This window comes from Perna viridis, chromosome 8, assembly GCF_037379345.1.
Source record: "Perna viridis isolate PV_CMFRI_1.1 ecotype Kerala chromosome 8, ASM3737934v1, whole genome shotgun sequence".
Lineage (NCBI taxonomy): Eukaryota > Metazoa > Mollusca > Bivalvia > Mytilida > Mytilidae > Perna > Perna viridis.
The window spans coordinates 9,649,307-9,703,207 of NC_142452.1; the positions used below are offsets into that span (position 1 = coordinate 9,649,307).

At 33.9% G+C, this 53,901-nt stretch overlaps 2 protein-coding genes across 7 annotated transcripts; both read right to left on the minus strand.

Moving 5' to 3' along the window:
• Positions 1–7,371: 7,371 nt before the first annotated feature.
• LOC148609241 (uncharacterized) lies at positions 7,372–22,219 on the minus strand. The gene is made up of 9 exons (XM_088596363.1): positions 22,081–22,219; positions 20,944–21,117; positions 18,821–18,933; positions 18,204–18,354; positions 17,146–17,259; positions 11,379–11,561; positions 10,239–10,400; positions 9,579–9,648; positions 7,372–7,991 (listed from the first exon to the last, which is right to left on the minus strand). Exons 1-9 carry the CDS (start codon positions 22,142–22,144, stop codon positions 7,637–7,639), a joined length of 1,386 nt encoding a protein of 461 aa, XP_088452489.1. The 5' UTR covers positions 22,145–22,219; the 3' UTR covers positions 7,372–7,636.
• On the minus strand, positions 21,682–40,955 carry LOC148609242 (uncharacterized). 6 transcript variants are annotated; one of them, XM_088596365.1, is made up of 10 exons: positions 40,838–40,949; positions 37,564–37,746; positions 35,905–36,020; positions 32,234–32,393; positions 31,654–31,773; positions 31,179–31,322; positions 29,439–29,576; positions 28,921–28,999; positions 26,681–26,831; positions 21,682–23,997 (listed from the first exon to the last, which is right to left on the minus strand). In XM_088596365.1, exons 1-10 carry the CDS (start codon positions 40,905–40,907, stop codon positions 23,965–23,967), a joined length of 1,194 nt encoding a protein of 397 aa, XP_088452491.1. In that variant the 5' UTR covers positions 40,908–40,949; the 3' UTR covers positions 21,682–23,964. The 6 variants fall into 6 exon arrangements, with proteins under 6 accessions (XP_088452491.1, XP_088452490.1, XP_088452493.1 ...); XM_088596364.1 differs by having other exon boundaries at positions 29,439–29,612; XM_088596367.1 differs by lacking the exon at positions 37,564–37,746 and having other exon boundaries at positions 29,439–29,612; positions 40,838–40,955.
• Between the last annotated feature and the right edge of the window lie 12,946 nt (positions 40,956–53,901).

Sequence of the window (53,901 nt, forward strand, 5' to 3'; positions counted from 1 at the left end):
TTTAAGTTCAACACATTGTTCCTAGGGACCTCGGGAGGGTTCTATAGTTTTTTTACAACTTTTGCCTCATCCCCTTTGAAGATAAGAGACCTAAGTGGCCCTGCCCCAAAAACTCAACTTTCTCACTTTTGGTTTGCTTTTGATATTTTTTTTATTAGAGTTCACATGAAAGTTTCAATCAGGTATCAGATATCCCTTACAGTTTTCCAGTAATAAGGATTTTAGTTACAAAACCTGCTTATCTTAATGAACGACTTTCATTACTCTAAATGTTTGTGAATTTGTCTCTTGTTTACAGAACAAAATTTACAAAAAGCTATTAAGAGAAAGCAATCACACTAAGGCTATAATTGTTCTAACTACAAACTGCTACTAGGATTCAGAATCTGACACATCTCAAAGATAATTACATTTTCGTTTGATAATTAATCTCCTTTTTATACGACTACAAACAAATGCAGTCATATACTGGTATGATGTTGTCATTGTCAGCCTCCATCTTCTTCTTTTCCTCCGTTTTATCGTTGACTGTTGACATTAGGTTTTCTTGCAATAATTTAAGTATTAGTTGATCTTAACAAAATTTTGTAACAAGGTTCCAAACTACAAAAGAAAGGCTGGTTTTGCTTTTGGGGGTTATTGGCCCAACTGCTTTAGAATGAGGGGCACAACAAACATTTAACTATATAACTCGAGTAAAAGAATAAGAATGTCTATGATATTGTTCCACAATATTCTATACCACAATGGTCAGATTTGCATTGATTTTTGGCATAAAGACTTGGAACTTTTCTGAAATTAGGGGCAAAAAAAAAATGCATTTTCATGATGTCAAGACAACTTGACTATTAGTAAATGATTCTTTTTGAAATTATATTTCAAGGTGCCATACCACAAAAGGAAGACTAGGATTGTTTTTTGGGGTTGTGACTTGAGCCAAGTAAGAATAAAGGGTGAGAAACAAATTTTTTTCTGATTTCTTGTCGATAGCTTGTTAATTTCTGGTGTGATTTTGAATTTTTTTTTGTTGGACTCCTCATGAAAATCCCTGTCTGCAATCAGATTTCAGATATTTCTTGGGGCCAAAGGGGACCATATCCCAAAAAATTGACTCTTTAGCTCAACTGGCCAAAGGCCATGGAAGCGATTGCCATCACACGGCATCCATCGTTGTCTTATCCATTGTCGTTAACAATTTTTCGAAACTCTATTCTTCTGACACTACTTGACTAATTAAAACCAACTTGGTATGAATGATCCTTGAGGAACTAGTATGGGAATTTTTTATCCGTTGAAAAACATGGTTGCTATTACTAAAAATAGAATATAGAGGTTGGACAGAAGTTTTTCACATATATCTCCAAACCCGTAAGGTTTAACCAAATTATGACATTGGTAATAGTGTTCAGCATGATGAAATCTATCTGTGGTCAAAGTTTGGTGTAAATCTGTTAATAAATATAAGGCGATGTAGGAGTTGTTGCACATTTTGGATGGTTTTTCTTTTTGCATTTTTTAATATTACTTTCAAGAATTTTCTTAGAAACTGCTGGACAGAATTCCAACATGGCTGTTTTAACAACTTAAGATCCTCTAGTTTGCACAACATGTAAATTTGTGAAAGAAATTGGCTAAAAACAGTTTTTATCCTAGTTAATAGCTATGATGGAAATACTGGTGAAAATCTGTTGACCCACGTTGGAGTTACTGCCCTTTGAACAGAATTCAATTAAAGTTGATATGATTTTTCCTTAGAGTATCTAGCACACATTTAATGCTTCGAATTTTGATCCATAAAAAACATGGCCGTCGTTACTAAAAATAGAACATAGAAGTCAGACAAAAGTTTTTCGCTTATATCTTCAAAACTGTAAGGTTTAGCCAAATCCTGACGTGGGGTTGAAGTGTTCAGCATTATGAGATCTGTCTAAAGGCAAATTTTTGTTTTAAGCTGTTAAGCCATGTTAGAGTTTTTGCCCTTTTAAACGTTTTTCCCCCACTATTTTAATGTTTTTTTTTCTGTCAAAAGTCTTCTCTGAAGAAACTACTAAATTAATCAACCAAACTTGGTATGAATGTTTCTTAGGATATTCTGCATTGATCTGATTTGAGGATTTTGATCCGTCGAAAAACATGACCACTCTTACTAAAAAAAGGGGTCATTCAGATGTTTTTTTTTCTCAACCATTAGGTTCAGTCACATCCTTCCAATTGCCAATGTAATCTTTATTATATAAACATTATGTCTGCATTGGATCAAAGTTTTCGGACAACTCCTTGTTAGAGTTCTTGCCCTTGAAAGGTGAACAGTGACGTTTTTTAGTATTCAACCAATATCTCGAAAACTACTTGAATAGAATAAACTTTCAATTGCTGAAATGATCTTTATGATAAAGGCTACAAAAGTTGGTAGGGATTTCGGACGACAGCTTGTTAGAGTTAGTGCCCATGAAATGAAAAAAATGTTTTAAGCAGTTTTCAGCCAATAACTTGAAAACTATGATAGAAAGAAACTTTCAATTAATGAAATGATCCTTATGATAAGTCGTACCAAAGAATTCCTGAGTCCAAATTGTCGGACAACTACTTGTTAGAGTTATTACCTTTTGAAAATAAAAATATAATCATGTGAGCAATTCAGTCTCCTGGGAGCCTCTTGTTTGGTTGTTTGTTTTCTTGAATTGTTACTCATTATTTTGTTGTGTAGTACAAATATGTCTCAACATTTTAAACGAACGACAAAGTGGTTTTTAAATTAGATAGCTACGTGAAAATGAATAATTAATGTTGGCAAATACATGTATCGTCAACTCCACCGACAATAGGTTGCAGGAAAACTAATAAGCACTATTATTCATTTCAATAACGTTTGGTACAATGAGTGGAAGTTCTTTCTGTTATGTTCCCGCATCGAAGTTTTTACTTCTGTCTTAAAATTGTTCTTAGTTCTAACCCCCGTCTTGTCCGAGCATCTCCCCAAAATGGCTGAATGGATTAAAATAACTTGGCACAAAAATAGATCACCATATATAGATGTGCACAAGGTTCTGACCTTTCAAACATGGCCACCATTTCAAAATGCCCGCCGTCCAAACTTATAAAAAAATTGTCCAAAAATAAAAAAATAATCATAGAGGGTCCAAACTTGGCTTAAAAATTCTAATTCTAAAAAAGAAAAATGACTAGCGGAAGAAACTTTTCATGTGCTTTAGCGTGATTTGAGTTTTATTATGGTTTAAAATCTCTCTTACCCTGTATTTTCTAATTAACAATGTATTTTTATTGAATATTTTTAAACTTTCTGCATTTTCCTTTTTTAAACTATTGTAATTTTTATTTGCAATTAGAATCAATTTAGAATTAAGATTGTTCACACTGGGAGATTAAGTCAAGAAGCGACCATATGATTTTGTATAGGAAATCAAAGATCGAACTGTATGTGACAATTTTTTCCAGATATTTCAGTCCATTTTTTGCTCACCTGGCCGTAGGCCATATGAGCTATTGCCTTCACTTGGTGTCCGTCGTCGTCGTCGTCATTAACAATGTATCAAACATCTTCACTTCTGATAATACTGAAAGGATTTGAATGAAACTTAGCATGATTGTTCTATAGGGTATCCTGCATATAGTTTATGATTTGATTTTCGATCCGTCGAAAAACATGGCTGCCGTATTAAAAAAATAGAATATATGGGTCAGATTGCAGTTTTTCGCATTATCTCCAAAACCGAAAGGTGTAACCAGATTCTGACATGGTAGTAATGTTCGGCATGATGAGGTGTATATGTGGTCAAATCTTGGTGAAAATCTGTAGACCCATGTTGGAGTTATTACCGTTTTTGGACGTTATTTGCTGTTTTCAATGTTATTTCTTTCAAAAATCTTCTCAGAAACAACTGTACTGAATTCAATGAAAGTTGGTATGGTTATCCGTTAGGGGATACTGCGCAAAGTTGATGCTTCGATTTTCGATCCATCAAGAACATGACGGGCTTTTCCTGAATATAGAACATATGGGTCAAACAACAGTTTTTTGTAAATATCTCAAAAAACATTTGGTTCCGGCAATGTTGCAGGATTAAAGTGTTTGGCGTGATGAGAGCTGCATGGGTGCCGATTTTCGTGAAAATCCGTCAACTGATGTTTAATTATTTCCTTTTTGTCGACATTTTTGGGTATTTTTTATGTTATTATCTCAAAAATGATCTTCTATAAAACTGCTATTCAGAATTTAATGAAACTTGGTAAGAATGTTTCTAGGGATATTCTGCACAATCCAATTGTTTTAAATTTTTGAAATATGGGAACACATTGCCGCTTTTATTAAAACAGAACATAAGGTGTCAAAATATATATATATTTTTTGGCAAATAACTCGAAGCAAAATTGTAATGGAAGTTATATTGTTCATCATTAGAAGACGTTCCTATGACGACTATTTAAAAAAAGATTCACCAGCCGATGTAGTAGTTATTGCTCCTGAAACAGATTTTTTATTCGTTTTTCACGTGTACAACTTTGAAAACCTTCTCGGAAACCATGCGACACAATATAATGAAAGTTGGCATAATTATTTGTTAGGGTGTTCTGCACAAACCGATTGTTTAAAATTTTTCATTGGTCGAAAAACATGGCCGTCATTACTAAAAGTAGAACATATGGATCAAAATGATTTTTTTTTTTGCTATTTTTTTCCTCACTTATAGAAGAATAATTACGATGAAAGCTATTCATAAGATAAACATAATATTCTGAGTTGACTGGCAGTACTGATTTTTTTATTGACTGCTTATTGCGACCACTTTTACCAGTTCCTCGGATTCCAATGATTTTTTAAAAAAAAATTCAGGAAACATGGTATTCTAAGTTTAATGGTGATGACAAAAGTTTGTTCTGGGTGGCCATTTTCAAAATGGCTGCCATTTTTCACGCTGATTTTTATACTTGCTTTGATTTCAACGATATTTGGTTATTATAGTAAACATGGTCTCTTGAGTTCAATGGTGACAATGTAAATGTTGAGTATTCATGATTTAACTTCATTTTATGTTCTTTTTCAGCAAATGTATTCTGGACTTATACCCCCTCAGACCCGGTGGAATAACAGGACATGGGGAACCCCTGCCCAAATGTTTTCTAAAGGTTCTAAAACACTTTGAAGGAAATTCCACCATTTTACAGTGCCTAAGGTATTCAGTTGAACTTACGGCATTCATAAATATACTAGTATACTCTTTTCAGCAATTTATTGTCAAATATGGTAACAAAGCATAATACCTTCATTTACTTAGTTAATAGGGCGTGGGTTGTCAGGTGAACGATTCAGGTTCTTCGAGAGCCTCATGTTCATTTTTGTGCAATTTTGAAATATTCTTTTATTCGAATTCCATATGAAAATCCCAGAAATACAAGAGCTTTAAGAAGTATCTTTCCAAATTAACCCTATCATTTACTGTTTTGAGATAATGAGGTACAAAGGGAGTCATGAATGCATCCTGAAACAGACCTATACACTCAAATTGAATTTCAAAATATTATACAATATTGTGTCCAAATGAGTTGTGTCCATAATGAACTGTAAGGCCCTATGTTTAGTGTCACAAAAACTATTATTGTGCCCACACTTGTCTTAAGTGAACGGAGTTCAAAAAGCTGCCGTCGTATCATGCTACACCGGCAAAGCTTTAGATTTCATTTCTAGCTCACCTGGCCGAAGACAATGTGAGCTTTTGCCATTACTTGGCGTCCGTCGTCGCCGTCGTCCCTCGTCCTTACCAATTTTGAAAAAAATCTCCTCCTCTGACACTACTTGACACATTGGAAGCAAAGTCGGTATGAGTTTTCCTTGGGGTATCCTACATATAACTAAAGTGGGTATTTTTAATTCGTCAAAATATATGGCCGCCGTTTCTAAAAATAGAACATAAGGGTCAGACAGTAGTTTTTCGCATATATCGTCAAAACCGTTAGGTTAAGCCAAATTCCGACAGAGTTAAAGTACTAGGCATGATGAGATCAGTGGTTTTTCGCATATATCTCCAAAACCGTTGGATTAAAGCTAAATTCTTTCAATGGCTTAAATTATCCTTAAAAAAGTTCCAAAAAATTTTCAGAGGTAAAAGTTGTCAGATGACTCCTTGTAAGAGCTATTGCCCTTGAAAAGGAAAAAAAAATACATTTTTTATACAGTTTTCAGCCACTATCTTGAAAACTATGATAGGTAGAAAGAAACTTTCCATTTCGGAAATGATCCTTATGATAAGTCCTACCAAAGTTTTTTCGAGTCAAAATTGTTGGACAACTTCTTGATAAATTCATTGCCTTTATAGCTGATTTGATCAGAAAGAATATCGTTTGGCAAGATCCTTCAATCTCAGTTTCCGCTATATAGATGACGTATTATCTTTGAACAATCCTAATTTCGGGGATTTGATGCATCTACCCAAAAGAACTTGAGATAAAGGATACTACAGACAATGTGAAGTCATGAAGTCAGCCTCATATCTTGACCTACAATTAGAAATCGATGGTAAAGGAAAACTATTGACCAAACTTTACGACAAACGTGATGACTTTTCATTCAGAATTGTAAACTTTTCTTTCATCTGTGGTAACATCCCTTCGGCTCCTGCGTATGGAGTGTTCATATCACAACTCATACGTTATGCCAGAGCTTGCCGAAACTACGCAGACTTTTTGTATCGCGCTAGAACTTTAACAAATAGGCTTCTGGAACAGGGTTATGTTGCTACAAGATTGAAGTCATCACTACAGAATGTTGTTACAAGATTGAAGTCATCACTACAGAAGTTTTATGGTCGTCATCATGAACTCGTGGATCGTTATGATGTATCCATCAGCACCATGAAAACTGATTTATTCAACGGGTCATAGTTCATCTTTCCTCTTTTGTCTACCCCGGACTTGACTTTTTATGAGCAACTCGGTGGGTGTTTCTAGAAAAGCAGAGGACGCTTACCCTACCGGTGCACCTGGTCCATGCTCCCAGTTTTTAGTGGAGTCCGAGTTGCTCATTTACTTTTGTTACTTTGTATGTATGATTTTAGTTACTTTATGTTCTTACATTCTTTTGATTACCGCTATAACCTTGGTTCCCTTGATTACTCTTTGCAATGTAAAATTCAACCAGGTGAACGATTCAGGTTCTTGGGAGCCTCTTGTTTCATTTTTAGATTATTTTGACACAAAATATGAATATTGATTCCAGTTATTGGTATTTTATTCTAAAGTTAGTACCGAGATATAAGAAAAAAAAAACCAGAAAACTGAAGGACTTGATTCCCTGTGGGTTGAGAATATTTGTTTTTGTTTAAATTTTGCCAGTCAGATAATTTATTTTCGAACACATCGGAGAGAGGTGATTTATTTCCATTTCACTACATAAAGTATCTGGACTGAGGTCAAAAAATTTATTTTCCAAAATATTTATTTCCGGAAACTGCCAGCCACATCGGATCAAATGGTCCATTTTAATGTGTAAATCTCATTGCGCACACATTTATTTACAGGAAACTATTTCATGTTGAGTACTACAGCCACTTGCAATTGTTACGCAATCAATCTGGAAGTGATCAAAGCAAGATGGCCACTTTTGAACCGTAAGATTACATTACTATATTGCATATGTGCCATCACCAATTTCGACATGACTGTATTCTGCATTATCCTCTACGATCATCTTCCGTTCTCCTGACTCGATTGTACGGTCGTAGATATCTTCGTTTTCCTCATTAATTTCTATATTCATCATTGTGTCATAGTTGCTTTCTTCCAGATCACGTGGTCTACATGTACGTTCCATATGATCATATACGTCGTAGGATGTTGTTTGAATGTTTCTGCCAGTTTCATTCGACCCACTAGATTTTCGGTTAAGTTTGTTCACTTGTGCGTATACTACATCAGGTCGTTCAGGTGAAGCTGCTGTCTGATTTTCGACACTCCCCGAATGCCGGTTGATATGTAACCTGTAAAAACATTTCAAACTATATTTAAATAATTATTAATTTTGCATACTTTCAAGCGGACAAACCAAAGAGACATTGCAAGGAAACACTGAGAGAAAAAATATACAGGAAATTGAAAGAGCCAATGCGAAATTAAAATTGACAGAAACATCAAACAAGAAACCTAAGGAACAATAGAGAAAAACAAAAGCAAGAAAAACAAAAAATATGAATAAAACCAAATACAATAATGAAAATCCAAGAAACAAGAAAAAGCTGACAAACAATATGCAGGAATCCCAAGAGACCAAGAAAACATGCAGGAAGCAGCAAAAAACTAGGAAAAAAGTGAGATTGAAACAACAGCCAGAAACCCAGCAGACAATACCAAAAAAATGTAAAAGAATGTAAAAAACCCGAAGAAAAAACGGAAATGGAAACCACAAATGACACTGCTGAGAAAACTGTGATGTAAACACGTTTAGATAACGATACTAAAACAAAACAAAAATAGAAGCACATGCAGGAAAATGTATAAGACAAAGATGAGTAACTCTAAATTGTCGTCATAAATATTCCGCGTGATTTAATTTTCGCGTACCAACTTTGACCGAAAATGTAGAGAAAATTAAATCACCACCTCTGTGAAAGGTTTATTGATTTCATTACTACAAATGTTTTATTGTCTTCATTAATTACAATTTGATTGACCGACATGAGTATTCCATATTACCGATGAAACCAGACATCTTCACTAAGATTCCACGACTTACCGGATTGACAATCCACCAAACTCACTTAAAACAGGCTTAACTAACTTGTTAATGTGACGGATATCGCTGGCGAATCAGAACATGCTTACCCCTCTAGAGAACCCAATGTAACAGATACCAATGACGAACAAGAACGTGCTTACCCCTCCAAAGCACCCAATGTGACGGATGCCGATGGCTGCTTACCCCTCCAGAGCACCAAATGTAACTCCCGGATTTTTTTTGAGTTCACCTCGCAAGTTCTTAGTTTTGTTTTGCTGTTTTGTTTTTATTTGTTTTAACACGTGTACATGTAGTTGTATTTAATCATGTCTTCATTGTATATATTGGTAGACTTAGGTTAGGCCTCTTTGGATATTGACTTACTTGTCCTTTTGTTTTAATACTTCGGCAGTTCTAACCTATAATCATTTACCAATATTCATAATTGCCCTGCAAATAACGTCCTCCAATTTATATTGATTTTGGTGCAGTTTTTAATAGATAAACCATGCACTTCAGAATGCATGTTGATCAATTGAACAGATCATGTTTCTTACTAGTGCGACTCGCAAAACCGGACTTCACAGAGGGAACAGCCCGCGGGTAATTTGACACATTATTCTGCCTCCGAGCCAGTCGTCAAGCTATCTCTTATATGTCGCGTGCTTGATGGAGAAGCAATAATTACCAATTCGAATGTCTGGTATTACTCGGCCAGGGATCTAACTGACAACCTATAGATAGCCATGTAAGCACACTTCCTCGAAACCACCGAACAATTTAAATTGAAAATTAATTATAATCAGTAAAATAGCAATTAATAACAACTTTAAATAAATGTTTCTAAACTTACCGCGTACATAATCCAATGAAAATGAGAATGACAATACTAAGGGTTACTGACAACACTATGACAGTCACACCTAAAAACGAATAAGCAGAGACTATCACATGGATTTTAAAACAGATTGCTATTCATAGATGGACATGTTATCATTCATCCTTCCAAAAGTTGACATATTTTTCACTTGATCATCGTGTTACATAAAACATCAAATCAGTGATCAATTTTTTTACTTAGTAAGGTGGCTTTTTAATTAAACATGATCTCTACAAGGTTTATAATTGATATAGTTCTAAATTGTTGTAAATTATCGATATTCTTTCATTTCAGGTCTGTCCCCTTTTTTGTAAAAGAACTCATATAAACAGTGATACATTTGTTATATAGTTGAAAAAAAAAATAATTGCACCTGCCATTTTTTTTCATATATATCATCGAGGGTCTGTAATTCCCACTAAAATCAACCATTTCAATGTAACTCTTGCTTAATCTATACATAATATTTTCTCTTATGAAAGTGCAGCAACTAAATGACAAACAAAAAACTGGTTGTGTGGTTTGTATCTGTTTCCAAATCAGAAATAAATTCTGTGGGCTCTTGACATACACGAATCACCTCCTGTTTGATTTTTCTCATTTAAAGACTGGAACCTAAGATGTTGTACTCACTCTGTGTACCCAAGTCCTGGTTTTTATTTGTATTCTTCATACCCCCTGGAGTTGCTTTTACTTTGCAAAGAGCAGGTAAATGGTCAGTACAGGACCTGACAGACCTAGTGATTTTTCCGTCCTGTAAGATCGTTGCTGCAACGCAGAACTTTGGATCAGGACCTAAAAGTAGACAAATATCAACATAAGTTTTAGCAAAAGATTATACCGATTGTCTACGTGAACGGTAAACCACATAAACATTCCATTTGTATACTTTTATATCGTTGAATTTTAAACTTGTTATTGACATGAATAACATATATATCTAAGGGACTTGAACTCGTACCGCTGTGACATCTATGGCAACACCGCCTGCACAAAGTTCAGCGCCCTAGACCACTCGGCCAGCTAGGCTAGTCTAGGGCGCTGGACTTTGTGCAGGCGGTGTTGCCATAGATGTCACAGCGGTACAAGTTCGAGTCCCATCGAGGGAACGACCAAAAATTTGCATCGTAAATTTGACAGTTCTAACATCGTTGGGAATTTTTCAGACCTTTCTATACGTTTACATATCTTCCCTGTATCAATTTATCCGATGAAGCAGTGTAGCGAATAGAGTCGTCACATTCTGAGACGTATATATATATATTCAAGATTTTCGATGCACACATAAAAAATATACTTATATATACGTAGATTCGAACAATTCGTACGGATCTTGAATTTCCCCTTTTTTCGAATTTGGGAAAGTTTTAATAGAATACCCCAGTTAGAAATAAACATTTTTTATGTTTGATATTGTTTCTTTTATCATTTGCATCTAAATTTATATCCAACAAACTATGGTTTATATATATTTATATTTAATTCTTTTTCGGCTTATTTCGTTTTGAAAATGTATATATATGGCAGTTTACCCAACCTGCTTTTATGGTATGACAATATTCGATATGTTTTAGCCACTAATATTTTAAAAAGAAGTATTCATTTTATTCATTTGTAGCAAACAATTTGGAAATGGAAATTTGTTGTTTTTTCCCTCCATCAAGACACAATTTATTGATTTATGACAAAACAATCATCCAATAAATGTAAACCCATCAATCTATCTTTCTTGAATTTATAGAGAAGACATTGTTATAAATATCCCCAACACACCTGGTGGATGTTTTTCCTTATATCGTCGTATACTTCCTATCCAATACACTTTATCCAAATTAAACTTAATGTTTTGAATGGTATGGTAGGATGCCATGATAGATGGCTGTTTACAACTTTGGTACCCTTGAATCCAGATGGCGTTTTCGACAGGGGCAGTAGAGAAAATGTCACGGTTGTATGCTGTAATTATAAATAGGATTCTGTTACTAAACCTGGTTAAATTAACATGACAATAATGTACAGTGCGCCAAATAATACGTCAGTAATGACGGTTACAAGATCGATTAAGAAAAATAACTCGGTCGCTAAGATTCTTATTTTGATCGGCATATACTATTATATCATAGTTCATTTGTGGAATGAGATACAATATGCTTGAGTAAACCAGACACTCAGTTCAATTATAACATCTCTGTCAGTATGTTTGTTCCGGGTAGAAGTAAACACAACCATGTAAATAATTGGCCAGAATTATGAAATTTAATTTGTTTTAATAACATCTGGCCGATACTACTCATTTCAATTCAAAAGCAGCCCCAAATCATGACGGAATTTCTAACAACCAATCAAAGTAAAAAATTAATGATTACGTGTACTTTCCAATATAGTTAATTTCAAATATTTTTTTAGTTAAACTCTACTTCATTAATTTATTTAATGCAGTGATATACGAATTTTAAAATACAAAGTATATATACATACATGTATAAAATAACAAGATGGTTGAAATCCGTCACTACTACAACTGGTTTTATTTAGATTGCATTAGCAGCGAAAGCAGATTTGGAGGCAAAAGGAAAGAACATAACTAATGGAAGGCCAGAATACTTTCTTCTTATGAATGTATGAAATATCTGCATATGGACTTGAAACTTTAATTAATAAACCAATGTCAGAAAAGGACTTTGTATTAACTGGAGGAGCAATGGTTTCATGATTTTAATATGTTGTGCAGAAAGGTAAGGTTGTTTATACACTTAGTGGGATTGTGTATAGGAATCGAGTTCTTAAAATTCGATGATGGTCATTATCATATCTTTGAAATAATATGATCTTAATGATACCACAGAGTCTTTTTCTTCGCTTACTCTTTAATTCTATAAGATCCACAAATCATGGAGACACGAAATCTCATGACAAATGCATTGATGCCATTTCATATCATATCGTCGATTTTCCATATACCATATCACCCAACTCTGTGTGTGGAGTCCGAGTTGCTTATTTACTTTTGTTACTTTGTATGTATAATTTTAGTTACTTTATGTTTTTTGTTGTGTATGTCTGTTTTGCATGTCTGGTCTTTGTCCCTTGATTACATTCTTTTGATTACCGCTATAACCTTGGTTCACTTAATTACTCATTTAACTGAAGTCTGATCAAATTACTTGCCAAACTTACACTGACTTTGTGTCCTTTGCCTTGCTTATACATTAAAAAGTTCAACGACTATCATCCTAAATTCCAGGAGCACCTTCTTATGGTATTTACATTTCACAACTGGTCCATTTGGGTCGTACTTGTCATTAAGTGATAGATTTTAATAAACACAATAAATTCTTACAGAAAACTTTTGCACCAGTGGTATTGATATCACAAACTTCTAAAACATTATCTCATTTTTTTTCACCGCTACAAAACTTTGATACAAAAATATAATAGCACTTTTGTTTTGTGCATAATATTGTCTTCCAGTTTATAATCATGAGAGTATACAAGATATTGATATTTTGAAACTTTACTGATGGAAATACGTGGAAAATCCATCTCATATTCAAGTTTTAAAAAGAGAGAGAAAAACAAAAATGGGGAAAAACTTAAGGAAGAGGTAAGATATATAATAGAAAATTTAGATAATGGTTCAATACAGCAATTAGAACAAAAAAAGCAAGAATTAGAGAATATCAGAAAGGAGAGATTGCAGGGTAAAATGGTTAGATCTAGAGTACAGTGGATAGAGGAAGGGGAAAAGCCAACAAGTTATTTCTGCGGTCTAGAATCTAAGAACTTTACGAGTAAAATCATTCCTAAAGTTGAAAAAGATAATGGGGAGATAGTTACAGATCAAAAAGAGATTTTAAACCAGGTTAAGGAATTTTATGAAACACTTTATAAGAAAAAAGACAATGACAATGTTAATGTATATGATGAAATTAATCAAGGTTTAGATGGTGTAAATTTTACAAAGTTAACAAATGATCAAAAAGACAGTTTAGAAGGTATGATTACTGTTAATGAAGCTGGTCTGGCATTAAAACGTATGAAAAATAATAAAACTCCAGGTTCTGATGGGTTATCTATTGACTTCTTTAAGTTTTTTTGGAAGGATTTAAAATATTTTGTTGTTAGATCATTAAATGAGAATTATCTGTCACACAAAAACAGGACATTATTACCTGTCTACCTAAGGGAAATAAACCAAGAATTTTTTTTATAGAATTGGAGACCCATATCTTTATTGAACACAGTATATAAGATTTGTTCTGGTGCTTTAGCTATGAGATTTAAGACTGTTTTGAGTAATCTTATACATACTGATCAGACTGGATTTATCAGTGGAAGATATATTGGGGAGAATATTAGACTTATTTATGACATTATGCAATATAGTGAAGAAAATGATATACCTGGCCTTCTATTGTTAATCGATTTTGAAAAGGCTTTTGATTCCATTCCATGGAGATTTTTTAAAAATGTTTTAAAGTTCTTTAACTTTGGGGATTCTATTATAAAATGGACAGAAGTTTTATACAATAACATAAACTCCGCTGTTATTCAGAGTGGGAATCTTTCAGAGTTTTTCTTAATTGAACCCCTTGTCACCGCACTTATTTATCTTATGTGCTGAAATTTTGGGTATGAAAATTAGAAGGAACAATGACATAAAGGGAATCAAAGTCTTGAACATAAATTGTCCCAATTTGCAGACGATACATATTTACTTTTAGATGGTTCGGAAGATTCCTTGAACCAGGCATTACATGAACTTGATTGGTTTGGCCAGATTTCGGGACTTAACATCAACTTTTCAAAAACTCAAGTTGTTTGGATTGGGAGCAAAAAGTATTCTAAAGAGGTTTTATGTAGAGAGAAAAATCTTTCTTGGGGAGTTACATCTTTCAAATTATTAGGTGTTAATTTTGAGGTCGACCTGGATAAGATGATAAAACAAAATTATGATGAAAATATCAGAAAGATCAAAAGTATAATAAATCAATGGTCAAAACAAAATATCACAGTAATTGGTAGAATAACAGTTGTTAAAATACTTTTGTTACCAATTTTGAATCATTTTATAATGTCACTCCCAAACCCAAGGGATGATATGGTGAAAAATATAAACGACATTTTTTATACATTTGTGTGGAATTCACCTGTTCATAAAATTAAGAAAGATGTATTACAAAAATGCTATGAAGAAGGAGGCCTTAAGATGATCAATGTAAATGCTTTTATTCAAGCCATGAAATGTACATGGATAAGGAGACTTTTTAGAAATGAAGGAAACTGGCAAAATATTTTCTTATCACAGGTAGACAAAGAAAAAAAATTGTTCACCTGTGGATCAGCATATATATCTCATTTCAGAGAAAATATTAAAATTGATTTTTGGCGAGATGTTCTGTTGTCATGGGAAATGGTAATGGAGAGAGAGAAAGATAAAAAATGAAATGGGAATATTTTTTAGCCAGTCCCCTTTGGATGAATAATTTGTTTAAAGTTGGACAACGACCAATTCTTTATAAGAATTGGCTTGATGGAGGTATTCATTATGTTAATGATTTGGTTGGAGAAGATGGTTCTTTTTTGAAACACGACGAATTACAAAATATTTTTGATGTAAATTTGAATATAATGAAATACAATAGTATTATGTCTCTGACATCAAAGATAAGTAAGCAGTTTACAAAGGAAAGCTACAAACTAGCATCTCCTTTCATTCCATCACATGTGAAAACTATGTTAAAGAGTCAGAAGGGCTCAAGAGATACGTATGGTATTTTAAATAGAAATGATTGTACATCTACAGGGAACACCAAGTGGAGCACAATTTTAAATGTAGATACTGAGAATTGGAAAGTTTTTAATAAACTTCCATTTGTCGTTACACAAAACACAAAACTGCATTGGTTCCAGTACAGAATTAATCAGAGGATTTTGACAACCAACAAATTTATCAATATAGTTGACAATGCCTCCTCTCTATTTTGTTCTTTCTGTAATTCAGGAATAGAAACTATTGAACATTTGTTATGGGAATGTGAACACGTACAGGATTTTATTGAAGAAATTGATCAATGGCTCCTTCATAATGGTATAAGCATAGCATTCACTAAAATCATATTTTTGTTTGGTAATATTAAACAATGTTGTAAAGGTGATCCACAAAATAATAAATAATATTATTCTTTGGATGAAATATCATATTTACAGTATGAAGTGTTATAATAAACCATTAAATGTGCAAGGAATGTTAGAAAAAATGAAGTATATGTATAATATTGAACAAATGATAGCTGCGAAAAACAAACGTGTGAAAAATTTTGAAAAAAATTTAGAACTCTTATAGATTTTTGAATGCAACCTAATGACCCCAATGTTGTAAACATTCAGCCAGACTTTTTGTTTTTTTTTAGATCAAATTATTCCTTTTTTCACCTCTTATTTACTGTATTTTTAATAAACCCAATAGGATAAAGCATATACCTCATTATTAAGCTGGTTGTTTGTATGTACGGAATGATGCGGTTTAAGTAAACAACATGTGATGTTCTTCATGTAGTTTAAACTGTCTGTTATGTATATATGTATCTTATTGAATAAAAAAATAAAAAGTAAAAAAAAAATATAATAGCACTTGAAGGTTCATTATTAAAAATGGTATTATTCCCCTATTTATTACGGTTTATTGACTGCCCTTGATAGATTTATTGGTAAAGGATACGATTTTCAAACTATTGTCTACTCTTTGAACCTTGTTTTCACAAATAGAAATATTCGACCCATAATTGCATCCCTGCGTAAAAAGTCATTGTCTAGTATCGCACTACATCGAAACTTGCCTATTTAGTACTTGACGTCACTACTAACAATCCAGCTTTGATAGTATTGTCAGTCTTTAATATGTTCTGAGCTTGCTTTCAGTAACTGTGAGCGGTCTTTAAGTGGATTTCTCAATTGTCTTTTTGGTTTATGATGAAGTATTCAATTGGGTGTATTATTGAATGAATTTCATGGTGTGTTTGTTGTTTCAGTTCATTTTGACCTTACGTTAAAAGGGATGGTAAAGGCCTTACAAAACTAGTTTAAACCACCGCAGATTTCATACGCCTGTTCACAGCCAGTCATTAATGTGTCTTTGTGTCGTTGTAATACTTTATATTTTTATTTTGAAGATTTGCCTTCGTTCAGGTGTCGTGGATTTTATCGTTTTGACGTCGGAACTTTTCAGAGCTTACTGAAAAGTGTGTTTACACTTATTTTGGTGATCTCTGAAAGTATTTAATATTTGTTTTTGTATTTAGGTAGTGCAATTGTTACGTTTCAACATATCCGTTCTTTTTCTATCTAAATGTTGTTGAAACTCAAGATGAGTCACTACATGGGAAAGTCTTCCTATTTCTGTAGAGAATTGTAATTGAACAATCATTGACGTTGGCTTCCGTCGATATCTCTTTTAAGTGTTCTATAAACCTAATAGTGCATGCACTAGGCAGCCATATTGAGCATATAAGTGCAAGACAGGCGTTACTTAAGTACTTACATTCTTGACACACATGAAAATATAAATTGTTACAGTGTGTTGGTTGGTAATATTTTCCATTTCTGAATTTTACAGTCATGCAATTTCCTACGCCTGAATAATTAGCTAAATCAACTGAAAATAACAAAACAACAAAAGTTAGTTTATCCATTCCATGTAAAAAAAAAACAACAATAAATTGGGTCGATTGAAAAAGTAGTATTACGAACTTATATCCTTTAAAAAGAAAGATAAAAAGTAAGAATAACTAATGACTAAACTCATAAATGACAGGGTTATAGATTTATATTGTTGTATTTTGTGTCTAAAAAGCTAACGCACTTTTTGAATTTAAATTCAACGTATCGAAATTACACGACCTACACGTATGTAAATTATTGTTTTTATTTTCAAAATTTTGAAGACAAGCTTTATGAAGAAAAGCTTTGTTTTTGAAGGGTAAAATACTCAAACTTTTAAGACTTTTGTCATGGACTTTATCAATATATCGGAATAGTTCTTTTTTACCATATGCAACTCAACATGGCATGATCATCTGATCTTTGTACGTACAAGCAGTGAAAGCTTGATATATCGGTATGATTGGACGTTTGATCGAAAGATTAAAGATATAAATATTCATAATTATCTTTAATTTGTGATAATATTGATTACAAATTCAATTTATTTTTTGTCGTTGTTGTTATTTCTTGCTGGTAATGTCCGAGTTCGTTGATTTTTATAAAAAAAAACAAACAGTTTTATATATTGTAAATGTTGATATGCTGTACACGTGTTTCAAGGAGTAACCTCTCATCGCCACCATTAAAGTCAAGGAAGATCTTTATAAAAATATTAATTGTATACGAGAAGTACTCAAAGCCAAACTTATCGAAAGAGAAAGTCAAATCCATCACCAAGAGGCTCTCCCATATGCAATGCAAGGGATGAAGCCTCAGTGTTTTATATATATTTTTAAATTTGGAATACTGCAAGATTTCATAAATAGGGTAGATAAATAATGATATAATTCGGGGTCAAGACATGTCTTGTTATGTTGAAAGTATATTTGTTCTTACCTTTTTCGTACATCACGAAATCTTTAATGTTCGATCCACATAGAGCATTTGTATCACCATTGCATCTTTTTATGCTTGTTTGTTGACACAAACGTTCGACAAATTCAGAGCTAATGGTGTCTGCTGACTTCAAGCATGCACAAGTTGAGTCCTTTGAATAATTGCGTAAACGATACTATGAGTAATTGTGTATCAGAGAATTATAACATGATCTCTGTACAGTTATCATGAGAATGAACAAAGAGACAAGTGTAATACTATTATCCGAAACATCGTATATTATCATATAATGAAATGTTACTCGCAACATCGGTTTCCAAGTCAAGAGAAAAATGACAAAAAGCATGCTTATAATTATTGTTAAAAAATGTATATATTAGACCGAAGATATAGATGTTTGCCTTGCTTGAACACTGCACGGTATAAAACTCTATTGATGCAACTGTACATGTAAATCATCTGTCTTTTAACTTGTTTAGGTTTTGTTTATTCTTTATATTAATATCTGAAGTATTGTATATAAAAGTTAGTTAAATTCTGAACAGATTTTCAGTGTTACTGATTTAGCGTTCATCTTGCCCAAGCATTTGATCTTATCACATATATATGTTTTATACCTGCAAGCCAAAGAATTGATATTCTGTACATTTTTCTAAACATAACAGGAAAAGATTTTCTGATCTATATGTTGTCATTTCGAGTACATTGGTATTGCTGAATGTGAAGCAACCTAAAACATATTTAGGATTTAATGGCGCTTTCACTTTCACCAAAGTTGTGCGTGAAAGTCAATTGTACAGGAATTTAATTTGACTTTTAATAGACAACGCATTTTGAAAAATTGACTATACATTTGTGTATAACTAGTTGCTTAACAACAGAATGCGTGCTGGAGCTTTTGTTCAGAATGGTCATAAAAGATAGCTTATTTATGCAAATTTATATGATATTCATGGAATATATTAGCTGATATATTATATGAAATATCTTGTGTGTCGAAAAATAAAAAAAAGGCTTGCCATACTTTACAATGCTAAAACAAAGATCCATTCTCGACTTGTCATCTGTTAAGCCCTTAAAGAAATACATGAATATGATAACCAAAATTTGATAGAAAACAATATTGAATTATTTGTTTTTTTAAACTGCGCCGTCTGCTAAATTAAAACAAAAACAAAAAACAAAAAAAAAACAAAGAAAAAACAAAAAAAAACAACAAAAAAACAACAAAAACCAAACAAACAAACAAACAAAAAATAAATAAAATAAAAAAAATAACTGTGACAGTATAAACTTATAATTAACTAACAATATAATTCTCTGTTGAATCTGGTTTTTGTTTGTTTGTGATGTGTTATTTGAGTAGATATGAACAATAAAGTGTGTCCCCAGCCTCTCAAATTATTAATATAATTGTCTTATTTTTAACAAAATGTCACTTCCTCTTATGATTCTCATTCACTACTAAATGCGATAAAATGAAAATCATTAATGTGATATCCTGTAGTGAATTAGAGCGACAAATATTCATAGTCACTATGCAAACGTTAGAAATTTAATTGTAATCATGATTTTGTTTTAGCATCAAGAAAATCCGACAATGTGCCGCAAGAATTATCCTTTTATTTGAAGTAATACGTGCTACTTTTCCTACAAATGATTTATTTTAGTTCCCGAGACATTTTTAACCAATATTCATTGTTTGTGAAACTTAAAGAAAATTAACAGCACAATTTAATGGTTCTTTTTAAAACGTGCTTTAGTCGAATGTAGAATACGTCGCTAAAACACTTATTTTTTCTGTCATGCCTACCAAATAAATCTGATGCAGTTATATATTCATTAGAAACCATGAAAAATCTATCTAAGACAATAAGTCTAGATCACATTCAGTTTTTTTTTTTAGTAATTATACTACCGGTATTTAGCATTTTACCGATGTCTATAAACTTAGCGATTCTGTATGTTTTTAATATATATTTTTTAGATAATTGCCGTCCGTACGTATTTATAAGGAATGTAATATCATATATACCGGTAACCGTTATCGAATGAACCTCATTCATAAAATGGAGTCCAGGTAAAAATATGTATAGGTTAACTATCTATCCTATATACGAAAAAAATTAAATTATAAAACTGAACTGCTTATTTTTCTCTCCATAAAAAAGCACGTTTTTAACGTAAAAATTACGTTGTCTAATTCCATATTAAGTTAATGTACTGAAACAGAAATAATTTTGGTACAAAATCACAATGCCGGATCCAGTCTGCTAATATAATTGTTATGACATTAATAAGTTTGTACAGTAGCCATAAAATATTTGTCACTAATATTGACCACCGGAAGTCGAATTTATGACTATCACCAGGCGGAGTGATATATATAGTATATAGTGGTACAATGCATGCGTCTGACTTTGTCTAAAAAATTTAATTACTTCGATTTGGAGATATAGTGAGACTCGTTGGTTTGTGGGTTTGTTCATGCAAAATGTATAGAAAATTTTCAATCCACAATTTATGCAATATTGATATGTTTCAGAAAAGCTTTAGTTTTCATTCATATTTTTGAAAGCACTTTTAGTCCTTTTCATATCAAATTTCCATATTGAGTATATGTTCGTCAATTCATCATTTAAAACAAATGACCAAATACATTTAAATATACAAAAAATGTCAACTCAGGGGTTGACGTGTCTAACATAACTTTAAATGTTTAGTTTTATACTTGATATACCTTTATATTCCACCCATGGCGTATAGACCGCCGCTACATCAACCCAAGCTGTTACTGATTCTGACATCATATTGACCTTGTCGTTAAGGCCTATCATGGTACATTTCCTCTTCGACTCTTTCCATGTAAAATTTCCGTTGTAAATATAACTACTTTCCATTTCCTTTGCATTCCCTGTTGTAAAAGTCGGGAATAAGTATACGAAGGAAACCGAATATATAATATGTTGCGAAAAACACGAAAACGCCAGTTCAAATTTGATGATATGTCAATATAAGTAACTAACAACCATGTAGATATTCTGAAACCCTAGAAAAAAGTAATTAAGGGAACCAAGATTCTAGTGGAAATCAAAAGAATGTAATACAGGGACAAAGACCAGACATGGAAAACAGACAAACATAACAGAGACTAAAAAATACATGCAAAGTAACAAAAGTAAATAAGCAACTCGCACTCCACTAAAAACTAGTACTGGGAGCATGGACCAGGTGTACCGGTAGGGTTAGCGTCCTCTGATTTTCTAGAAGCACCCGCCGAGTTGCTCATAAAAAGTAAAGTCGGAGTAGACGAAAGAGGAAAGAAAAACTATGACACGTTGAACAAATCAGTTTTCATGGTGCAGATGGATACAAAAATGTCTATTCAAAACAAGAAGTCGTGAGTTTGATGATTGAACAGTTTCATAGATGATTAAGTAATTGTTCGAAAAATGCACTAAATAAAAAAATATAATAAAACATTTGCATATCTTTTATTGAAATAAAAAAGATTAAACTTACATTAATAAACACTTCCACAAAATTCATTAATCGTATAAAATTATACTTTTTCTTTCACAAGATGACTTGTTTAAATAGATAATTTTAGCGATAACAGAACTATTGTTTCCGAAGACGAATTTTCATTGATTGTATGTACCCGTGATTATATGTTACATGTGCTAAAGCGTGACAAAAGTATTTTGTATCATTTGAACTACCCTATGAAATAAGTGTCTATCGTAAACCCTGATCGAAATCTCTTATTTACATGTACATTAAAAAGTAACAACTAATACATATGAAACTGTTTGTCTCTACATAAAAAAATATTTTTATCATTAATCGCGTCGTTAGAAAAACATACATTACTTACTCATGGGTAAAAATTCCGTACATAACAAAACGTATATAAATATGTAAACACTACTCTCTAACATCTTAGTATGTCTAATATAACTAACGTTAAGCTGAAAATATCAAACATGTACGTATCGGTGAAATCTTAAAACAAGTGTCGCCGGATATTGCTGACATATTATCTCAAGTAGGATAAAATTTCTATGTATCAAAATATCTTTTCTTATATGATGCAATTTTGTATCAAGTTTACATATACGTTGTATAAATGGGCCCTGAGAAAATGTTTGTTAGACATTACGTATGTTCAACAAAAATAATTTACCGTTAACAATTCATTTATATTAGTCCATCAAAATATGCTTCTACAACATTTTTCCTAAATAACATTTTTAGTTCCATAAATATAATGATGGTAACAACAAAAAGTATTGAAAGAATAATCAAGAGAACCAAGATTCTAGCAAAAAATCAGCAGAATTTAATCCAGGAACAAAAACCAGACATAGAAAACAGATAAACACAACAAAGAACATAAAGTAACTAAAATAATACATACAAAATAAAAGTAACAAAAGAGGAAAGGTAAACTATGATACACTGAGCAAACCAGTTTTCATGGTACAGATGGATACACTGTAAAGATCCACGACTTCATGATGACGACCGTAAAACGTCTGTAGTGATGACTTCAGTAGCAACATAACCCTGATCCAGAAGCCTAATAGGAAGTGTAGCGCGATAGAAAAAGGATGCGAATTAATACTCCATTGAGTTGATAAACATTTTGTCAGAAAATGCCAAAGGCAACAAAAGTTCATATAAGATGTTGTATCTAATGTCATTTATTATTATTATTTTTGACAAACTTTATAAAAATTACCAATTAATACTATTGTGAAGCAGGCGGTTAAGAATATTTTTATCGTGAACCATTTACTTGTTTTTTAGGGTCAAACTACAATAGAAATTATCTTCTGGTTTATCTATTTAAAACATATCTTATTGTCAATACAACAGCGGAAATTGGATCAAACACAAGTAATAAGACTTGAACCTCCTTCTTGACTATATATATAACATAAATTGCATTACAACATATAACATCATACATATGTACACTTAACAATTCACTTGATGGGAGAAAATTACGAATAAGGGAAACATATTGTTTTGTTCGTTCTCTAACACATTTTTACATTAAAAATGTGTTTTTTTCTCATTCATTTTCAAAAAATATAAATTTCATTCAAAAGGTTGGTATTGAAAATAGTACATGGCATCACTTTACGTGTAATTTTGTAAATGTCTGGTAAAGGCCACATTATTTACACTAAATTCTGCTTATTCACATGATTTTGGCTTCAATACTATTTTACCTGTCCTTTTTTCAGTCCATGGTAAATAGGCATAGTACTAAAAGAACAGTTTTAATCGCATGTGAATGTCCTGTGATATCAATTTGAGAATTGATACACCTGACAATCAGAAGACTATCTTAACACCAAAGGTCAATGTCTCAACAAAGTTTTATATCTGTTATATTAGTTCTTCATATTTCAAGGGGTAGTTTGCATTTCTTTTATATATTCATCTTCTACAAAGATTTTCATTTTTCTTGAATTATTTGTAGTATTGTACACATTTTCACACGCATCAAATTCTAAGTTTAGACATGCCATTGAATCATAGTTCCTTTCTTCTTGAATATGTGATTTAGATGAGTGGTTAGTGTGATCATAAACATCCTCAGGTGGTAGGGAACTAATGAGTACGTCTTCAATTTTACAATGAGATGGCTTCGAATCCACCATGTCACTCGAATTCCACACTGTACGTGACTGACCATCTTGACTTTTTTTTAACTACAGCATAAACCTCACCTTGTTCTTGAGGTCCATTATCCCCAACTATAGGAGTTTTGTTTCGCTTTCTGTATGAATGGGAAAAATATTTTCTTTCAGTTAATAGATAAGATCTTTTATGTACAGAATTCAGCATTGTACATCAAAGTAACAGAACAGAAGACCTATGGATCAGGAACACCCGAAGCAATTTCAATAAATTCTCTTGTAAAGAAAACAAATTTATTGTATTAAAAAGATAAGAAAACAGAGTAACATATACAAGGGGTTTTCACACAAAAGAGAGAACATTAAGTGAATGCAAAAACGTACCCTCTTCAAAAATATCCTTCTTTTGATTCATATGCTAAATTAGAATCGGTCGTTGCTTCGCATAAATGATGGTGCTTATTTCTGTTACAAATCTGCAGCTTTTTATTGCTTTGATGAAGAAGTCTTTCAGTATCATTTGCATTGTTTTAATGTTTGTCATTTGCTATGTATTTTGTTCTATTAGATTAAATTTATTCAGTTTTACTGCTGTTTGACACTTGTTTGTTGTTTTTGTTTGATGTTTCTATTTGTAAATAGATCACCCGGGATGTGTGCAGCCACAAACAAACCCGCGCGTCCCAGGTGGTGGATCGGGGATCCTTTATATTATTATGCTATGGATTGTCAGATTATAGGTATTGTATGAAACATGCTTATTACGAGTAAACAAATTTAAACAACGAATCTGCGGGATCGGTGTACATTGTTTGAATAAGTTAATGAGTAAGGTGATATATATATATACAACATCTCAGAATGTGACGACTCTATTCGCTACACTGTTCCATCGGATCAAATTGATACAGGGAAGATAACGTAAACTTATAGAAGGGTCTGCAAAATTCCCAACGATGTTAGAACTGTCAAATTTGCGAAGCAAATTTTTGGTCGTTCCCTCCGCGGGACTTGGACTCGTACCGCTGATAACACCTAGATGAACTGTCCCGTACTACCATACATCGTGTACTAAGTTACAGCCCTAGATTAATCCTACGAGGAGGAATCACCCGGCCAGCGAAAGCTATATTTTTATAGAGCCTAGCTGGCCGAGTGGTCTAGGGCGCTGAACATAGTGCAGGCGGCGTTGCCATAGATGTCACAGTTCTAACATCGTTGGGAATTTTTCAGACCCTTATATATATATAGCGTCTCAGAATGTGACGACTCTATTCTCTACACTGCTCCATCGGATCAAATTGATACAGGGAAGATAACGTAAACTTATAGAAGGGTCCCAACGATGTTAAAATGTCAAATTTGCGAAGCACATTTTTGTCGTTCCCTCCGCGGGACTTGGACTCGTACCGCTGTGACATCTATGGCAACACCACCTGCACTAAGTACCGTGGTCTAGGGCACTGGACTTAGTGCAGGTTCAGTGGGTTTTTGGTGTTTTTGGGGGGTGGCCCGGTAGTGGTTAGTGAGACCTAAAAAACATTTTATGAGTTTTTATGTTTTTCTTTTTTTACATTTTATGAAAGCTTGTGGTATTGTGGGTCTAATAAGACCAAAACTATCAAAATCAGACATAGGACTAAAAAGAAATGGTCATTTTTATATCATGTCCCTCAGTGATATTTTCCTTAAATTAGTGAAAAATTACAATTTTAACTAACTTGTCAAACCAAATTGATACCTATGATAATTCAAGAAGTTGTTATAGTAAATATCATTTATAATTATGAAAAAAGAACAGATATCAACAATTTATATCATACCTATTTCATTACTGTGTGATTCTAAGTCTGTGCTGTGTGACTATTTGAGTACTTTGAATACCAGTGACGTTATGTATTTCATGGATGACGTCAAGTTACGAGTCAATGTTACTGATAAAAATCTTGTTGCTATGTTGTATTTTAAAATACCTTGCATAATGCACCTCTTAAAATATATCCAGATTACCAATATCACTATACTGATTTTATGGGAAAATGGAAATAATGACCAGGAAAGGCAATTTTCCTCAAATTATGCATTTCTCTGAAATATGCCATATTTTAATTTATGGTCTCACTAACTACTTCTAACGTTTCCATTACTTTACATGTTAAAAAAAGTAATTTTCAAAGTCTCACTGTGAATTCCCAGGACAAATGACATCTTAAAGTTGCATACCGTTGCGAAGCTTGGAAATTAAGGCTTCCAAAATCATTACGCTAATGGTACGATGATTGTAGAAATTCTTCACAAAATGTACTTGAATAAATAATACTGAAAATCCATATTTTTACCTTTTCTGCTTACTTGACAGCATGGAGGCAAATATGAAATTGAGATATTTCAACCGACATTTTTTACAAGAGTACAGACACGCATCAATATTTAAGTTTCAAATCGTGTCATCCATCCCCTACTGTCTCGCGCGGAAAATATGTACTGTGATAAGCGAGGAAAACACTAGAAATGAACGCTTAAAGGAATTAGAAATATTCTTACTTAAACAGAAATATCCCAAACAATTAATTAAACATGGAATCGTACGCGCAAAAGGAATTCCAAGAAACGAACTTCTAACAGTCAACGCTAGAAATGAACCAGACAACTCCGTAATACCCTTTGTAATAACCCACAACCCATGTAATGCGAATATTTTTTGAAATAGCAAGAGCAAACTTACCAATTATAGCACAAAGCGAATCACAAAAGGTCCATATCAACAAAGAAAAAAATAATACAAAGCGAACGTCAATCGAAAAACCTTAAACGTATACTTACAAGTGCCCGTTTCGGCCCTGCCGAAAAACGCTTCAATATATCGAAATACAAAGACAAACTTGCAACACTTGCGACTACATACACGAAGGACACTCGATCACTACAAGGGATGGAATCACTATTTCCGCAAACGAGGACATGAACTGTAAAACTGCAAATTGAATTTATTGCATAAAATGTAGCAAATGTGAAGAAATATATATTGGTCAAACAGGCGACAGGGTCATTGATCGAACGAGAGTCCATCGACAACAGGTCCGAGATCCAAATTACAGATTTTGTCCCGTCAGTGAGCATTTAGATAAATGCAACGATGGACGATTTAAAAATTTTCCCATTTTACAAACTGAGAGACAATGATAAAGATTTACGTGAGACCAAAGAAATGATATTTATTCGTAAATTTAAATCGGAATTGAATGGACATTAACATTTTTCATGTCCTCTTATTTCTTTCTTTTATTTTAACATTTTTGACGTTAATATTTAACTCCGCTTATACTATTATAACGTCACTATATGTATAACGTTACCATTAACTACGTTGTCGCTATGTAATGTCACCTGAAGATTGGCAGCAGCCATGAAAGCGCTAGTGATGTGAATACATAAAGATATCGTGAAAATCTGATCGTGTTGGATTTTTATTGACAGATGTATACCTCTGTATACAAATTATCATTTTGTCACATATATATATATAAACACGTCTCAGAATGTGACGATTCTATTCGTTACACTGCTCCATCGGATCAAATTGATACAGGGAAGATAGTGTAAACGTTTAGTAAGGCCTGAAAAATTCCCAACGATGTTAGAACTGGCTATAGCCTAGCTGGCCGAGTGGTCTATGGCGCTGGACTTTGTGCAGGCGGTGTTGCCATAGATATCACAGCGGGACGAGTTCGAGTCCCGTGGAGGGAACGACCAAAAATTTGCATCGCCAATTTGACAGTTCTAACATCGTTGGGATTTTTTCAGACCTTTCCATACGTTTATATATCTTCCCTGTATCAATTTGATCCGATGGAGCAGTGTAGCAAATAGAGTCGTCACATTCTGAGACGTTGTATATATATGTGTGTGTGTGTGTGTGTGTGTGTTATTGGTGGTAGGTGTCGCATCCTAGCCCTCTAAAAATCTTATTACTGCACATTCATTATTATATCATTATATCTAAAAATGTATTCACAGAATATGTATTCATGTGTAGAAAACAATATTTACGGCACTAATACGTACCACGACGAAAAACCCTATATTTTCACAGTTAAATAATCATGCATAAAGTAGCCTAATATTGTGTATTTGCAGGTTGTCCATATAAATAAATCAAGGGGAATCCTCCCTTTTACATGTTGTAATAGTAGATTAACGTTTATATGCGTATCTTAAACATGATCTACTTCTATAGAAAATGAACGGTTTATTTTTGTGACATCAAATTATGGTACAACATTAAATCTTTATCTTAGACCATGGTTTTTAAAAGTGCACAATATAAAGTTGGTTATTGGGTTATAATATCAACGGAAAAAATATATTTCTGTTACAATAGTATAAAAAACGCAAAAACCTGACCGCTGTTGTACTTAAAAATATACTGACGCAGAGTAATTTTTCTGTACGAAAAAAATGAACACTAAATGCTTTTATATATACAAAAGCATACCATGTGTTGGATAAAGATTGGTTACTCTAACAAAACAGGTTTCGTGTATGCCGAAAGTACGTTAAAATATAAATAAATATAATGCATGTATACTTGAATCGAAAAACAAATAACTGGTGTTTGGAAGCTTTGATTAAGAAATAACTTAATATTTTGCCTGGCAGATCCAATGCTGTAATCCGCACAAAGTATGAGACATAATTTGCCCAAAAAGATTAAAAATCCTAACTAGCGTACTCGATTTAAACACTACCGATCATAAATGATAGTTATGCAGGATCAGTAATTCTATTCTGGTTCTTCAATTGACTCCATTCCTGTAATTGCAATAATTCTTATTTGCAAAAAAGAGTGTAATAGTGTGATAATTTATTTTTACATATAGACAATTCATTATTCAGTTAAACAGAAGTGTGTTGTACGTTTCTATTGCTGTAATTCAACAATATGCCACCCCATATCATGGAGTTGAAGTCCTTCATAAACGTAATTAAATGTGAACATTACTGAAATAAAACTAAGAAGAAAAAGACCACCTCTAAAGTTTCCAGGTTCTAAAACAACTTACCGGACACAGTGTAAAATAACAAATATACTGACAACAATGATGAAAACCACAGTGACTGATAAGCCAACAGAAACATTAACTGAAAATAGCACAAAAACATTTTATTTCATCTTGAAATCTGTAGAATTATTTACTTTTTTTCAGGAGGGAATAAATAATTGACTAAATAACGGAAATTTGCCATTATATTTAGATCTTTCCAAGTTTTTAGGGTTAATGTTGTAGATGTGAGTATATTCATTGAAACGTGTACAATATTCCGGAATTTACAATATCTATACCAGTTGTATTTTTTGTAATATTCTTCTGGTAAAATGTTACATACGAAGCTATATAAGTGACATAATTTGTATCTGGCTGCAATCTGCGAGCTATTTAATTTGCCGATCATTTATTATGAGATTCTAACAAAAAATATTTTCTGTGTATGTGACCTTTTAAGTTTTTTTCACGCTAGTTTTACCGAAGTAGATGATATATCTTTTATTCTTATATCAAGTCTTTCACGTCACACTCACCTGTCATATCAGATTTACTAGATGACTGATTAGTGGTCACACAAGTATCTTCAATCTGAACCGATTCCTTGTTCGTACAGAGGGATGGAAGTTGGTCTGAACATTTTCTATAATGCATTGTCATATGTCCTCCTTCACCTACATTAACAGCCAAACAGTATTCTGGATATCCCACTAAAAAAGTCTTATACACTTTTAAATTTGCATTTCGAAAGAGTAATCAAGGAAACCAAGGTTATAGCGGTAATCAAAAGAATGTAATCCAGGGACAAAGACCAGACATGGAAAACAGACATACACAACAAAGAACATAAAGTAACTAAAATCATACATACAAAGTAACAAAAGAAAAGGAGCAACTCGGACTCCACTAAAAACTGGGAGCATGGACCAGGTGCACCGGTAGGGTAAGCGTCCTTTGCTTTTCTAGAAACACCCGCCGTGTTGCTCATAAAAAGTCAAGTCCGGGGTAGACAAACGAGGAAAGGAAAACTATGACCGGTTGAATAAATCAGTTTTCATGGTGTTGATGGATACACCATAACGATCCACGAGTTCATGATGACGACCATAAAACTTCTGTAGTGATGACTTCAATCGTGTAGCAACATAACCCTGTTCCAGAAGCCTATTTGTTAGAGTTCTAGCGCGATACAAAAAGTCTGCGTAGTTTTGGCAAGCTCTGGCATAACGTATGAGTTGTGATATGAACACTCCATACGCTGGAGCCGAAGGGATGTTGCCACATATGAAAGGATTCTGAATGAAAAGTCATCACGTTTGTCGTAAAGTTTGGTCAATAGTTTTCCTTTACCATCGATTTCTAAGTGTAGGTCAAGACATGAGGCTGACTTCACAGTGTCTGTAGTATCCTTTATCTCAAGTTCTTTTGGGTAGATGCGATGTATCAAATCCCTAAAATTAGGATTGTTTAAAGATAACACGTCGAAGTCTCATATGCATTAATATTCTGAGATTGTTATTCATAATTAATAAGTAGTCTTCTACGGGTTGCTTAAACACAATTAAAGGCCATGGGACTAAAATTAACCTATTCAAACTAATCTAAACCTAATTACAAAATCTATTTTGGGTCATCTGATTATAGAAGAAATTATCTGACAAAATAAACTTCACAAAATATCAAGCAAAATTTATTTTTATTAAACTTTCAAAGTCCAATACATGTAATTTTGCCGAAAATACCCGAGGCGAGTTCAAATTGATCCTGATTTTCTAGCCTATTCAGATAGGCTCATACATATATTTTGATATCTCAAAGTTTCGGAAGAGTTTAAGGTACATATATTTGACGTCATCAGGACCTATTCTTATAATAAAAAAAACTTACAAGGAAAACTTGTATTATAGTACTATATAGACAAATAAATATCTTTTCGCCGTATAATAAAGATGTTTACTACAACGTTGTGTTGAAGAATATTGAATATTTATTTTGCGTCATTTTCTGTGTCTACATTATCTCATATTTTCATGTCTTTGCTATTCACAGTATTTATACGAGTGTTTGTTTGTGACATTCTTCTTGTAAAATGTTATATACGAAGCTATGTCCGTATCATATGATTTGTATCTGGCTGCAAACTGCGAGCTTGTTTTTTCATCTCGCTCAATCCCCAACTTGATTATGCTTGTTCTGTTGGGGTATTAACTACAAAGTAAACAATTTCTGGAGGATAATAATCACAGATAATACAATTAAATCTTATGAATACCTACCAGTTTTGGTTCCTTCTTCCAGATGTCTAGTATACGATGTAAAGTACTTTCCAGGAGAAGCAATATTCAATCCTATGTTCTCAATTCCAAATGGTTTGTTACATTTTTTAAAGGCATTGGTCCAATTTTTGGGCTCATAGACAGCTTTGATATGAGAGCAAAATAGATAAAATATTTTAGTATTTTAAAACCGCTAGCGACTATGCATTTATAGATGTTGATCCATGTTTGTCGAGACTTCAAAAATAAAAAAAAGTGAACTGGATGAAATCAGTCCGAACTTTACAACGTAACAAATTGCAGAGAATAATTCAAAACTCATATTGTGTCATCATTAAAACAATAAAAAAGAAAGTATTTTGTCAGATTTTACCTTCTGTACTTCACCATGTTTTGTTTATAATTCGAAAAGCACGGTATATTCAAACAAAGAAAAACTATAACTATTCTTGCTGTTTTTTACAGTTAGGGTTACCTTGATTGCAAATGTAAGGCAATGTCTCGTTACATTGAATTACCCTGAAAGCCATGGTATTTTCTATAGTGACCGACAAACAATTTCCTGGTACCTTTATGAAATCTTGTGACAAGAACGCTGCAACAAAATTAGTTACAAATATTTTCAATAACAGTTAACTTTCAGAAATGCAGTTAAACCTACACAAATTAGTAGAAACAGAAAACAGATGTTATATTCTCGCATTCATACTTTGTCTATCTAAATCTTTTTAAGTAAAAAAGAACACATCAAGATAATAACCATATGTTTAAAAGTCACGCTCTACACAAACATTAATCACACATTTAATCAAGTTTGGACTCCATTATGTTTTACAAGTTGAATGCCATCAGTAGATTCGAAAACATTTACTGAATCTCGCTAGCAATATCCTTATTCAAAATCAAAATCAAACAGAAAATATCCGTGAGTAAAATAACAACGTAGTAAAACACTCAACTAGATCGAAACTTCTATCAAAACGCGAGTTTTCAAATTATGTACATTAAAGTTAATGACAGTAAGGCAGTTATAAATATGATATTATGCAAATTACCTTTCTCGTAAAGTGCAAAGGTGTTGTTGTTTTCACTGGAATGTGCGCACAAGGAAGTACCATCTAATATACAGGCTACTGAGTTACAAATACGAACAACTTTATTGGAACTTATAGGCGAATGGCGCATTTCCCATTCAAAACATGCACACTGATTATTCTGAAATGTCATAAAAATAAACTGAACAAATATCAATTTTGAATAATGACTGATGCTTTAGCGTATTTAAGCTTTTAATTTAGTCTTAGTCATTAGTATATATACGATAAGTTTCATTAAAATTGTTCTACAAGAGTTATACAACTATACTATGCTACTTTTTTATTTTATGATATAGTTTCCCAATATGTGTACGCTTTCTACTTTAATGTGAATCAACTAATACCAACGAGAAAATAACTATTAAGATTAAAAAGTTAAAACTGTATAGTCATGAAAAAAGAAAGTGGATTGGGTGTTTATAAAATAAATCTATGCTTTATGTACATCCCTAAATACAGAATTCTTGTAATCTAAAGACAACTTTTATAATATCCAATCATTAAGTATTTCAAGTCAATATAACAAATATGTAAATATATTGATTTATTCGAGAATGACCTAAGACGGATGGGGAGTCTTGACCATCGCAACTATACATAACTTAAAATGCATGATGCCTTTACATATTGTCTTCTTTTATACAAATTCTCTAGGACTTCATTACATTCACACTTAACTCTACTCTTTACATCTCACATTACTACTCTCTTGCCAAAGCAAGTCTTGACATTCCAGTTTCTGGGCGTTCGACATTACTATTCAAACGTGTGGTCATATAGTTGGATATACGACATCACAGACTCTTCAAACCAGTCTGTATTAAAGGTTCAGATTAAGAGAAATGTTTATTTCTTTCATTCCCATTTGTCAACAAAAGTATATATGTCATTAATTTAGCTAGCATCCTCCATCATTAAACCGTAACGAAAAAAAAATAAAAATCCGCCGTATTTCAAAGACAGATCCATACAGATAATTTCATATTCCTATAATTTACCTCTTGCATAAAATATTATCAACTACAAAAGCTCAAAAAGTTTTAACCACCAGACTGCTCATGCAAAAATTCTCCATTCGAATGTTGACCGACCAAGACTCTTTCAAAACCACCAACTTCTATACTTAAAGTTGTCAAAAAGAGTATTCAGTCTTACCATGAGACTCCTGCTACTCCAGGAGGGATATCAATCCAATGTGGATCCTGAAAAATTCGAAAGATCTTCTGAAAAACCACATTGCTAGATTATTATCGGAAAATAATAGCATCAAGACTTTTGATTTGTTCAACCATTTATTCTACTATTTCCAAATACTCGGTTCCCGACCCAAAAGCATTATACATCGTTGCTACTCTAAAAAAGATAGAAAACCTAGACACAATTACATAGTACTTGGTAGAGACCCTTCAGCCTATACCATTCGAATCTTGAATAACCTTGATAACTCATTGTAACAACGATTCCATTGCAAATACCAAAGATGCTAGAGTTTTGTATCGTCAAAATATTTGTCCAGTGTGGTGGACGTGTTTTTCATTAGACGGTCTGCATTCCAATAGAAACAATTGTGCTCCGCTACACGCATGCCTATTCCTTCATTCTTATGAGGCAATGTTACAGCTGGTATTATCCAAAAGATGGAATATCGTTTAGCCTAATAGTTTGATTTCTGTTTTTTTTTCTAGATATATGACGTTTTGTTTTTTATCAATTCTAGATTCAGGATTTTATTCATTGCATCTAATCCAAAGTGCTTGATAGTAAGGACTATACAGTCAGTCTCATATCTTGACCTCTCTAAGAAAACGATGGAAAGGTGGATCTATGACCACACTACACCACAACGCGAAGAGTTCTCAATACCTATTTATGCTCGGACGTTAAACCCCAACAATCATAAATCAATTATCTGTGGCGACTTCAATTTATCACCTGCATACGGAGTTTTCTTATCACAACTCAAACATAATTCATAAACATTTGTACCCTTCTAGGCTTCTTTCAATTAAGCTTCTGAAACAAGGTTTTGTTGCTTCAAGATAAAAGCAATCGCTAAACGCGTTTAATGATCATCATCATGAACTCGTGAATCGTTATGATGTACTTATATCCACGTGCACCAAATTAACCGATTTGTTCACTTGACATATTTTGTATTCCTCTTTTGTCTACATGTACGCGTCTTTTTATGATCAACTCGGTACATGTTACTAGAAAAGCAGAGAACGCCTACCCTACCGCTTTACCTAGTTCATACTCACACTTTTTAGTGGAGTCCAGGTTGCTCATTTCATTTTGTTTCTTTGTACCTGTTTTTTTTTAATTTTTGTTTTTTAACGTTCTTTACTGTGTGTGTCTAAAAAATAGGTGCTAAAAATAGGAATCATTGTTGAAATTGCTATAAATTAGTTGCTATACACAAATGACCCCTACCCCTGTGCAGGTCCGGGTGTCAAAAGAATAGGCCTGCAGCAGCGCTAAACTTGTCGTAAAAGGCGACTAGTGTTCAGAAACCTAGCCGGGTCTAGGCGCTCTGCCCACAGAGCAACTAGGATGTGTGCCCAAGGTGGTGGAATGGGGTACCCCTGGCGTGTTACATGTTGGGGTTGTCAGGCTGTAGTACGGAAAACCTGGCCGCAAACCATAGTGGTGCACCATATTGGGAAAGATGTCACGTCCATCGCACGATAAAGAACCTTGCTGTGGTATTCGATAGAAGTAGAAACCTTTGCGCTCCGCCACAGGAGTCTAAATTGCCCAACTGTACCCATCTCCTTTTTATCTTGTGGCAATCAAAATTTGTAGACCCCATTATCCTTGTGTCCCGTCCCTTTTTTCATTCATCGTTTCATGTTCATTTTATCACCTACTTCATGTTCATCGCCTGAATATAGCTGAAATATTGCTGCTCGGGCGATAAACCCCAACAAACCAACAAAAAAAGTTACCCCTGCAGGTCCGGGTGTCAGAAGAATAGGCCTGTAGCAGCGCTAAGCTTGTCGTAAAAGACGACTAAATAGTGCTCAGAACCTTAGCCAGGGACTTGGGCGCTCTGCCCACAGAGCAACTGGGTTGTGTGCCTCAGGTGGTTGAATGGGGGTACCACTGGTGTGTTACATCCTGGGTTTGTCAGGCTACAATACGGAAAACCTGACCGCAAACCATAGTGGTGCACCGTGTTGGGAAAGATGCCACGTTCCTTGCACGTTAAAAACCCAATTGTGGTATTCTCCCGGGGTAGGAACCATGGGGCTCCGCCACAGGGGGCTAAATTTCCCGACCCTACCAACCTCTCCCTATTTCCAGTTGCAATCAAAATTTGTCGACCCCATTATCCTTGTGCCCCATCCCATTCTTCATTTCATCATCATTGACTGTTCATTTTATCATCCACTTCATGTTCATCGCCTGAATATAGCTGAAATATTGCTGCTCGGGTGTTAAACCCCAACAAACAAACAAACAAAAACTGAACACAAATTTTGTCTTACCTGTAATCAAGATTGTACAAAACTGATATTTTTTGTCCCATGAAAAATGTTTCAAGTCGTTTATTAATATTTTAATTACTTTTTCATATCAAATTTTCCTTTCATGTTGTCAAATATTAACTATATAAATTACTATACCCGTAAGGCGATATATCGTGAAGCAGAACACACTTCTAAACAAAATAGCAGTGGGTTTTTCGATTCCAAACTGTGTGTAGTGTATCGTATTTTCCCTTTTTTGAAAATAAAACAACCTAAAAACGAAAGATGAAATAGATTAATAGAGAAAATGTGAATATACCAACCTGGAAACTTAGTAAGCAAGTCAAATATAAGATACAAATCTACAAGATAATTAAATAATACCAATGAAGTAGTGTTAACAACTATAAAAAATAGTTTAGTTAAATAATAGCATCCTAAAAATTCATTTTTCAAAACTAATAAACTTTTAACAACAAATCCTCTTCTATTGTGCATACTAATTCTTGGGGGTATTTTTATCCCAACAAAAACATCATTTAGGCTGAGTTTAAGAATATCTTAATTTACATCTAATGTTGAAAAAAACACAGGCAATAGTGTAGTTACATTATAAAATGACATGGGGTCAAGTCATTTGAATATCTAAAAATGTCAATACACCAATAAAAAACATGTTTTATATTGAAATAAAAAAAAATGTGTAAACTACAATAGTGTGCTAGTTTTTTATGTGAAAATCCTATGAACGAATCAAGGTTAATACCACAAATGCTGTCTTTAACGATTTGACAACATTATCATAACTTTGTTCCTTACGAATGAGACTATTCAACGGTTTAGTTGACTAATTTGGTGAGTATTGAGCTTTCCGCGCTTTGTGAAGAATATTACTTCAATTATTGGTTATATAAAAATGTCGTCCATATGAATGTGACGTCACCATATAAAAATAGATAGTTTACGTTAAGGAACGAAAAACTGTCCTTTATCCTAAATTTTATTATTAAGTTCACCATGATATGAATACTAAGATCAAGAAACGGACATTTCATTTTGTATTATCAATATATGCTTTATTCAAAGAAAGTTCAGTTCTGCAGGATATTTATCTTTAGTATAAATATTGAAGTCGTCGTTGCGTTGTTCAGAGCCAAAATAGCATCCAAATATCGAAGAGTGGTATTAAATTTTCTATCAAATGTTGGTTGGGAGGGTCAAAATTTGTTCTAGCTATAAATTGTGATTCGTAACAATACAGAAAGAGATCCACAGTACACATCAAAGAAATTTTGTACAAATTACTGATAAAATTCTAATTTAACTAGTGTGCGGTGAAGTTTAAGTGGCATTTATAGCGCTTGTCTCCAAACGAGTGGGAAAAAAATCAGAAATAGCCACTAGTCAATGTATAAAAAGGCAAGAAAATACCATCTATCAGTAGAAACCAAATAAAAAGCTACGATGTCAAACGAAAATGGACTGCTGCTCATATTTTGGACCATGACTCTGTCAAGACGTAATTGTAAATTAATAACTAGACGGATCGACATGAATCTCAGTGTAAATTAACATATCTTTTCTACTTAAACTACATAGGTTTGAAAAACCAACATTTGTCAGTCCTGTCACCCTGTGTGTACTTTTTTGTACAATAAATACTAATGAATACCAGCATTGTTTGCATTTCGACGAAAACTAATATATACGAACTTCAAGCCGTTCCGATTGACACTGTAAAATGGACTTCACACGACTTAGACACGTTTCCCAAAAATGTAATCTATTTTTCTGTTATTTTTGCATGATCTTTACCTAAATAATGAGCCCATTGGCTATAAGGTTTTGAAGTATCAATCCATGCTAGGTTTGGAATCCTATCCGAATTGGCCACGTCCAAAACATCCTTTTGATCGACCAGTTCACATTTTGATGATGCATGAGTCCAGTTTGCTTCCACACAATTCACAGAGAAAGGAACTGCGACTGACGAGATCCCTGTGAAATTGTTATATTGGTACAATCGTATAAAAGTAAACAAAGGGATCTATATCTTGCAATTTCGATATTTACTTACACAATATTTAAACTTGAGAACATCGTTATGCTTTATACTTTTCGTTCAATCCATTTGTATTGCACAAATGTGTACAAAGTAATTCAGGAAAAGTACTTAACAAGTTTAAAGTGAAATTGATATTATTCTTGATATATCCTATCATCATCAATTGCATCAATTTCTTTATGATCTATTTATTTCTGCATTTATAATTTAGGATCTTACTAGAGTCGACGGGTTAACAACCGTAGTGCGGCTATGATTTCCTTTATATTTGTCGGTAATGACTAAACAGCTTTTGAGTTTAAGGGTCGATTTTCCGGGTAAAAGGTATTGATAGTTTAAGAATGTAACAAAAGTTAATGTTTGGTACAATTGAACTTGGAACTGAAGGAACATACAATACGGGTACTATGCTTGTCTCTGTCTCTGTAAGCTACTCTGTGTAGAATTAGTTTCTTTAAATGAGAGTTCAGATTATCATTTTGGTATACTTGTATTGCAACCAGTTAGCTTAAAAGGCATGTTGAAATATCACTTCGTGGAATTTTACTAGCCACTAAGGGAGGCTTTTAAACTAACATTAGCACAGTGGCCATCTTTGTAGAAAACAATTTAAAATCGATGAATTTGCACAAATTTACACCAGTAATCCTTATTTGTTGGATAGTTACATTTCATTAGATTTCTTAACGTACAGTATATAGAAATTTGCAATATGTAAGAATGGCGTTCTTTTTCTAACATCTGAATTTAGTTCAGGTTATTCACTTCTGTTATGGTTAATTTTTGTGGTTATACTAAAATAACTTAATTTCAGATGTAAGAAGCTTTCTGATTGAATAAAATGTTTTGTCCATCATCTCATAGACCAAATTTTGAATTGTGACTGTTTAGTTACCAACCTTTTTTGCTAATTTATGCATACTAAAATTAAATAAAAAAGTATGACTTTTACATTTTTTCGTTCTGTTTGAAATAACCTCAATGCCCGTTGTGCACACGTGAAATACGCAGTTAATTAGTGAGCACCACTTGATTGAGGTTACTTCTTCATAGACCAAAAAATATAACGTCATTTCTTAATAAAAAAAATATACAAATACTAAACAAAGGGTTAACTTTGTATTACTTTTCTCAAATTAGTTTCTTTTTGTCCTTGTTTTTCTTTGATGAGTCTTGTTGTAAAAATAATGCTATGCTAAACGTGTAACAAAGATCGTGCCCGTTTCTTTTTCTGTTTGGAATATAAAACTTCCATTGAAGACCAAATATTAAACAAATGTATTTTAAAACAGGGACTATCTTTGAAATAATAAGAATTTGTACACTTGTGTAAAGTTTTGAATCTGCTACAACTTCAAGAAAAGACAATCTTGATAGGGTCACTACATAATTATTATAAAATTAGTTTAAATTTGTCTGTATAAATTTTTATTAAATACATTTATTTTGTTTTCATATTGTCAATTATATAGGAAATTTTACGAAACTAAAACGTTTCTGTTGAAAGATAAGAAGCAATAATACAATTATTTCAGTAATTTCTTCGGGACAAAAAAGGTCGTCTGCTATCTACCTTCTGGCTATTGTTCATCGGAGAAAAAACTTTGATCATCAATTAAAAATAAATAAAAATTGTTAATTGAAGGGTTATTATGTCCACTGTGATATGTATATGTCTTGGGTAAGAATGTTGGTTGAATAGTTTGTGCTGAAAAGATGATTTCATTTGGTTGCAAGTGTCTTTGTCCATGACTATTTATAATCCGTTCTTTTTATTCAAGGAATTAATTAATTCGATTTTATATATTGATGTCCCTCTCTTTTGAATAACACTGAGTTTAAGTTGAGTTTTACTTCTTTCAGGTGATACATGAAACTTCGGACAGCAGGGTTGACGACATACTGTGAGAATTCAATGTCATTCAAGAAATTTATATCCATATTTATCATTTTTTTAAACTATAACGTCAATATTGATTAAAGACAAATTATGCACTTTTATTTTGTTTTTACACCCTCAATGTTCGCAGAAGATAAGGTAATTATTTTATAACTGAAATAACGTAAACCATATCAGAATAAACATACATGTAACTAAGAAAACAAACAAACATTTATCTTCCAAAAATAATATACACATACGTATCATTTCCATTTTACATTGCTTTATATGATATAATATTGTGTATAATTTTTACAATTGTATGCACGGGAAAGTGCGACAACCACTCAATATTAACTTGAAATAACTTCCTTATACATTTAAATAATAACAGGAAAAATAATTTGGAATAACTAAAATAAAATCACTAGTACTTAAGCGTGCATAGATGTGATGAGTGTGCGAGTATTATAATTTGCTTATTAAAGATAGATAATTGTTTTTTTCCGTCTAACTGAATAGATTTTGATTTTCTAAATATTTATAACTTTTTCAATATGAGGAAATCAAAGGAACTCGGATCCGAAAAGTAAAGCACCCAATTCCAAGTATAACAACCAGACAAAAAAATAGACACACACAACGAAAATAAAATAGCCAAAAATATTACGTATAAATACAAAGCAAATTAGTAACTTCAACTGGGAGCCTGATTTCTATATCATAAAAAAATCAGCCAAAATTATCAATGGTGACCTGGACTTTTGACAAATGCAAGTGATACGCAGCTTTGTTTGCATCCTTACAAAAGATGTATTTGAGAAAAATATCATGTATTAAAATATTTGACTTATAGAAAATACTTATTACAATCACCGTATCAAACAAATATTTACAAATAGTGTTCCAAATACGATATAGGATGCCCATAGAGCGTAAAATTATTGTTCCATATGCATAACATAATTTTTCAAGTTAAACATCAATACAAATTTTTAACATTAAAACTAATCCAATATTTATAAGTAAAAAACTGACGTTTTTATATCAATACTCAATTTTGCCGAAATTCCGACGTCATTTGGAGCCAAGGACGTATGATTAACATAACAGCAAACATAATTACGCATTTATAAACATACCTGTAGTCAATACAGCAAACAAACACCATATAACTCCTCCAAATAACCTACATGTACGTTCAAACTCCATTACCTTTCGTTTGATATTCTATGATAAATTGTATGCTTGCCAAAAAAAAACAAAAAAACTTCCTTCCAAATATAGCAAAGTAACTGTATGAAATACAATGAATAACGGATATGGGTTTTTTTTATTTTCGTAAGGGTTCTTTTTTTTTTGCATTAAGCTAATGTATTTAGTAGGTCATTTTGGCGTCATTTGACATATTTTTTAAGGAAAGAGACGTTCATGAGGTAATGCTGGGGTAACGTTCAATAACATAAATGTTGATCCATTTTAAAAGTCTTCTTAAACACGTTGTTTAATGCAGTTTTCCTGTTCGTTATCAAGGAGATCCTGAAAGATGGCAGATGTGATGCAGTAAACTTCTATACGATTAAGCAAAAATTAAAAATAAATATTTGTTGGGGTTTAACGCCCGAGCAGCAATATTTCAGCTATATTCAGGCTATGAACATGAAGTGGTGATAAAATGAACATGAAATGATGATGAAATGAAAAATGGGATGGGTCACAAGGATAATGGGGTCGACATATTTTTATTGCCACTGGAAATAGGGAGAGGTGGGTAGGCTCGGGCAATTTAGCCTCCTGTAGCGGAGCCCTATGGTCCCTACTCCGGGAGAATACCACAGTAAGGTTTTTAACGTGCGAGGAACGTGGCATCGTTCCCAACATGGTGCATCAGTATGGTTTGCGGTCAGGTTTTCCGTATTATAGCCTGACGACCCCAGCATGTAACACGCCAGGGGTACCCAATTCCACCACCGGGGCACACAACCCAGTTGCTCTGTGGGCAGAGCGCCCTAGCTCCCGGCTAGGTTTCTGAGCACTATTTAGTCGCCTTTTACGACAAGCTTAGCGCTGCTGCAGGCCTATTCTTTTGACACCCGGACCTGCATGGGTCTAAAATTCTATAAAGATATAATTATAGTTTACATGTGTAGTCACTGCGATGGCCATATGTATATATATATATATATATATATATATATATATATATATATATATATATATATATATATATATATATATATATATATATATATATATATATATATACGTACCACAACGCTTATCGTTACATTGGGACACAAGTTTTGGCTCTTCACTACGGTTTGGAACAAATCTTGCTTTAGTCAATAAACGCTTTAGATTTGGTGGTTGACGTTTACTTTGAATGACGGTTGCGGAAGTTATTAAATCCTTCAATTTATCACTTCTCGATAAAATAGGGAAATTTGCTTTAGTAATATTAAATATGTTTGGGTTTGAAGGATTATGCGTTGTCACGAAAGGAATAATGTCTGTGCTCGAGTTTGATTCGTGATCTCTCGTTTCGCGTAAAGTTTGTATTGAAATTTGTATTGGCTATTTATAAATCTATATTCAGAATGTCTATTTATACAATTTATCTTTATACTATCTTTTTCTATTTTTAACGTTCCTATGTTGTTTTATTATAACGTAACGTCACAAGAACGTTACCAAGTTACTATATGTATTCATTCACCTGAAGATTTGCGCAAGCAGTGAAAGTACTTGTGAAATATGTGAAATACAAAATGAAATATCTAGTCGTGTTGAAATTTTATTCGACAACTATATAAATTTGTATACTGGATTTCTATTATTGAACGATATATATCTTTATATATATAAAATTCTATAAAGATATATATATATATATAAGTATGGCCATCGCAGTGACGACACATGTAAACCATGATTGATTGATTATTTGATTGTTGGGGTTTTACGCCCGAGCAGCATAATGTCAGCTATATTCAGGCGATGAACAGGAAATAGATGATAAAATGAACATGAAATGATATGATACAAAACAAAAGGGATGGGACACAAGGTCAACAGAGTCGGCAAAATTTGATTACCACTAAAAAAAGGGAAGGATGGGTAGGGTCGTGTAATTTAGCCTCCTGTGGCGGAGCGCAATGGTTTCTACTCCGGACGAAAACCAAAGAAGGATTCTTAAACGTGCGAGGAACGTGCAGGTCCGGGTGTGAAAAGAATAGGTCTGCAGAAATAAAACCGAGGAGCTCCGCCACTAGAAAAAGGGAAGGATGGGTAGGGGTTGGGTAATTTAGCCTCCTGTAGCGGAGCCCTATGGTTCCTACTCCGGGAGAATACCACAGTAGGTTTTTTTAACGTGCGAGGAACGTGGCATCCTTCCCAACACGGTGCACCACTATGGTTTGCGGTGAGGTTTTCCGTATTATAGCCTGACAACACCAGCATGTAACACGCCAGGGGTACCCCATTCCACCATCTGGGACACACATCCCAGTTGCTCTGTGGGCAGAGCGCCCTGGCCCCCGGCTAGGTTTCGGAATACTATTTAGTCGCCTTGTACGACAAGCTTAGAGCTGCTTAAAGCCGGACCTGCACGGGTCTAAAAATAGATAAATTTGTATTTTAGCTAAGTAGATTGATAATGTCTTGACATTTGTAAATTTAGCCGAAAGAAAGAAATATGTGTAATATCAAATAATACATAATATGTGAAGAGAAACTACATATGTTTGAATTGGAACTTGCTTAATTGTCCTGCTAATAATTGATGTAAACAACTGACACTTTATAGAGACTGACAAAATGTATTTAATGTAATTTAAACTTTAGGTAATAGTTTCCATTGTTTAAGTATAAATAAATTAAAACCGTATTAGACAAAAAAAAAAATAAAATAAGTTTAGTAAACGTAATTTTACATAACCAAACGTCTTATATACTCAGGCGTCCGACTGATACTGATTTTTTCAACCCAGCCCTGGTATCACTGTGTACGTTTAGGACAATATAGGGTAAAAACTTGATATCTTAATTTACCAGGCCAGCCTCGAAAGCACGCAGTGCCCGATGGGCCACGGACACCTAAAAAAATATAAAAAATACATGTTTGCCAGAGTTAGCAAGGAAACACCACAATTCCACCTAGATTCTACCATGAGCGAGTTTTCCCCTAACAACAAAAATGACGAAAAGCATGTCCCATAACAACGTGTCGGACGGGGAGGCAGTCGACATCTCGAGGAGCCATGCCATGTCGTTCTCGACCTCTCCGCTCCGACCACTCATTTTCCGACATTTAACAGATCTAGCCTTACAATGTAAGACTATATGGTCGGTATATTTGAGCTCGTGTCGAACCATACATTTGTAGATGTTGAAATTCACTACTACTGATGAGTAAAAGAAAACGCCTACTTTTTTCTAGTGTACTTCTTTTTAAAGAACTGATAATATTGTATTGTATTAAAGGCCTCATTGTTTCAAATGTTATTTTCCTGATTGTTTTTATTGTAATTTCGTTATCGTAGTAAACATTAATAAAGACTTATGCCTGTAATTTAAAAAAAAGTGTTCTAACCAAAACGCAATGGGTCAGTTGGTCGTATCTGCGCAAGGACTAAGATCAAAGAAAAATGATGCAACGTTATGTTCGAAGTAATGGTATGAACTTTGTTCTTTTTATAGAGTGGGAAATATGTCATAACTATAAATCTTTGAAGATAAGTGCTGACCTAATGATAAGATTTTGGATCATGTTAAAAAAAACATCTCTGGTGACAATAGATCCATGTGTAAATGGATTTAAGAATTTGTTTATGCGAAATTGAAATAAATTTTGACAGAATTATTGACAAAAGACTAATTAGATGAGATCAGTATTTAGCATTTCTTTAAAGTTCGAATGCCTACAAGCCTTATATTTCTTGTAATATTGAGCACGGCATTTGACCTCACAACTTCTTTCCTCTCGTATTCCGAACCTTCCTTTCCTCTGGGGCAACATTCCTTCAGCACATGCGTATGAAGTGTTCTTATTACAACTCATACGTTATGCCAGAGCTGGCCGTAAGTACGCAGATGGCGTATTGTCTTAAAAAAATCCTTGTGTCAAGGATTTTATACATCACATATACCTACAAAGAACTTGAGATAAGGACTCTACAGACACTATGAAGCCTTATATCTTAATTTATACACGTGACCAAACTTTACGACAAACGCCATGAGTTCTCACTCCGTATCCTTATCTTCTTTCCTTCCATCTGTGCCAATATCCATTTATCACCTGCGCATGAAGTTTTTACATCACAACTCAGAAGTAATGCCAGAGCTTACCGGAACAACGCGGACTTATTATACCGTGCTTTACTTCTTACAACTGCACATTTTTACTTCATGATTTCAATAATATTTTGTGAATATCAACAAAAAGTATCGGAGCATGAACAATGGGGCAATTGAAATGCGTCAATATCCAAATCATAACCAGAACATGAATACAGGAAACAATGACGATCTACATATACAATGTAGCGAACCAAATAAAAAAGGTTTCATGTAAAAACTACAGATAATGAAGAAATCGCTTTTCCGAATTGTAAAGTAGGAATTTGCAGTATTTTGCCTAGGAAAGGCAAAGGTCACCATTTAGCTAAACTAAACGAATTCGCAAATAGCGTCAACAAATTCCTTAAAACTCTAACCTCAAGCGAATCTTCGCTTGACTTCATTGATCTGACCAACAGCTTTACTAATAGCAACGGTTATACAGTTAAGTCTCTCTACGATAGGAATGGCTCCAGCGGTATACATTTAGGCCAGAACGGTAAAGACAAACAAGAGATCATTGTTGATTACTTAAAATTTACAAACTATGATGTTCATGTTGGTTCATCCTTTAAAACGCCTGTACCTGACAGAAAACACAACCTCGGGGAAATCACTATCACACCAACATCGCCTCACCGGAAAACCAAACCTACAAAGACTGGAAACAGTGATGAAACTAATACACATGACTAGTTCATACAAACTTTCCATGTTATTTTTTACATTCAGGTATCCAAATAGAGATGGGCTTTGTTTTTATTGTTGTTACTTAAACATTATCTAAGCAAAACGTTTCTGTATTTGAATTATATGTCTTTGTGTTTACATATACACATATGTCCTAATACAAGTGGTTAATCATTTTCATTATCGGGTTTTGTGATTCTTCCTCGATTTAAAAAAGAAAGGGGACAAGAAATGTTATTGAATAGAGTCAAGTGTTCTGATAATACCTATAAATATGAAATTGTTTCTAATTGTTAAAATTCATTTAAAACGGCATGGTGGACAAGATTTATTTAGGAAATAAATGACAAAATGAGGGAGTAATAATAATATTTCTTGACCAACAAAAAGCTTTTGAGAGGATGAAAACAATGTTTTAGAAAAAAAAAATAACGAAATAAAATTTCGATCATGGATTCAAATGTTGTTTAAAAATCAAATTACGGTAATTAAAACTAACGATTACGTCTTACACTATTTCCCCATCACTAGCTATAACAGTCAGGAATGTCCGATTGCTCCCTCTCTTTATATCTTACAAGCTGGTCCAATTGCATTAGGCATCAGGGGAGATACTCAAATTCAGGGTATAAAACTTCTACGTGTAGACGGGAATGGGAAAATGTTTAATAAAGATGAAGGTTCAACTAAAAATCTTTTGAGGTTTTATCAATATATGAAAAAGCTTCAGGGCCAGAAATGAATTATAATAAAACCAAAGGTTTAAACATAGGATGTCTCAGAGGTCACCAAAATCATTTCATGGACTTCTTATATGTTAAAGCGTTTGGAATTCAGCACGGCTATAACATTTGTAATGACAAGTCGTGGTTCTCGGAGATAGAAAAAAACTACAAATTCAACACATGGTTTGAAAAACAGAAATTTAAAATTCTCTGTCAAGACGCTCATTGTCAAGCAAAAGTGATTGTTAGTGATTGTTTTTATATGGATTACAACCCCAACAGTGGATTGAAACATTTGTAATTTTCGTGAGTACTACTCCAGCATGTAACACGCCAGGGGTACCCAATTCCAACACTTGGGGCACACAACCCAGTTGCTATGTGGGCAGAGCGCCCTATCCCCCGACTAGAGTTCTTAGCACTTTTTAGTCGCATTTTACATTAGTTTAGTGCTACTACAGACCTATTCTTGAAAAGAAGGTATCAGAGTGCATTAACTAATATGCCAAAGGCGTTGGTTGTTTCATAGGGTTATACTAATGAAGAGAAGAAGCTCATTGATCAGATGCTCAGTCAAGATATTATTAGAAAATCCACTGGCACTTGTTTTGAAGAAAAATGACCCATGTGTAAATTACGGCGTCTTAACTGTTTAAGTAAGAAGGATGCATATCCACTACCTAGAATTCAGGACTGTCTCCATGCTGTCTGGGTTCTTCATATTTCAGTACATTTGAATTCAGTGGGTTCCATCAGATCCCATTAAGCCAGATGATGTACCAAAGACAGCTTTCGTAACCAAATATGGTTTGTTTTAATATTTAACATTGCTTCTAAGCCTTTGTAATTGACCAGTAACCTGTCAACGTTTGATAGAGTTAGTGTTGTGTGGACTCCAATGCCTTATTATATTTAGATACTTACTATATTTGCCGCCTATGTACTGGATTCCTAAACTCCACAAGAATCCATATAAACAACATTTCATTGCTGGATCTCCAAAATGTACCACCAAATCTCTTTCAAAACTTTTGACTTCTATACTCACAACTGTCAAAGAGGGTTTACAGTCCTACCACAACACTTGTTACTCCCGTAGTGTTATTAATTCAATGTGGATCCTGAAAAATTCGAAAGATCTTTTGGAGACAATCAGTTCGAAGACTATTATCTGAATATAATAGCATTAAAACCTATGAATTTTCAAAACTGTATACTTCTATTCCCCATACTCAGTTAAAATTCTGACTTAAAAGCATTATACATCATTGTTTTTCCAAAAAAGATGGTACACCTAGATCCTGAAAAATTCGAAAGATCTTTTGGAGACAATCAGTTCAAGACTATTATCAGAATATAATAGCATTAAAACTATGATTTTTCAACACTGTATTCTTCTATTCCTCATATTCAATTAAAATCCAGACTAAAATCCAGTTATACATTGTTGTTGTTTTTTTTAAACAAGATGTTACACCTAGATACAAATATAAAGTTCTTCGAAGAGATTCCTCATACTTTGTAAGGAATAATTCCAAAGCATCCAAATATACAGTGGAAGATGTTTACAAAATGCTGGAAATTTTAGTCGACAACATATTTGTCCAGTGTGGTGGACGCGTTTTTCAACAACCCGTCTGCATTCCAATTGGAACAAATTGTGCTCCTCTACTTACTGACCTATTCCTTTACTTTTATGAGGCAGCCTTTATAGCTGATCTGATCCGAAAGAAAGAATATCGTTTAGCTAGATTCTTTAATCTCAGTCTTCGGTATATAAATGACGTATTATCTTTAAACAATCCTAATATTTCGGGGATTCGATATATTTGATACACCCCAAAGAACTTGAGATAAAGGATACTAGACACTGAAATCAGCCTTATACCTTGACATACACTTAAATATTGATGATAAAGGAAAACTATTGACCAAACTTTACGACAAACGTGATGACTTTTCATTCAGAATTGTCAACTTTCCTTTCATATGTGGAAATATCCCTTCAGCACCTGCGTATGAATTATTCATATCACAACTCATACGTTATGCCGCGAAAATAGGCAGACTTTTTGTATCGCGCTAGAATTCTAACAAATAGGCTTCTTGAATCTAAAAGATTGAAGTCATGACTACTCAGTTTTATGGTCGTCATCATGAACTCGTGGGTCGTTATGGTGCATCCATCTGTGCCATGAAAACTGATTTATTCAACGTGTCATAGTTTTCCTTTCCTGTTTCGTCTACCACGGACTTTACTCTTTTATGAGCAGCTCGGCAGGTGTCTAGAAAAGCAGAGGACGCTTACCCTACCGGTGCACCTGTTTTCCATGCCTGATCTTTGTCCCTGTATTACACTCTTTTAATTACCGCTGTAACCTTGGTTCCCTTGATTATTCTTTCTTAGATAATGCTATTGTCTATGGTATTAATTTTCAAGAACACATAGAACGGCTTAATGAAGTACTCAAAAGAATAAAAGATGCAGGCCTAAAACTAAAACCTGAAAAGTGTAAAGTCCTGAAGTCTGAGGTCACATTCTTGGGACATGTTGTTTCTAAATATGGCGTCCTACCTGACCCTAAAAAAATTGCTAAGATTTTAGCATGGCAAACCCCTACAACTGTTATAGAAGTCACATAAATATTAGGTTTGGGCAGCTACTATAGACGTTTTATACATAAATTTGCTTGACGTGTAAATCCTCTAGAAGACCTTACCAAAAAGATAACCGAATTTATATGGACTGACATATATGAAAGAATGTTTTGTTAATCCGAAGTTGATAGTTTATTCTATAGAAGAGGGGGTTTACATCTTAGAAACAGATGCATGTGGTGTCTCCATTGGTGCTGTCCTTCGTCAGGTGCAAAATTGTCAAGAAAGAGTTATCTCCTATGAATAAGGCCGAGAGAAATTACCGTGTCACTGACAAATAATTACTCGCTGTTAAGATATTTCATGGAATACTAGACAGTACCTGTTGGGAGGAAAATTTAAAGTACGGACAGAAAATCAGAGTCGAGCATGGCTTTAACGTTTTAAGGAGAGATACGACGGGTTGCTCGTTGGCTTGAAATAATGTCACCATTTGATTTTACTGGCCAAAGCATGGCAATGGTGATGCCTTATCCCGCTGTAAGAATCCCAGAGATTGTGACTGCTGGGAGACAGATAATCTAGAGTCCTTGAAATGTGGTCCCTGTCAGAAGTGTCAGAAGCGAGCAACAGAAATAGTCAGCATTTGGAAAAATTATCAAAATTCGATCAAAGATGTTCTGACCAGATCTCAGAAAAAGCAATATTTATGGACACCTTGGGATGTTGGGTACTCTACAATAACCTACAGTCAAAGAAAACCAATGATCTTCACATTACCCCGTTTCTGATATGGAAAGCACCAGACACGAGACCTTCAAGAAAATAGGTAGAACATCTGAGTCCAGCCACAAGACACCTATGGCTTCCGTGGGTCCCCGTGCAGGTCCGGGTGTTAAAAGAATAGGCCTGCAGCAGCGCTAAGCTTGTCGTAAAAGGCGACTAAATAGTGCTCAGAACCCTAGCCGGGGGCTAGGACATTGTGCCCACAGAGCAACTTGGATGTGTGTCCCAGGTGGTGAAATGGGGTACCCCTGGCGTGTTGCATACTGGGGTTGTCAGGCTATAATACGGAAAACCTGATCGCAAACCATAGTGGTGCATCGTGTTGGGAAAGATGCCACGTTCCTCGCACGTTAAAGAACCCTACTGTGGTATTCTCCCGGAGTAGGAACCATAGGGCTCCGCCACAGGAGGCTAAATTGCCCGACTCTACCCATCTCTCCCTATTTCCAATGGCAATCAAAATTTGTCGACCCCATTGTCCTTGTGTCTCTTCCCTTTTTCATTTCATCATCATTTCATGTTCATTTTATCATCAATTTCATGTTCATCGTCTGAATATAGCTGAAATATTGCTGCTCGGACGTTAAACCCCAACAAACAAACAAACAAACATATCATCAATGTGGCCCTGTTAAGTTGCCATCTGGAGCAGCCAAAGGTCCTCTTGGCACTATGCCCACTGATGCTCCTTGGGATCGGTTAGCCATAGACATACTTGGTCCACTTCCTGTAACCCCCAGGGGAAAGATACATTCTCACCGCTACAGATTACTTCAGTAAATGGGTAATAAATTCCTGATCAGATAGCATCCATGTGTGCTGTCACGCCGCTTCTGGCTAGTGTGTATCTCCCAAAAGCACAGAAACACTACTGGGAGATTGTATCTCTCAATAGCACAGAAACACTACCGCCCCGTGCAGGTCCGGGTGTTTAAAAAATAGGCCTGCAGCACCGCAAAGCTTGTCGTAAAAGGCGACTAAAAAGTGCTCAGAAACCTAGCCGGGGGCTAGGCGCTCTGCCCACAGAGCAACTGGGATGTGAGCCCCAGGTGCTGAAATGGCGTGTTACATGCTGGGGTTGTCAGGCTATAATACGGAAAACCTGACCGGAAACCATATTGGTGCACCTTGTTGGGAAAGATGCCACGTTCCTCGCACGTTAAAGAACCCTGCTGTGGTATTCTCCCGGAGTAGGAACCATAGAGCTCCGCCACAGGAGGCTAAATTGCCCGACCCTACCCACCTCTCCCTATTTCCGGTGGCAATCAAAATTTGTCGTCCCCATTGTCCTTGTGTCCTATCCCTTTTTCATTTCACCATCATTTCATGTTCATTTTATCATTAATTTCATTGCTCTCTGGGCAAAGCGCCCTAGCCCCCGGCTAGGGTTCTGAGCACCATTTATTCGCCTTTTACGACAAGCTTAGCGCTGCTGCAGGCCTATTCTTTTAACACCCGGACCTGCACGGGGCCACTCGTTTGGAAATACATGTTTACCAATGTTATATATGGGAAAATTGAATAAATTTGTCGTTTTCAATTATATCTAATTTTGCTCAAAGGATTTCTAAATCTTAGAAAATAACCAATATTTTGATAGAATTTTTAGCTACTGGCAAACATTTACACGTAATGTCAGTGAAAATAGGCAAAAAAAAAAGTGCAAAAATTTAGACATTGTGGGAACTTTAATTTTTCACAGAAATCAACAATTTTCACATAAGTACAGGACAAACAACACCTGTAATATTAGAACACCCAATTTGGTTGCCAGTAAGATAGTTTAATCTCTTTCTTAATTCCCTTTTCAGATTTTGCTATTTCTTTAAGAATAAACAGCCATGAAAGGTACAATAGAAATGATGGAAAAAAGGGAGATAACTCTTACTCTGACAAGATTTAATTAAACATGAACCTATTCTGTTTAAAACATAGTATTATTATTACGTATATCATGTGTTAAGGTGTATCTGCTCTATTTCCATGCCTCTATATCTGTATATTTGATTCAACATAATACACAGCATAGATACTTTAATAATCATACATGCATTTTATATTTAGACAATGGAGAAATAATAACACCTGAAATGAATGCTTCAGAAATAATAAGAGAAATTGGCAGATTATCTGATAAAAAGAAATACCAACGGTTTTCTGCAACGATTTGAAAATCCAAATCAGACTTTTCGATTTAAGCTCAGTTCTGAAAAGGCCAAAAGGGTTGCTGAGAATAGGGCGATACTTTCATCAATAATTGAGGTCATTCTATATTGTGCAAGACAATGCATTGCCCTTAGAGGAGATAAAGAAGACATGTCAGCACCAGGAAATCCTGGAAATTTTTTAGCACTTTTAAAGCTAATGAGTCAAAAAGATGATTTGTTGAGACAACACTTGGAGCCGCCAAAACAACAAAATACGACATCGGCATCTCGCAATAAAACCATATAAGAAGTCCAGAAGGCAAAGTTTTTCAGTATAATGGCTGATGAGGTTGAAAGCCGTAACAAAGAGAAAATGAGTCTTTGTGTACGATTTGTTGATGCCAATTCAGATATTCGGGAGGAATTTGTAGACTTTGTACCTCTTCCACGAATAAATGGTGAACACAATGGCAAATGCCATTTTGCAAACTCTGAATAAATCCAACCTTGACATACGAGATTTACGTGGTCATGGCTATGATGGTGCAGCCTCAGTGTCAAGTGCGAGAGTAGGCGTGCAGGCAATAATAAAGAAGGAATCGCCATTGGCAGTATACACCCACTGCAGTAGTCATTGCTTGAACTTGGTAATTTCTCATGCCTGTGGCTTGACATATGTAAGAAATATGATGGACAAATTAAAACTTGTCTATTTTTCGGTCCAGTCCACTTAGAGATGTTTTGTTAATATACATCACAGAGTTAAATGTTCCTGATGTTGGTAAAAGGAAACCATTACTCGACCTCTGCAAGACAAGATGGCCAGCACGTCATGAAGAGTACCAGTATTTTACTAGTCCTACTGCTACATTATCAACTGTCTTGAAATAATGGCTTATTGACTGCACAAAGATGAGGGGTTTAACCCAGAATTGACAAATTGCTGGAATCGAGAGAACACTGTACGAGCCACTGCCCTTCTCAATGCATTGACACAATATTAATTTATCATCACTTTTCTTACAGTTTATAAAGTGTTGTCAAGAATTGAGGGTGTAACAAGTAATTTGCAGAAAAAAATGCAAGACATATATGATGCATTGAATGCCATTGACAAAGTTAAATTTGTTTATCAAGAAATGAGGAAAAATGTAGAAGAATATTTTATGGAGTCTTCTTATATAGTAAGCGAATGTCTGAGGCTGTTAGACAAACCCCTCAAATGCCAAGTATTGTTGAAAGGCAGGTTCACATATCAAATGCGCCAGCTGCAACACCTGAGAAATATTATCTAAATATTCCATTCCATTCCTTGATTATGTCAATATGGAAATTGATTCTCAATTTTTAGTTTTGTTAACGAAATGTATGACGCTGTTTGCTTTAGTGCCATCAATCCTATGTAAAAAGAACATGAGAGTTTCTGATTTACATGATGTTGTTGATCTATATGAAAATGACTTGCCATCACCAGAATTGGTTGATGGAGAGTTCTTTGCTTGGAAACTAAAATTTGAACAAATGAAACCTGGTGAAAGACCATCAACATGCAGAAATGCAATTAAATTTTGTGCAATGAAACATTTTCCAAACATCCATGTCCTCCTGAAAATAGTCTGCACACTTCCCATTACTTCATGTGAATGTGAAAGAAGCTTCAGTGTAATGAGGCGACTAAGTAATTACATGCGTGCTAGTATGATCCACGACACAATGTCAGCATTGGCTTTACTTCATATTCATTATGACACAGAACTAAGTACAGCTGAAGTAGTTGAAAATTTTGCCTGCCTTCATCCAAGAAGATTAGAATTTAAAACATCATTACAATTAGTTACTGTCACAATGACAATATGGTTTAAGTCAGTCACATTGTTGGCTTTTTAAAAAAAATATCCATGTCCATTGTTATTGGGAAAA

Coding starts and splice junctions, on each gene's coding strand:
- LOC148609241 (XM_088596363.1), bottom strand. CDS start 22,144: ATGTTAGAGAGTAGTGTTTACATATTTATATACGTTTTGTTATGTACG. Junction 10,401..11,378: donor TAAGGAAAAACATCCACCAG/GTGTGTTGGGGA, acceptor GTCTACTTTTAG/GTCCTGATCCAAAGTTCTGC. Junction 9,649..10,238: donor CCAGGACTTGGGTACACAGA/GTGAGTACAACA, acceptor ATTCGTTTTTAG/GTGTGACTGTCATAGTGTTG.
- LOC148609242 (XM_088596364.1), bottom strand. CDS start 40,907: ATGGAGTTTGAACGTACATGTAGGTTATTTGGAGGAGTTATATGGTGT. Junction 29,000..29,438: donor TAGTAAATCTGATATGACAG/GTGAGTGTGACG, acceptor TGCTATTTTCAG/TTAATGTTTCTGTTGGCTTA. Junction 23,998..26,680: donor CAGGGCCGAAACGGGCACTT/GTAAGTATACGT, acceptor CCATTCATACAG/AAAGCGAAACAAAACTCCTA.